The 72,089-nt window shown below is 32.0% G+C and overlaps 6 protein-coding genes and 1 pseudogene across 12 annotated transcripts; 4 read left to right on the forward strand and 3 right to left on the reverse strand.

The window, feature by feature from the left end:
• Positions 1-985: 985 nt before the first annotated feature.
• On the forward strand, positions 986-6,513 carry LOC130814326 (UDP-glucuronic acid decarboxylase 3). 2 transcript variants are annotated; one of them, XM_057680441.1, is made up of 13 exons: positions 986-1,134; positions 1,752-1,863; positions 2,397-2,483; positions 2,690-2,777; positions 3,367-3,458; positions 4,137-4,201; positions 4,314-4,402; positions 4,503-4,580; positions 4,662-4,755; positions 4,962-5,028; positions 5,125-5,188; positions 5,278-5,318; positions 6,121-6,513. In XM_057680441.1, the coding sequence occupies exons 2-13, from the start codon at positions 1,783-1,785 to the stop codon at positions 6,301-6,303; spliced, it is 1,029 nt and encodes a 342-aa protein (XP_057536424.1). In that variant the 5' UTR covers positions 986-1,134; positions 1,752-1,782; the 3' UTR covers positions 6,304-6,513. The 2 variants fall into 2 exon arrangements, with proteins under 2 accessions (XP_057536424.1, XP_057536425.1); XM_057680442.1 differs by lacking the exon at positions 986-1,134 and adding an exon at positions 1,223-1,563.
• Positions 6,514-7,028: 515 nt separating this feature from the next.
• LOC130814327 (histone H4) lies at positions 7,029-7,650 on the reverse strand. The gene has a single exon (XM_057680443.1). The coding sequence runs from the start codon at positions 7,535-7,537 to the stop codon at positions 7,226-7,228; it is 312 nt and encodes a 103-aa protein (XP_057536426.1). The 5' UTR covers positions 7,538-7,650; the 3' UTR covers positions 7,029-7,225.
• A 6,863-nt stretch (positions 7,651-14,513) lies between these two features.
• LOC130814328 (molybdate transporter 1-like) lies at positions 14,514-19,002 on the forward strand. Its single transcript, XM_057680444.1, has one exon. The coding sequence runs from the start codon at positions 16,907-16,909 to the stop codon at positions 18,332-18,334; it is 1,428 nt and encodes a 475-aa protein (XP_057536427.1). The 5' UTR covers positions 14,514-16,906; the 3' UTR covers positions 18,335-19,002.
• Positions 19,003-19,113: 111 nt separating this feature from the next.
• LOC130814329 (ATP synthase small subunit 6-A, mitochondrial-like) lies at positions 19,114-23,872 on the forward strand. Its single transcript, XM_057680445.1, has 3 exons — positions 19,114-19,367; positions 19,464-19,506; positions 23,607-23,872. Exons 1-3 carry the CDS (start codon positions 19,241-19,243, stop codon positions 23,611-23,613), a joined length of 177 nt encoding a protein of 58 aa, XP_057536428.1. The 5' UTR covers positions 19,114-19,240; the 3' UTR covers positions 23,614-23,872.
• An 8,068-nt stretch (positions 23,873-31,940) lies between these two features.
• On the forward strand, positions 31,941-37,568 carry LOC130814331 (ACT domain-containing protein ACR9-like; annotated as a pseudogene).
• A 182-nt stretch (positions 37,569-37,750) lies between these two features.
• Positions 37,751-53,325, reverse strand: LOC130814330 (exosome complex component RRP45A-like). Of its 6 annotated transcripts, XM_057680451.1 has the most exons (12): positions 53,047-53,325; positions 49,740-49,875; positions 49,030-49,095; positions 48,588-48,770; positions 47,789-47,998; positions 45,607-45,702; positions 44,681-44,792; positions 43,770-43,850; positions 43,491-43,679; positions 42,644-42,858; positions 40,723-40,781; positions 37,751-38,152 (listed from the first exon to the last, which is right to left on the reverse strand). In XM_057680451.1, the coding sequence occupies exons 4-12, from the start codon at positions 48,719-48,721 to the stop codon at positions 37,929-37,931; spliced, it is 1,320 nt and encodes a 439-aa protein (XP_057536434.1). In that variant the 5' UTR covers positions 48,722-48,770; positions 49,030-49,095; positions 49,740-49,875; positions 53,047-53,325; the 3' UTR covers positions 37,751-37,928. The 6 variants fall into 6 exon arrangements, with proteins under 6 accessions (XP_057536434.1, XP_057536432.1, XP_057536433.1 ...); XM_057680449.1 differs by lacking the exon at positions 49,030-49,095; XM_057680450.1 differs by having other exon boundaries at positions 49,030-49,875.
• Positions 53,326-61,396: 8,071 nt separating this feature from the next.
• On the reverse strand, positions 61,397-66,494 carry LOC130814332 (THO complex subunit 4B-like). Its single transcript, XM_057680452.1, has 5 exons — positions 66,142-66,494; positions 65,926-66,048; positions 63,736-63,804; positions 63,470-63,651; positions 61,397-61,877 (listed from the first exon to the last, which is right to left on the reverse strand). Exons 1-5 carry the CDS (start codon positions 66,331-66,333, stop codon positions 61,718-61,720), a joined length of 726 nt encoding a protein of 241 aa, XP_057536435.1. The 5' UTR covers positions 66,334-66,494; the 3' UTR covers positions 61,397-61,717.
• Between the last annotated feature and the right edge of the window lie 5,595 nt (positions 66,495-72,089).

Here is a 72,089-nt window from a genome sequence, read left to right on the forward strand (position 1 = left end):
GTATATATGAAGTAATAGTTTTTTATAGGCGAATTGTTTGAAAACTATGGGGATGAATATTCTAAACTTAAAGTTCAATTTTTCGTTAAATTTTATCCACTATAATATTATTCACTCATAATATAAGTGTTTTTTCTAATTTTACACTTTATCGCAGACTTATTTTATGTTCTAAAAATATATGTTGAAAAACCTTTATTTCAAATAGAAGCATCAAGTGTGATAATACGATTCAGGGGCCCAAAATAGTCTTAAAGAGATTCTTGGATTTCAAAGACTCTACTCAAGATTTATGTTAACATGGTATACATTGAACGTGTTCCGCGTAGTAGTTAAGTAAATAATTGTTAGTCACTTAGTGATTTAATAAAGCTATGTTTTTTAAAAAAATATATATTATTGTTCGGTATAAGTAAAAGTTTAAGCAGTGTTTAATAGTATAGGTAGCTATTTTAAAACATTACAATTAATAGCGTTTCAAAATCAAAATTGCTAAATATCTAACAGTTATTATAATATTATCTACAACTATTACTACAGCTAACAGAAAAGCTACCTTAAGGAAACCCATATCATAAGATTATTTATAAATTTTTTTTGAAAAAATTACTGTGAATAATACAACTTTCTATTAATTTTTCTATAATAATACCAACTATAGATTAACCATGAGTAATACCAATTTAGTGGGGTATTTTCCTAGAATAATACCAACTTTAGTTTATTTACTAATATACCAATTTTTTGTCTTATAATCACCTATAGTCTGATTTTTAACATGTTACGAATTTTCTAGGAAAACACTCCTTTATGTTGGTATTATTCATAATAAATCAATAATTGGTATTATTGTAAAAAAATTAACAAAAAATTGTATAATTCACGCACGGTAATTTTTTCTTGTTTTAGATAAATTTATAATTCTCTTTTTTTTTTGGAGATAAATTTATAATTCTCTTTTTTTTGTGAGATAAATTTATAATTCTCTTTTAAAAGACAAAAATTAATAAACATATCTTAATACTTTATTTTTGAGCTTTCCAAACTTAAACCCATCAATCTGTCATCTTTAATTCGTCATCCTAAAGAAATCCCATTTTGCTGTGATTAACTGTATCAACATTCAAACTTCTGGTAAGCAAACCGTAATTAAACTCCAATTTTAATTCTTTACAATAATCAATTGTTTTTATTATTAATAATAGTTAATCAATAGTTGTCAATCTTAAGTTAGGCGTAATTTCAATGTCGTTATTGTTAGCAGCATAACCATCATAACCATGATTTCGATTGGCAGATTTCCCACCTTTTCTTGATTTTGAAGCTACGATATAAAAATATTCACAAAATTAAAGTTTTAATTAATCAAAATTGCGTAAAAATCGCGTTTTCTCGCTCATCTGGCATGTGGGTTTGGCGATGTTTGGTTGGGAAAGTTTCTCTATTATGGTCTCTGTGGATCATATTATTTATTTTGTTATTTCACACTATAAATACTGCAATCTTTGCATTCCTTCGATTTCAACCAAATTAGGGTTTTTTTCTTCTTCTTTCAGTCTTTAAGTATAATATCTTTACCCTCCTCTTTCTCTGTTGATCTGTTTGAAAATTTTCCATGTTATTTATTGAAAATGTTGAGCTAATACTGTTTTTTAATTTAATTTTTTTAGTTCCTTGTGGGTTTTCCTGGGGCCCATTAAACAAATTGTCAGAAATTGATGGGGACTTTTTTATGTACTGTTGTATGTTAGGTGTAAATTGATTGAGTAGGAGATCTGAAAGATGGCATCTAATGGAGAGAAGCAATCAGCAACCAAGCAACCTCCTGCCCCTTCTCCTTTGAGAAATTCTAAATTCTATCAGGTAATTTATTCAAATTTTGAACCTTTTTGCTTTGTAGTTTGTGTAAAATCATGTGATGGGTTTGCTTTAGATCAAAAACTAGAAGTGGGTGTCTTTGATTTGGAATAAAAGAGTGGATCTTTTAGTGGGTTGATCTTCAATTTGTCTGATTTACTGTGGTTGTGTGCAATAATGTAAACCGCTAGCAGATATGTTATCTATTGATTGTATTGTGCTATGTTGATTGTGTCCATTAGGAGAGGGAAGATGTGAAATGTAGCTGAAATGGCTTTCGTTCACATCAAAAAGGATCAAACATTAATTTTTGTTGTTGGAAGTCCATGGTGGTAGTGCTTTTGCTTCGTCAATGTATGCTATGATAAGCCTACTCCCATTGTGCAATGCTGATAATGAAGCAATGTTGTTTACTTTGTAAAATTTCAATTTGTTAATGAATGGAGCATTGATGGTTGTCAATATGCTTTCCCTCAAGACAGGGTTTTTTTTGTATGTTGGGTTGTTGACTAACTGACTCTCATGTCTATTGGTGGCAGTCAAACATGAGAATTTTGGTTACAGGAGGAGCAGGTTTTATTGGCTCCCACTTGGTTGATAGATTGATGGAAAATGAAAAGAATGAGGTGAGCATGTATCTTTGATCTTTTATCTTATATCATAATGATCATTCAAGGGAAAAAAAATTGTAGTTTTCTTCCTAACAATTTATTGCGTAATGCACGATCCCCTTTTCCACTTATTTCTTTGAAGGGAGAGTGATAGGTAGAGAGGAAAGAACTCCATGTTGTCTCACTTGTTTGAATTAATTTGATTTACAATGTCCTGACAGGTGATTGTTGTTGATAACTACTTTACTGGTTCAAAGGACAACCTTAAGAAATGGATTGGACACCCGAGATTTGAGCTTATCCGTCATGGTATTAATTAATGCGCAAATTTCTCGTTGCCACTTATGTAATTGTGTTATATTTATAGCTTTAACATGTCCTTAAAGTTCAAGAACCTTGTTTAGCTGCTGTGAACTTCAAATGAACTAACTCAAGACATTGTTGTCCATATACTTGTGGAGCGAAATTAGTTATGTGAGGTACTTCAGCATATTTTGTATGGTGAAACAACTTGATGGGAATCTTTTTTATGTGCTGCATAATGGAAATTTAACAAAGAAGCTGCACTTCTTTTCTTTTTTTTTGTACCTTCAGTTGTTAATCCTCCAAAACATGGTATTTAACTGCAATTTGTATTTAGAATTTACAGTTAACACAACACTACTATTCTTACGGACTTATGGTACTGGTATCGTATTTTTAAACATGGTATCTTATTTTTACCGATACAACAACAATGCCAAAGCCTTAATGCCAACTTATTTTGTTAAAAAAATTAGAAATCCCACTTTTGCCCAATTAAGTTAATGTATGGGTCTTGTGCATGTTTTAAAGGAAGAGACATGATGTAGTAATATTTTGCTCTTTAGAAATCTGAAGAGTTATATATGCTTTGCAGATGTCACAGAACCATTATTGGTGGAGGTTGATCAGATATATCACCTTGCCTGCCCTGCATCACCTATTTTTTACAAACACAACCCTGTAAAGGTGAGTTATAAATGTAGCTTTGATCTATTCTTTTCATTTGTCGTTGTGCAGCTTGAACAGCTTAATTGGGCAATTATATATCTCGTTCGACCATGTAGTATCTGTTTAGAAGTAAATGTTCATACCATACCATTTCGTGACTTGTGACTCTAGAATAAAGTTTGGGCATTACATACTGGGATTTATAGTATCGCCAATTAAATGGTAACTGTTAAGTGGTTCTCAAAATTCTACCTCCCACATTTATGAGTTGTGGCATAAAGCAGACTTAGTTGTAACAATCTTAAGGTCGCAATATCCGCAGTTCCACACTCCACAGCATCCAAAAAGCCCACAATTAGCACTCCCCCATGCTTCGATAAGTTGTAGCTGGAGTGGTGGACTTACCTTATTTATGAACCAGTTGCCATTTCATTTAAAAAAAATTGTAAGAAGCTCAAAGCATTATACCATGTGGACTCAGAGATCAGATTGCTTTCACCAGCTACTCGCTCAACTGCTAAATAAGTAGTGAGGAAAGTTTACTAAGACATACATATGACATACTTAGCCTATTGTTAGTATGTAACATGGAAATCTGAAGATTCCTCAATACTATTTAAAGAAATGTCGATCTTGATAATTGGTTATTCTTTACTTTGACCATTATATCTAATACTGTGCTTCAATATTTGGTAGACAATCAAGACGAATGTGATGGGTACACTAAACATGCTAGGGCTTGCCAAGCGTGTTGGAGCCAGGTTTGTGGTTTTCACTGTGTTTTTTTCTCTATCTATGGCTGACCATAGGTCATGTTAAGTAGTATCATCCAAGTAGTTTGGTATTAACCTTTTGCTTCCGTGCTTTCCATAGGATTCTGCTTACTTCTACATCAGAGGTGTATGGTGATCCACTTGTGCATCCTCAACCCGAAACTTACTGGGGAAATGTTAATCCAATCGGTAACTACGCTTAACTTTATAATGTGCCGTTGGTTTTCATTTTGTTGTACAATACGCTCTCTTTCAGCACTAAATCCTTTTTTTTATTACTGGGTAACAGGAGTTCGTAGCTGTTATGATGAAGGAAAACGTGTTGCAGAAACCTTGATGTTTGATTATCATAGGCAGCATGGAATCGGTATGCCTGTTACCTTTTTGGGTTGACAATTTTTAGAAAGATCTGGATTGTAAGATGTTTTCCTTCTTTTTTCTGGAACAGAAATTCGTGTAGCTCGTATCTTTAACACTTATGGGCCTCGTATGAATATCGATGATGGTCGTGTTGTTAGTAACTTCATTGCTCAAGCACTTAGGTAAGCTCATAACTGGAATTCAGTATTTCTGACATTTTTACAGAATTTTTGAAACTCTTTTTCTTGAGCTACTAGGGAAATTTATACTTCAATAGGTTTGATTGGGAACCTCTTTAACTTGTTTTTGGTACAACTCTTGCAACTAAATGATTTAACGGGGCCAAAATGTTGATGCTGATTATACCATTTTGTGTTGCGTTGTGCAGAGATGAACCATTGACAGTTCAGGCACCTGGAACTCAGACTAGGAGTTTCTGTTATGTTTCTGACATGGTGCGCTGTTTGTTTTTGTTATTATAAAACTAAACTTTCATGGTTTTTGTTTAAGAGTGATGGGTAACTTTAATCTGAATTGTGGTTATATTTCAGGTTGATGGTCTGATTAGACTCATGGAAGGAGAACACACTGGGCCTATCAACATTGGAAACCCTGGTATGGTCATACTCATGGATATATTATTGTATTGTTCTCTTGTTGGCTTTTTAAAAAGGAACCATTGCTGATGCTTTGCTGGTCTTTAGGTGAATTCACCATGCTTGAACTTGCTGAGACTGTGCAAGAGGTAAGTTACTAATATTACTTTACCTGAACCTGACGCACATGAGTGTATACTGCTTAAGCATTTTAGCCTTCCATATTATTAATATTAGCTTACCTCATTGATTATATAAGTGTCAAGTGTCAACCTTACAAGATCAACAATAGACCCAAAATTGGATTCATAACTATTCTTACTGATTAATCATTTAAGCTTCAAACTTACAAATGAACAATAAATTGATAAATAGGCTCGAAATGGATTAGTTTATGCAGGTTGCAACTCTCCGCTTTACTTTCATTTTCTGTTTTGGTTTCCCCTTTGTAAAACACTCTCCCGCCTAGGCAGAGTTTGGGGAGTCAGATGTTACCCTTTTTAGTGGTTGTTTCTGATTATCTTTGGTTTTGGATTATAGTTGGACTACATTGAATTGACCCATTAAATCATGTGTAGAACCTCTCTGCTATCACTAAATTGAACAAGTTCATTATCGAATTATTTAGTTGCAAAAAGTATGTGTTCTGTAGTTTGTGTGAGTGTGTTTAAAATCCACAAGCTTCTGCGTGCCGGTATTGTTAGTGCTCATCATCATAGACCTCCAGTACTGTTGACAGGAAAACTTTTCTGACTTGTTGCAATTTTCTGTATCCCCAAGTAGATTAAATTTGCTGCATCGAAGTCTTGTTGAGAATTGAGATAACCCAATTACTTTGTTGTTCATAGACTCGTAGTTCATATAAGGAATGAGGATAAGTCAGAAAGATTGTACTTCTGAATCATACTCGTATTGTTGGATGAAACTTTTACACCCTTTGTTGTTGTGCAGTTGATCAATCCAAAGGTGAAGATTATATCAGTGGAGAACACACCCGATGACCCAAGACAGAGGAAACCGGATATCTCAAAAGCCAAGGAACTCCTGGGTTGGGAACCCAAGGTGAAGTTGAGAGAAGGACTCCCTCTCATGGAAGAAGACTTCCGCCTCAGGCTCGGAGTTCCTAAGAACTAAAACTCAATGTCCCATATCCATATAAGAGGGTTGAAAGAGAGCTGAGTCTGAATCTTGTGGATTGAATTGCTTCATCTTACGATTTTGTTTACCCACTCCCAGTCAAATAATTTTGAGGGAATGACTATGGAGCATTGTTTTTGTTTGCCTTGTTTGTTCTACTTATTATACTTATAAAATCAATACATCAACTTTCATTCTTCTTTTTCATTTCTTAATGCTTGTCCCTTACCTTTATTATGGGTCTCAACCCTGATAAAAGAAGGAAAAAAACCACCCTGATCTGGCATTGTGATTGTTGAACTACATTCTATTAGTAATTGCTACGACTCTTGATGCAGCAGTTGCTTTTGAAAGAAGTAACGATTAAATAACCAACTGCTTCAACGTATATTATGTTCATCTCAATTGAAAATAAGTTCAAGCAACAATCCCAACAACTTAATGTCAATTTACTCAACAAAATCTACAAATCAAGATAAGTGCAGTCCAATAAAACTTGAGTACATAACAAGTGAATACAATTAAGATTTACAAATCAATCACAACTTCAGTCTCAACCCAGAATTTAGTCCACATTCATTCAAGTGAGCAATCATCAATTGGAAACACTATTCAGAAATTGTATTTACATAAATATAAGCCTAGAATTCATTTTAACTTTCAGCTCAAAATTGGAAGACAAAATGAATTCATCAAGAAATTGATAAAGAAGACGATCAAAATGATGAAACAATATAGATTAATTGAAATCCATAAGCATCAATTACATTGAAACACCACCATTATAACCTAACTCAACATAACAAAATATGCTAAAATCGACTAAATCTCATTCTGCACATCATAGTTTCCACCTTCTAATTTCACAAAATCAAACTTATAACTAGCCATCCAGAAACCCTAAATCCCCAATTTAAATCTAACCACCAAAACCATACAAAGTCCTTCCTTGACGCTTCAAGGCATAAACAACATCCATAGCAGTAACAGTCTTCCTTCTAGCGTGCTCGGTGTAAGTAACAGCATCACGAATCACATTCTCCAAAAAGATCTTTAAAACACCACGAGTTTCTTCATAAATCAAACCACTAATTCTCTTAACTCCACCTCTACGAGCCAAACGACGAATTGCCGGCTTTGTGATTCCCTGAATGTTATCCCTCAACACTTTTCTGTGCCTCTTGGCTCCACCCTTTCCCAAACCTTTTCCACCTTTTCCTCTTCCCGACATTTTTGCTGAGCTTTACAGAGATAATAAATGAAAATGTAGAGAAAGAAAGACGAGAGTCGAGAAGATGAGATGTGATGTGAAACAGGGGGGAAAGGAGTATTTATATAGGTGCGGGTTTTGGGGTGTTGAAGAAGTATGGTGCGGAGATTTTATTTTTAATCGGACGGTTGTAAAGGTCAATCTGTGTGTTAAGAAAACTATAAATTTGGACTGTTGATTGAATTTAATCAACGGTGTTTTATTAGCGGATTATGTTGTGCGGATCGAGAATTCAAGGTTTGTGTTTTTTAAAACTTTTGATTTTGATTTGATAGGTCAGGGTGGAGGAAAGCACAGCGGAAGAGCATTACTTTTTTACGATCGTTATCCTTTTTATTTTATCGCCACCTCTATTTTAATGAATTAACGATATTGTTCCTGAACTATAATAATAATAATAATAATAAAAATAATAATGATAATAAAAATAAAAATAATATTTAAAAAAATAATAGCAATAATAATAATAATAACAATAATAATAATAATAATAATAATAATATTAAAAAAAATTTTAAAAAAAAAACATTTAAAGAGGTGAGACGCGCGCAACTCGACCGTGGCTGAGTCGCACAAAAGCCACGGACAAGTTGTGGGTTTTCTACGACTCACCACTTTACAATTTTTTTTAATTTTTTTTAAATATTATTTTTTTATTATTATTTATTATTATTATTATTGTTATTGTATTATTATTATTATTATTATTAATTTTTTTAATTTTTTTTATAAAAAAATTAAAATATTATTTTTATTTTTATTATCATTATTTTTATTATTATTATTATTATTATTATTATTATTATTACTATTATTATTATTATTATTATTATTATTATTATTATTATTATTGTTATTATTATTATTATTATTATTATTATTATTATTATTATTTTTATTATTATTATATTTTTTAAAAAATTTTTTTAAAATATTTTTTTTATTATAATTATTATTATTATTATTATTATTATTATTATTATTATTATTATTATTATTATTATTATTATTATTATTATTATTATTATATTTTAATTTTTATTTAAATTTTTTTTAAATATTATTTTTATTATAATTATTATAATTATTATTATTATCATTATTACTATTATTATTATTACTATTATTATTATTATTATTATTATTATTTTATTTAATTTTTTAAAATATTATTTTTATTATAATAATAATAATAATAATTATTATTATTATTATTATTATTATTATTATTATTATTATTATTATTATTATTATTTTTTATTTTTTATTTTTTTTAAAATATTATTATTATTATTATTATTATTATTATTAACAACAACAACAACAACAACAACAACAACAACAACAACAACAATAATAATAATAATAATAATAATAATAATATTTTAAAAAAATTAAAAAAATATATAATAATAATAATAATAATAATAATAATAATAATACTAATAAAAATATAAATAATATTTTAAAAAAATATTTAACGGTGAGTCGCGCACGACTCGACCGTGGCTAAGTCGCACAAAACCCGCGGCCGAGTCGCAATTCGGTTTCATGCCAATTCGGAGTGGAAGAACCAATTCGGTTTCATGCCAAGAAGGTCAACTACTAAAACTATTCATGTTTTGAGGAAGTTGATGGAAAAATATAAGGAGTGGAAGAACACTATTAAAGTTTCCAAGTAGGTTAAAAGGTAAATTTTACCGAGTGACAATCAAGCTTGCTTTGTTTTATGGGACAAAATGTTGTCCCGTAAAGAAGATTTAAACATAAGATGGAAGTTACAGAAATTCATATGCTGAGGTGGATGCGCGGTCACACATTGATGGATCAAATTAGGAACCAAGAGTTTAGAGAGAAGTTAAGGGTTGCCCCTATTTCTGCAAAGTTGCGCGAAAATAGATTTGAGATGGTTTGGACATGTGTAGAGAAAGACTTTTGACGCCCCTGTGAGGAGGATAGAAGGCATCATAGCAGAAGGTAAGAAAAGGCGAGGAAGACTTAGGAGAACTTGGTAGGAGCAAATAAAAATCGACTTACATGAGTTATTATAACAGAAGCGGCAATCTCGATACATAATTAACATTTAATAATAATGTTTAATATAAAAATATCGCGGAAGTCTCAAAATGTCGAACTGTTAAAAAACTTGAAATCATAAAAACTGAAACTATTTAAAATAAAAGTAAAATATTACATCTGATAAGAAATATTACACCTTAAACTAAATCCTGCAATGTTGCCATCACGATATGGATGACAACCGATTGAATCGGCCAGCGCTTAACGCCGAGCATAACTTCTTATCCAACTCAAAATACGGAAATTATACACTACAATTAAAAAATAATAATAAGTACGAACTTATAATTAATTGACACCACTGTATACTTTTACTATATTATTTTACTGTTTCATATTTTTAAGTCATTAAAATACCATTTTCAATTCTTACAGAAGTATGTTACTGCTACTTATACAATTCGGTAATCTTAACACTTAAATAAGCTCATTTAGTTAATACTCATAACCCTACCATGCATCATAGGATCACTAATTAAGTTCATCACTGATCGACAAGCACAACAATATGACACCTGTTATATGTAAGGGTCTGGTTAGGTGAGGACCGTAGTCCTAAACTGTAACTGTGGCGGGACTCGTCACTCCTCTAATACAACTTAAGCTCGAGCTCTACATAATAGGTAGCTAAACCCCCTGTCTTACACCGCATTTTACGTGCTGGCCAACACGGGCACCGAGATTTTACATGTCGGTGCATGGTTCGACATTACCTTACTATTAGGGTCATTCAATCAATATTCATTCACACAAGTACATTACATTTTTATTACTACAAGTTGATTTTGACTTTGAATTTGACCAACCTATGTGGTAACTTCCTTTATTTAATATAATTCTTAATCATAACGTTCAATTTACTTATACGTTCATCACTTAATTTTTACACATTAAATTTTATTTATAACTTTATATTAATAGCTCACCAAAATTCACATTAATAACTTAATATTCTACAATAGTCTGCAAATTAGTATTTTCCACAAGTAGCTACTAAAATCTATTTCTTTGAAATAAGTTTCCAAAATCAACACTTCCAAATTTAAAACAAATAAAACTTTATTCTATTTACAAAATCAAATATTCTAATTATAATTCAAGTCAAAACTGCATTCTTTGAATAAGTTTCTAAAATTGAACAAGTTTACCAAAATCAATATTTCAAGTTTAGAAAAACAAGTGAAACTTGTAAGTTCACGAAAATCAATATTCTAAATAAAAAACAAATAAAACTTATAATTTTACAAAAATCAACATTTCTAATCATAAATCAAGTAATACTTTATAAATTCACTAGAAATCAATACTTCTAGTTATAAAACTAGTAGAAACTTGTACTTTTACAAAAATCAATATTTCTTGTTATAAAACAAGGAAAACTTGTATCTTTTAATCAAAATTTCACAAATAATTTAAAAAGACAAATTCATTAAAAACACTTTTACATCTTTTTACATAAGTTTTGGTCAGATTGTCAACTAAAAAAAATATTTTTTACAAACTAGTGATTTAATATCACAAAAGGGAAATTCCATTAACATTACATAGAAGCTTCCATAATACTAAGACCAACAATCTATTATAATTACATAGAAACAAACATAGAAGCTGCCATTAACCTAAACTGAAAGATTTGTTTTTTAGGGTTACAAATTTGATTTGGGGAGGAAGAGATTTGGGAAGGAATTAAGTATGAAATTATGGAGGAAATTAATGGAAAGTAGTTGAGTATTGAATTAAAGGGAAAGACTGAATTCAAGAGTAAAGTAAAAAAAAAAAAAAGAAAAAAGAAACTAAATTTGAACAAATGAGTGATAGTAGAGATTATTTTTGGCAAATGAGTGATAGTTGAGATTATTTTGAACAAAATTTCCTAGTATTAATGCTTTGCAAACATTTTATATTTATTATTTAGAAGATATATATATATATATATATATATATATATATATATATATATATATATATATATATATATATATATATTACTTTATGCGAGACTCTGTAATTTTGAAGAATAATTCCCTATTTATATCTAATTTTGAGCACCTCTTACATATTCATAACCATCTCATCAAAAAAAAAAACGATAACACACTACAATTAGGAAAGCCTTTAGTGACAAAAGCTTTTTGTCGCTTATTTTATTACTAAAAGCATTTTGCTACAAAATTAGCGACAAAACCCTTTGTCGCTAAATAGTTTGCCGCCAACAAAAATTGTCGCTAAATTGATTTTTAGGTTTTTAAAAAAATTGAATATGTTTTATTTAATAGTAGTAATTATTACTATTATTATTTAACTCTACTATTATTTAACAATAGTAACAAATATTCAATTTTTTTATAAATAATACTCAGAAACTATATATAAACAACAAAAGTAATTAAATTGAAATTCAATGAATACATTAATCTTAAATAAAAAATTAAATATCTATTACAAAATTGTTTACATTAATTTATATAAAACAATAAACGTATAAATACAAAAATTAGAAATAATAATGTATATACAATAAGAAAAGTATTATGAAGAAAATTCGGAAAAAATGAACAAAAAAAGCAACTTTTGGCTCTAAAACACAACAAATTCACCGATCCTGAAGAAAAAAGAAAATGTAAAAATATATTACATCCAAAAAAACGAAATACAAAATATATTCAAAAAAAATGAAGATAAAAATTGCAACATTGTACAACAAAAAAAGAAAAACAACATACAAAGTACAAATTCGACATGCACGAACAATAAACGATAAGAACAAACATTAGCCGGATTATATGATGAGAAATAGAGAGAACAAGAAAACTTGTGAAAATATGTGAACAACATGACAAAATTCTACAAGAACAATGAAAAAAATAGTTCAAGTAAGAGAATACACGTGAAAAGAGAAGAAGAAAACTAATGGAAAATAGCAGAATCCTGATGAGAAGTAGAGAGGAGGAGAATAAGTTAGTATGATGTTAGATAGAAGTTGAAGAAGAAGGTAAATGGTTTGAAGAATGAAATGGTAAGTTAAAAGGTTTGAAAAATGAATTTGAAAAGATTTAATGCTGCAGTCCTTAGTGACAAAAATAGTAACAATATCTTAGTGACAAAAATTATGAGACAAAACTGTTTTATAGCTAGTTGGTGACAAAGACTTTTGTGGTCATTTTTGTAATTAAATATCTTTTCTCAAAATATAATTTTGTCTCTAAATTGAATTTTTTTTATAATGACAAATACTTAATAACTAATTTAATTGAAAATATTCAATCAGTTACAACTTTTATTAATTAAATAAGAAGTCTAACAAGTAGGATAACGAGTCACGTCATAATAAAAAAGGGATATTAAATATCACAGATTACTCCACAATGTTAGAGCCTAAAAGCAGATCAAATTAAGTTGGCCATTTTCTTGTTCTCTTTACCTTCCTTGAAACAGTCGTATTATTAATGAGATTTCATTAGTTGTTTTAGCGACTATTTTTTATATATATATTTGTGCATTACTAATTAAAATTTAATTAGTGATGGTAGTAATTTGAAAAATTTCTACGATGATTAGAAACTTGTCAATTCGTAACGTAGTTATGAAGTGTAACAAGTAACGTAAACTTTGGAGATAAAACTTAAAGTTGAACAACTACCCATAACATTTCGGGATAATTATAATACTTATCCGAAAATTTATTTTACCCATGTTGAGAATAAATTAAATATTTCATAAACATATACAAGTGATTTTTAAACATGAAGTTCATAGTACATAACTTGTTACATGTACAACAACTTTTATCCAAATCTTAAACTATCTTAGATAAATCTTTTCAAAACTATAATAGATCAATTTGGGGACAAAGATCACCTCCCAACAACTAAAACCAACCAGCTATGGCTACCCCATTTTCCTCCATTGTATGCTCTTTATTCACTTACACACAAGTTAATTGTTCTACCCAAGACCCCCTCTTGTCCTAGTCAATGTTGGGCATCATTACATGTATGCAAAGACCAAATTCAAGAGCCAAAGAATATGATTTTTTCTGTAGAAAATCAGCTCCCCCATCATTTTCATTTCACTCATAAATTGTCACTTAATACACTAACAAAGTCATTCAAACAACTTCCCTAAAAAATACTTCTACAAGTCCTACATGTTTTCTACTTTAAAATCTCACTAAAACCACTTGAAAAACACTCATTTTAGAGCATAATAGCTGCTGTCCAGATTAATAAAATTATCATATACTCCTCAAGGTATTCATATAAACACATACAAGACCATCTCTAATTACCTCCAAACAAAACACTTTCATTTCCTTACAAAAACACTTACAAAAAGACTATTTATATGAAGTTTATGAACATGAAAACTTCATAAAAACATTATTCATTTTATTATACTTCATCCATATCACTTTGGAGAAGGTATTATAAATTCAAATACAACTTATAATAGAACAAGTACATATAAAAATGATTTTTGTATGAAATCTTCTCATAAATAAAGTATGTTATAAAGATATATTTTATGACTAAAAGAGGAAAAATCATCACTTGCATAAATCTATAAAAGTTGAAAACTAAGAAAATGTATTTTCGCAAACTTATAAATTTTCTTACTTTAAGGATTTAAGTAAAATTATGGGACTAAATTAAGTATATTGCTCAACATAATAAGTATACTCCAATTTTCACTTCTCTCCTTAGATCATGGATGGAATCTGATAGATGTTGGGATGAGTATGGAGTAATTATTTGAAGGGACTATGGTGTTTATTTTTTTATCCATAATACCCTTAATGTAGTTAAAATTAACTGTTCTTCAATGCCAAAAAAAATTTTATAGACTACAAAATTTTGTTTTGAGACGGAAGTAGGAAGTTTGTGTTTCGGGACCAAGAATCTTTTTCTTGCTGTGTTAATCATAGATTTACAGTTTAGTCAATCAGTTTTCTCTTGTATTCTTTACCATCTCTCTTCGAACATTTTCTTCTCCCACCGAAGAATTTTTTTGGAACAAATGGATTATCACTTTCCTTGTTTTGGAACTCCATTCATGAATTTCTTTTAAAAGAGGTACGGTTATAGTTTTCTGAACTTTACTCCTATGATATCGTATTCTTATTATTTCACTTCTCTCCTTCCTCTTTTACACAAGGACTGATAATTTAAAGTAGTTCAGGGGGCTGACTTATCTTATTGATTTATAGAATAGAATTCCGGATGCTTCCAAAAATCATAGTCTCTTCCCAATTCAAACTAGTTATTATATCAAACATATTAGTGCCATGTTACGTTTTTGGTAGTGAGATTCTGGTTCTTTTCATTGATTTTTTTGTAGATCTAAGTTGAATATATTTTTGGGTGCTTGGGTTCAAAGGGATATAAGATAGAGTATTGTTCAAGAGTGCTATTGCAGTGTTTAAGGTACTGTTTTTAATGTTGATTTGATCGAATTATGTACTAGGATCACCTTGGATATTCTGACTGAGTTATCTAAGTATCACATGCTATTGATAATTCCATTATCATTAGGATTTAGGAATACCATGCTGCAAATTGTAATAAGCAAAAGATTCAATGTGATTATTAAGGAAAACTTTTTGATGAGGATTTGCCGTTGAAACTTGAAAGTCATTTGAACCAAAAACCTTAAAGCACATTGGCACACATATGAGGTGTGAATTTGAATTTAGATCAAGCTAGTAATGAACCCACCATAGCTACGAATCTTTTTTTCTTGCTGTGTATGGTGCCTATTCAATCTCATTTGAACTAATTTCGATTTGGTTGTCATTTTCCTTTATATTGGAAAGTTAAGACTTCTGTTATATTGCATTGGTTTAACCTTTAAATAGCCCATTAATTGTGTTGGCAAAATTAAGCTTCCGCTTGATTAATACTAAATTCCAGTTAGTGTTTACCTTCATAATTCGGGGCGGTTACATTCACTATAATACAAATAAAACTATCAACTATGAAGCCTCATGCAGTATGCATAACTCTCCATGATGTAGTTAGCCTTATGTTTCAATCAAAATACATGTTTCTGACTGTTTGCAAGTGAAACTTCGCCTGAGATTTTGTGGGTTCGACCAAACCTACAGTGAGTCTGGACCGAGACTAGAGCCGGTGCACTTTAATATCAGATTTTTGAGCCCTTTTCATTCAACTTTCATAATTTCGTAAGTATATACAAGCAGAATAGACACTGTTTATTTACATCTCTTCCCTTCTGTCACTGGTTTTCAGTGTAGTTTTTCTCATGTTTTTCATCAGTTAGGAAATGTTTTATTTGGTAGTGAACATTATCTTTGTAGAACCGTCTTTAATGGAAAACGCAAATGGTAATTAATTATCGTTTGTTTGGTACATCGGAAAACTCTTACAGGAAAGGAAGTTGGAGATAAGACCAAATTGGGTTTCTTCCCAATTTTGACTTAATCATTTAAAAGACTTTTTCTTCCAAAGCAATTGCTTAAATTTGCAACATTTTTTATTTTAGTCTCTTTTACTTAATTTATCTCATTTCTATTTTTGGATAATAGCCCACCATTTTCTTTTAATCTCATTCCTAAATTTTAACTTTATTTTAATTTTATCCACAAAATTCATTCTCCCTCTTTATTTATTACCCCTTTCTTAAAAATAAATGAATAAGGACCGAATAGTATTGAAAACCATCTTATCCATCAACTTCGTCAATCTCCATCTAAGAACTGGGAAATATATATTGACATCTGAATAAGAGTTGACATTTTATCATTTGATGTGATTCAAAACTAAGCACTTTCATTGGCTAGAATGGAAATTCATTAAAAGAGTATTTTATTAAGGTCTTCTCATTTTTATATTCACAAATATTTGATTAATAAAGTTCTTGTTATTATAAATATTAAAAAAACTGAAGAATAGAATATTATCTCAATTGGACTATAACACTTCCCCATAAGAATAGTGCAAGATAGTGTATTGAATGATAGAACAATTATCAAGTCTTCATCAAAGCTAGCAAGAAATCACTTCCCCCATAAGCTTATTTAGGACTCTCTTAATCACAGCTCTAATTCATTTCAAGTATTATCTTATATTCCTAAGCTACATATATGGCCCCCCATGTCTCCAAAAGACAAATTATATTACATTCTAATTTTAAATATTGGCATTATTAATTGTTCCCCTAGAAATTTTCTATATAAATCTCAATATCATCATATAAGTATCTTACAATACTTTTTCATGCAAAAATATCCTAATGGAACCCCAAGCTTCCCAACAAATTTCACAAAACCTAAATCAAGAATTCCTTAGAAACCCCCCACCAGAATCAAAACATCAAAAATTTCCCTACAATATCTGGGGTACCTTAATAGGTAACCTTAGTTTTAGGTCAAAATGGGCAGAATTGAATGGTGCAATGGGAGATTTGGGCACTTTTATCCCAATAGTCCTAGCATTAACATTAGCAAAAAATCTTGACTTGGGTACTACTTTGATCTTCACTGGTGTATACAACATAGTCACTGGTGCAATCTATGGTGTACCGATGCCGGTTCAACCCATGAAATCTATTGCAGCAGTCGCTATTGCTAATCCAGATTTTGGTATTCCGGAGATAATGGCAGCTGGAATTTGTACTGCAGGGATATTATTTGTTTTGGGTGTTACCCAATTAATGCAACTTGTTTATGTGTTGATTCCTTTATCTATTGTTAGAGGAATTCAGTTGTCACAAGGGTTAGCATTTGCAATGGCTGCTGTTAAGTATGTAAGAAAAGAACAGGATTTTGCTAAGTCAAAAAGCATGGGAAATAGGCCTTGGTTGGGTTTAGATGGTTTCTTATTAGCTATAATTTGTGGGTGTTTCATAATTCTTGTGAATGGCGCTGGCTCAGAAGACGTAGAAAATGGTGGGTGTGATATAGAGTCAAATGGCGATTCTGAGGTACAGAGTGTGAGGAGTAGAAGTGAGGGTTTTAGGAGGGTTTTATACTCTCTTCCTACTGCTTTCATGATCTTCTTGTTAGGACTTATTTTAGCAATTATTAGAGGACCTAAAGAAGTGATAAAGGGATTTAAATTTGGACCTTCCCCAATTCATGTTATAAACATCCCTAAAGAGTCATGGAAACAAGGATTCATTAAGGGCACAATCCCACAATTGCCTTTATCAATACTGAATTCTGTCATAGCTGTTTGTAAATTGGCAACCGATCTTTTTCCGGGCAAGGAGTTCTCTGCGACATCGTTATCAATGACAGTTGGGATGATGAATTTAGTCGGATGTTGGTTTGGTGCAATGCCGACTTGCCATGGTGCTGGTGGTTTGGCAGGACAATACAAGTTTGGTGGAAGAAGTGGAGGGTGTGTTGCACTTTTGGGCATGAGCAAATTGGTAATTGGGATTGTATTAGGAAGTTCAATTGTGAAAATACTTGATTTGTTTCCTGTTGGTGTATTGGGTGTATTACTGTTGTTTGCTGGATTAGAGCTGGCTATTGCTTGTAGAGATATGAACACAAAATCTCAAACATTTGTGATGCTTTTGGTCACAGCTGTTTCTTTGGTTGCATCAGGTGGTGCTTCACTTGGGTTCTTGTGTGGGATTGTTGCTCATTTTCTTCTTAAGTTGAGAATTTTGGACAAGCTACAATCTTTCCCTGCATTATGGATGGAAAGATAGATATTGGTTGATTTAATAGGAGTAACAATTATTGATATAATCCCCATCTGTACCTATCAATGTCTCTATGTACCTCTCAATGTCCCTCTAAATTTGTACTCATTTAATAATAATTATTAATATTAATATAATATTTTTATTGTCACTAACAAGAGTAAGGTTGTTACATTAACAAATTATCAAGTCATTAGATGGTATTTTTCTGGTTGAAACTGATCGACATCTGAGGCCGGGAGGGTATTTTATCTGGACTTCTTTTGTCCCCAGTATACATAGATCACCTGAGACCGATAAAAGCCAAAAGAAATGGCAATTCGTCCAGCAGTTTGCTATAAGTTTGTGCTGGAATTTGCTTTCACAACAAAAAAATACAATTATATGGAGAAAAACCACACACGATTAATTGCTTGTCCTAAACCTCTTTCTTCTATATGTCACTCCTGTATATTGGGTAAACAAATTAAATATTATGTTCTCTTTTGATATTATTCACAGTGATTTATGGACATCCCATATTCCTTATCCTTTAGGTTATAAGTATTATGTTTTCTTTTTTGATAATTATTGAAACAAAGACATTTAAACAAAATAAAAGTCTCATCCGTTGTTTGTCATGGTAGAAATTTGAAAAAAAGAAAAAATAAAAATCTCAACTCAAATACCTACACTCACTGAGATTTTTTTCTTTTTAATTTCATTTTCTATTCCCATGCCATTTAATCAAACAAAAATTTAGATTTATTTTTTAAAATAAAGTTCCACTTCCTTTCTGAAATCCCACCTGCCAAACTACCTCTTATATTAAGCTTACTCTTTCCAATTTTTCGCCAAAGGCGACGGCAAACGCAAACACAGAAACAAAGAAAAAACAGATTTCCAAGGAGAGAGAAAAAAGGAAGAAAAAAAATGGGGTGGAGGAAATTCGATCCATGGCCAGTTTTCTTCAAGAGAGAATGGAATCGCAACTGGCCATTTCTCACTGGTTTCGCCATTACTGGTTTCATCATCACCAAACTCTCTCTTGGTCTAACTGGTATTATCATTTTCTACATCTTCTATTTTCGATGTTATTCTTTGCTTATTGTTAAAATATTCGCAAAATCTTATGCATTTACCTTTTGATTTGCAGAGGAGGATGCCAAGAACTCGCCGTTTGTTCAAAGGCACAGAAGGTATTTCGATTTTAAATCTTTTCTAAACCCTAAATTCATCATCTATGTACCACAACTTTTGTTATATGTTGTCGCTTCATATTGAATATTTTATTTTTGCTGTTGATCGTGTTATTTAGCTGGAATTGGCTGATACACATGTGAGGTGCTTGGATGATCATAGGTTGATGTATAATGTAGTATAGTTAATTATCGAAATCTTATTTTCTTAATGAGCATTTCTATCGGTGTTGATGGTGTAGTGATTTTAGTTTAGTGTGGAATTGAGTAAAGGTGGCTTTAACAATTAAGTTTACCTTTAATATATAATCAATCTGGTTGTTTGGTGTCTATGCTGCTAGGTTATGATTTTATGTTGTTGGGGTTTCTTATAGTTGAATAGAGGTGAATACCTCTCCCTTTTGCTCCATTCCCATTCAGTATTTCTCATGAGACTTCTTTAACATATAAGGGGCAAGCTGAAAGTGGTGGGTGAATTTTCTTTTTGGGTTGCTATTGAACCAGGTTTTGCTTTTAATCCAAGTGGTTACAGTTGGAGTGGTTTCCTAATCCATATGCTTAAAATGAGATAATGTGAGGAACATAATCAATATGAAATTTTTTGGCTGTTATAGAACTAGATGTTACCTGCAATCTAATGGGTAGCATCTTGATTAGGTTTGAAATTTGTATGTGTAGATTGGGATCTTGAGCAAAGCGTATTCGATCGTCTCCTTGTCATTTTGTGCAATTCTTTTATCCTTTATGACATGTATTATGGTTTTGATGAGTATTTGAAGGATGAATACTTGTCAATTGTGTGAAAAGTTGGGTTATGACTCATGCGAAGCAGTTGGTCGTATCATATTAAACTTGTCTAGCACAAAATATTGTCTTCGATAGGTTTGCAGCTTTGTGACATACTTGTAATTTTTGGTATTTTCAAGTAGAGTGTGCAGAGTATTAATCTGATTTTTTTTATTTTTTTTATTTTGTGTTTGAAGTTGTATATGTAAGAATTATACCAAGTTTAAGTTTTCAGACTTGAGTTAGTTTGGCATAAGCTATTGAATTAGCTTCTGGAAGTATATTTCAAATGGAGAAATAGATTAGGGCCAAACAAGCACTTTTTGAGGAGTAGATTCACTTTTGTAAGAATCCTAAAATATCTTAGGGTATGAAGGGGCAAGCTCCAAATCCAAGCGTAACCTTTTATTTTGGTAATTTAATGAATCTTTTGTTAAGACAAAGTTACCCTTCTTTTCAAACAAAGATCACATATGTCCCTTTTGATTAGAGAGAGGGCTTTTTTTGGGTGTAGTATTAAAAAGAAGATAAGAGATTTGATTTTTTGTTGAAGAAAAAATGCACTATATAAACAAGATTTTTTTCATTTATACTCTTAATGTTAATTATTTCTTTTCTCTTGTTTAAATAACATAAATATGTATGCTATTAGGCCAAACAAGTAACGTCAATTCTAATTTTGAAAAGTGTTTGTAAAATATCGAGGCCAAACCAAACGCTTTTAATTTTCTCAAGTGTTTCTCTAGAGTTAGTTTCTACAAATTTGCTCCTAAGATAAAGAATTGTTCTCTAGAAATTTGGCCAAACATACTCTAATTCCATAAAATGACTTCACAAAGATGCAATATAGTTCATAAAAGCAGTTTGATATTGAGTAAGAGAATTGTGTATTGGGTATGCATGTGTCTTTGTACTGGATTGATCAAAAAGCTTGAATTGCCCTTTGACAAACCAAGGTCCAGTGAGCCACAAACAAACCCTTCTACCCTACATGAGTTTCTGGCTGGCCTATTATCACATACGTATCTTCATCACAACATAGCTTGATGACCTTTTGTTGTAGAAGTTTTCATTTTCAAGATAGGAATATTACTTAGATGGCTATTCTACTAAAAGCGTAATAGTATTCATGAGGCCTAGTTTTATGATAGGCCAGTATTGTATGTGTAGTATTATTCTCAATGATAAATTTTCACTTCTCTCCTTAGATCATGGATGGAATCTGATAGATGTTGGGATGAGTATGGAGTAATTATTTGAAGGGACTATGGTGTTTATTTTTTTATCCATAATACCCTTAATGTAGTTAAAATTAACTGTTCTTCAATGCCAAAAAAACATTTTAGACTACAAAATTTTGTTTTGAGACGGAAGTAGGAAGTTTTTGTTTTGGGACCAAGAATCTTTTTCTTGCTGTGTTAATCATAGATTTACAGTTTAGTCAATCAGTTTTCTCTCTCATCTTGTATTCTTTACCATCTCTCTTTGAACATTTCCTTCTCCCACCGAAGAATTTTTTTGGAACAAATGGATTATCACTTTCCTTGTTTTGGAACTCCATTCATGAATTTCTTTTAAAAGAGGTACGGTTATAGTTTTCTGAACTTTACTCCTATGATATCGTATTCTTATTATTTCACTTCTCTCCTTCCTCTTTTACACAAGGACTGATAATTTAAAGTAGCTCAGGGGCAGACTTATCTTATTGATCTATAGAATACAATTCTGGATGCTTCCAAAAATCATAGTCTCTTCCCAATTCAAACTAGTTATTGTATCAAACATATTAGTGCCATGTTACGTTTTTGCTAGTGAGATTCTGGTTCTTTTCATTGATTTTTTTGTGGATCTAAGTTGAATATATTTTTGGGTGCTTGGGTTCAAAGGGATATAAGATAGAGTATTGTTCAAGAGTGCTATTGCAGTGTCTAAGGTACTGTTTTTAATGTTGATTTTATCGAATTATGTACTAGGATCACCTTGGATATTCTGACTGAGTTATCTAAGTATCACATGCTATTGATAATTCCATTATCATTAGGATTTAGGAATACCATGCTGCAAATTGTAATAAGCAAAAGATTCAATGTGATTATTAAGGAAAACCTTTTGATGAGGATTTGCCGTTGAAACTTGAAAGTCATTTGAACCAAAAACCTTTAAGCACATAGGCACACATATGAGGTGTGAATTTGAATTTAGATCAAGCTAGTAATGAACCCACCATAGCTATGAATCTTTTTTTCTTGCTGTATATGGTGCCTATTCAATCTCACGTTCCTCTAGTTAGTGATTAATTTATCTCATGTCTATATTAGATGTTTGCTCTTAGGCTGTTGTCCATCTGCAATTGAGCACATGAAGGGTATAAGGTTGAAATTGTGGGCCAAGAATTATAGTTCGTCCGATATGATTATTTGGTGACACTACTGATTGCCTAAGCTCTAAGGTGCAAGTGATTTGGTGTATTTAAGTGGGGCAACCGAAATCTGAAGAATGACTGAATGCTCTTGGGTGAAAGAGGGGTTAGGATTGCAGAGATGATCTATCTTTGGTAGACAGGTAAAAGAATGGGGAAAGGGTATGCAGTTGAGATATATAGGAACATTTGCAGAACACCTAATTATTCCTAAAAGGTTCTCAATTCTTATGCTTTTCGAGGGGATTTTTAAATCCTATAGATATCTTCTCATTCATCAACTTTTTTGTTAAGAATTAAAATAAAATGTTCTTTTTAAACTGCAGGAGCAAAGAGTGATATGGAAATGGGATTTTTCAAGAATGTATGACAATAAATTGGAATCAGTTTTTCTTGGTTGTAGATTAGTATTAGATTGGGTTAAATAAATTATGATCTTTGTTAGCAACAATCTTTCCTGTTAATTGTTTTTAGGATTATGTACCCGACTACAAATTGTTGGGATTAAGGCTTTGGCATTGTTGTTATTGATGAACGCTCCATCTCTTTTTAGAAAAAGTTGATGCTTGACATCAAGGTCCCATGATAATTCTATAAACCAAACGTACACTTTCTTCGCATGTCAAGGTGGGCATATCTCCAGAGTCTAGATGTAATCTTGATGTAAATTTCATGTAGATGTTTTCTCCCCACCCCACCTCACCACTTTCTAAGTTTCATTTTGGGGTTTTACAGAAGTGATTGTCCTTGATACTGCATGTCATTTTTTCCCTAATAGAGTGTACATTTTTTGACCACCTTGATTTATCCTTTGCTTATTCATTTTATTTTGTTTAAAATCCTTAGCTGTAAATATTAACTGTATAATGTAGGAATTGTTGCTTGTATTTTTCAGGCAATAGAGGTGTGGCTGATGTATTTTCTGCTTCAATGGAAGCCTTTTTTTGGCTGATGAATAACAAAAGTGCTTCTCTACTGAACTTCTGCTGATGGTTGTTTTTTCTTGATGAGGAACTGCTGATTTGTTAAATGTATACTCACTTGATTGTCTATTTTTTTGGTGTGGGTAATGTACTGCCGAAGCTGTTATGTGTCTTCCGATTTGTGGAAATTCGAAATAGAATAATCCCACATTAATAAATCCACTCAGATATTGCTATACGTGATGTTTTTTTAGCTAGGATGTGGTGGTTCAGCCAGCAGTTGTGTGCATCCTTCCTATATGGAGCAATAGAGCATGACAGAGAGTAGCTTTTCATGTTACTTGGCTGTCTTATCTGGGCTTAGGTAGCTTATGTCCTAGATGTCAGTCTTTTAGACTCTGTGACATCATGCCTTGCATGCTGACTTAGAAAGAGCAGATCGTGGATTGTGAAAAAACACTGTTATGCAACCGCGGACCTTAGTATTCAAAAGTGTTTCTCGGGGAGGCTCTAGAAAATTTGCTTTCGTAGTCTGGACTCGAGCGATTTTGTGTGCATTTTGCGTTTTTTTTTTTGTGCTCTATGTGTGCTTTTGGTTTCTATTGGGTAAACATTTTTTTTTATAATTTTATATACTACTTAGACCAAAAATTGCCTTCTTTGAAGAGAAAAGAAAAAAAGATCTGCTCTTGTTTACAAAGAGAAAAAGAGAGGGGGCAGAAGAAGGATTATTTTTACAGTTTAACAATTGTGAAGACTTCTCTTGTAGGCCTCCACATGACTAGGTGCCTTTTTTTTTTCTCTCTCTTTTTCAATTTTTTTTTTTGTGGATTATTCATTTTTTTTCTAGTTCTTTTAGATTTTTCATCTTTTTTCAAGTTTTCATGGCCTTTTCATATTCTGTCTTCTAATATGTTTTTCTTTTGGTTGATAATGTCTCTGTTGCTTTTTATTGGTTTTTTTTCCTTATAATTTCTTCATTTTCCTTCTTTCAATTTCCCTCTTGATTCTAGTAAATTTTCCTCTTGGGCATTGAGGTCTTTGAGAACCCAGGAATGAAATCCCTTGGTGGGTCTGGGATCAAACTATTATTTGGTTCAGATGGTGTAATGTAGAGCACTGTGTTATAGGCTGAGACCATGACTCTACCTTAATGCAAAAAAGGTGGCTTCTATTAGTTCATGTTTATAGGAGTAATTATTATGATCAAACCATTTGTTATAAGAGAAATCTTTTATGGGGTCATTAAGTGTGATTACCAAATTACCTAGCAAATTGTTGGATATTAAGATGATCTCGAAGGATAGGATACCTTTCAGTTTGGCGTTGTCATTTGTCACTATCCCAGACATCGGTGGGTGGTATGGGCTAGAGACCTAAAGTTGTTGCACTGTCGTGTAGCACCACTTGTGCCGGTTGACCAGCAGCTCTCAGAAAACTTTTTAAGGCAATAGGAGTATCAGCTTCTGAAACAGCATCTCTGTTCTGTGATCCTTTAGTTCTTGTTTATTTTACTATTGTCTGCTGGACTACATTTTGGTAACGACATTTCACAAACCCTAGCCAAACAACCCTACACCATATGTTTTGATTTTATTGCATTTCTGCTTTTTGCTTCTCATATCTTTCTCATTTTAGTGCATAATGTCCACTTCTAAACTTTTAGTTATTGTGTTTGGATTTTTCATATTTATTACTTTTGTTTTACATGATTTAATTTTAGTTATTTTGATTTTTCTAAAATACAATGTGATCAGTAGATATTTTTCTAAAATAAAAATACTACTGAAAAGGAAAGGGAACGACATAATTATTGGTGGAATTTAAATTGATGCATATGAAGTATGATCATTGTTATTATTGGGATTGATTTAGAAATGGATATTCCCTTGTGTTGAATATATTACTCCTTCTATTTTTATTTGTTTTTATTATTTTTCTTTTTACGCAAATTCTAGTGCAAATTTTAAAGTCAAATAATATAAATTGTGAGTTTTTGAAAATTCTAAATGTTAATATTAAGAAAATATGTATTGAGACAAATGTATTAAGATCTCACATAAATACTATGTTTTTTTCATATAGATCATGAGAAAATATATTTAAAGTTTTAGGTTAAAGTTCGTAAATTCTATTTGTATTTGTATTTGAACATATAAAAATTGTATTTGGTACGTGTACTTGATAGCATGTGTCATAGCATAATTGTTATTGTGATGGGCGTTTGCAATTGTAGGTAATGGTAGAGTAGATTGGTAGTTACACTAGATATTAGCTCAGCTTGTGTGTAAAGCACTAATAGATTAGATACATTATCATGATTACGATTAGCATTATGCTGACATCCTCCCTACTGGAATACTCGTTACATAATAAATTTTGATATTATTTATCGTTCAAGCTTATTTTATATATGATGCTAATGTGTTAGAAAAAGTATAGGCATGTGAGATTTTGTTTGAATCGTCTAATCGCATACTTTTACAGCATTAAGTTTTTATAATTTTCAGATATGTATAGTTTAATATATAGACGATCATAATAACAAATTGAATTGCGTAAATAGTCAAATTTAGCAAGTATAATGGAACGGAGAAAGTATAGGTGCAATTGTTCATTACTCTGTACTTTTTTATTCATCTTTTAATTATGTCTTTATTTTTTTTACTGATTTTTCTAACCTATGCGGTTAGAGCATAATTTAAAATTACATAAGTTTGTGTTTGAGTATAAGCATTTAATTTCAAATTGTAAATTTCAATTATGAATTCATTAATGAAGAATTTGAGAATGACAAGGTTTAGGAAGTCATTCTCAAATTTTCATTTTTAATCACTTTTAAAACATTGTTCGAGTTGACTCATTTTGAAATTCTTTTATTCGTCAAGTACTAAATTTGAGTTAAATTTATATTCTCAAATGAAATCAACATTTTCAAACATATCATAAATTTGATTGAAATATTCTCTAAAGATTTAGTATTGTAGCCAATTTTAAAGAATATTATAAATATTTTTTAAATGGTGCCACTCGCGAGAATTCTCTAGTAGAAGTAGATTGATACGGTGCTGCAAATTAGTTGCAAATTGTGAAGTACTAACTGAATTAACAAGTCTTAATCTCACTCTATAATTTAGCTAATACTCACACCAATTTTCAATTTGTTTGGACACAAATATTAAGAAAATGAAACGACCAACTAAAATAATAGATTCATGTGCAATATTGAGTATTTTTAATATTTAGAATTGGAAGGGATCGCCTAAAATAGTAGACCCATGTGCAATATTGGGTACTTTTAATATTAAGAAATTGAGGGGACCATCTATAAATGTATGTTTTAAAATGAAAATAGGACAATTGAGGTGAACTGTTCAAATAAGGAAATGAAACAATTAAAAAGAATTGGAGAGTGAATAAGTATTTTAAAATAAAATAGGAAAATTTGATATTAATAGCTCAATCTTTTACCCATCCAATGTAAATAATTCCATCGATATTTTTTTTAATAATTTAATCTTTGCCTTGAGTATGCTAGTAGGCATAACCTTTTATTTTATTATAATTCGACTTTTGCCCTTAACTTGCTATTAGCATATCTGTATGCTGATAGCAAACTAAGGGCAAAGATTAAATTATTAAAAAATAGTTTAAAAATAAGATTATTCAATGCGAAAGGGTGAAAGGATAGATTATTCATATCAAATTTTCCATAAAAGATTACATAAAATTGTTATATTTTCAAAATATTTCGCAAACAATGGCATACAATTCATTTGAAAAAATATTTCTTATAATAGTTTTTTCTTATTTTTTCCTTAATATTCAACTTTTATTATTTTCCATATGCCATCTTAATCTACAAGCTCTAAGACACTAGGTGGACAAGGACAACTCATTGCTGATGTGAATTCCTACACCAAATCAAAATAGATTTAAAAAAAATAGACAAATTGTTACGAGAGATGGTTTGTACGAGAGATTATCTCTAATTGGACCGGTCTATTATATATTTTTTAAAACATTGTAAATAGGCATTAAAAATAATTTAAATAGATGTTAAGATATTGAAAAGAATACGATATGTAGGTATTAATCTTTAATGAGTTGGGCTTGAGTTACGTCTCTCAAAGATACCGTCTCTTTAAGAGACTAGCCGAAAAAAGATATTTCTTACTCTTTTCTCCCAACTATTTAACTTTTATACATTGACAAAAAAGTTGTATATAATGAATTAGAATAGTGAGCTATTTTTTAAAAAATACATAAAATAAAATTGATAAAATCATATCTATAATCTATATCTATAATAACTACTAAAGCAAAACACGCTAACATCATCACTATTTAATATTGCTTACGTGTCATAAACCTAATAAAAATTTTCCCTCCAAAACTCAATAATGATATCATTGTTTTTATGAATAATATTTATATCTTTGACTTTATTGCTTTCAAACTATGACTATAATATTATTCATATTGATTGATTTTATACTTTTTAGGTCACATCATTTAATGTATTAGAAACCATATATTTTATTTTTTTTTTTTCAATTATTTATAAAATCTTATCAATTTTATTTATTAAATGAGTATTATTTAAATGTTTTGGATATTTTAAGTTGGTTAAAAGATAATATACTTTTATGAGAATTTTTTTATTTATACTATTGAAATTGGTTACTTAAGTGCAATGCATAAGTCTGATATGATTTAGGTTGTGACTACCTTTATGCAAGTCACTTATATTTTTTATGACAAATAATTTTTTTTAAAAAATTTTATAAAATAATTTTACATAAATATTTATGTTAAATCTATAACTAAATTTTCACAATCATCTACGCGCACAATGTAAAGTATGATACAAATTAAATAATATATATAATGTATACAACAAATCAAACAATATATATAATGTATACAACTATTTAGAGTGAAATAAATATAAATATAATATCAAATTTATTTCTGTTGGAATATGAAGAGATGATCAAATGCAACAAGAGGGGGGGGGGTGAATTGTTGTGTATTGAGTTGTACTACTTTTTTTTGCTCTAACTTGCGAAATTTTAACTCACAAAATAAAACTTAAACTTAAGAAGCAAGAAATAAAAAGAGACAAAGATTTTACGTGGAAACCTTCTTGGCCTAATAAGAAGGAAAAACCACGACCCCCCGGGATTTCAAAATTCTCACTATGTTTAGGCAATTAATTACAATTACACAAAACAATGTTTGCTTCACTTGAAGCTTCTCTACTCTAGGCCTAATTCTCTTCTCTTCTTTTCTCCTTCTCTTTCTCTTCTCACGCTTCTCTTTGAAGCTTCTCTATTCCCCTAGACTTCCCTTAAGTCTAGTTATAACAAAAACACTCAATTACCCTTACAAGGCCATTTCTCAAGAAGATAAAAATTAAAATAATTATTTAAGAAAAATATAATAAATTAATTGGCATTGGAAAACTGAAAATATTTTTCTTAAGATGATCTCCCTTTTATGGATACTCTTTTATTCTCTTGGATTAATATACGGTTTGAGCAAAGTCCCTTCTATTTATAGTGGGAACAGCCAGCAGTTTCCTCAGACATACCTCCCACTACCCCCACGTTCTCAAAACAAAAGGTGGTGGAATTATGAAAGTGTCCGGCTGTTATTTGCTCAAAGAAAAATCAGTTTCCTTATGCTAAAAATAGCATAGGAGTTAAAAACATAAGATCCTAAAAAATAGGAGATCTAAATCTAATTAAGAAAAAGTCTTGGGCTATTTTTAGAAAACCTAAAAATAGATTAGCCAATTAACTTACTAATTAATTTAAGCAATTAAATTAATTCTAAACCATTACATCAACTTAAAAAAGAAAATAATTAATTCGCAATTTTCCAGTCGATGTTATTCTCCAGACCTGCTACGTAGGAACAACGTACTGTCTCCAGTTTCAACTTCAGTCAGAATGTTCATTTTAGGAACAGTAGACTGTACGTCTATTTTGAACATTATAACACTTATCTAACATCTTGGACATATTAAGACATGTACATCTTCCACGAACCAAGTCATAGGCTTCATCAACGATTCAAACTAAATCGGATATATACCTACAAAACAATCTCTAAAAATATGTTTGTTTATTTAAAAGTGAAGTCATCATCAAAACCTTAAGAGGCCAACAAATTCCCCCTTTTTGATGAGGACAAACTTTATAAACAAACTTAAGTAAAATAGAGTAAAACAAAATTCTTAGAGCATACTAGAGATTAAAGCAACTCTAAATAACTTAGCAAATCAACTTGTTAAAATATAATTTACCAAGCATTCACAATAAAACAATTTACTCCATAATATCAAATATGTTTAAAAATTTTCAAAATTAATTAATCTAAAACTTAAATGAAATAAACTAAAATTAATTAAACTGACATAATTAAACTAACATAATAAAACTAACACAAATTATTAAGTATTTTCAACAAAAACAACTTATAAACAAATTCACAAAAACAAATAAATATCCATCAACTTGAAAACACAAATTATCATTAAGCTAGCATAAACTCAGCACATTATCATCAATAAGAAACAATATAAATCAACTAAGATATGTTACTGTGTATTCACTGCTCTTTTTAAGTTTGTGCATAATCTTCCCCCTTTTGTCATCAATCAAAAAGAATTAGGGATTATCAAACCTCAGCACAAACCATATAGATTTGTCAGTGATGAAAGCAAGAAACAATAATAAGAGTAAGTGCCATGAATAAAAATCAAACCTGCATATAGTTAGTTATCACAGACCAGAAATAAAAGCAAAGAAAGAAAAGTAGCAATTGTTCAACATTACAACAACAATGTACCCCAGATGGTACAAAGTAAAAGGTGAAATTGTTTGTGAAATGTAACAGCCAATCAAATGTTGAAAACATAGGGAGAGGGTTCAAGGGGCAGTCTCTTCTTCGTCCACATATTCGGTCTGCACTTCTACTGTATCCAACTTTGCACCAAGACGATGCTCCATCATGGTCAGTTGATCAACAATTGAAGCGAGTGAGACACGAACTTCATCTTGAAAAGCACTGAATTGAGACTGTAGATCATTAAGCTTGGAGAGAACAGAATGTGAAGATGCTGTAGGAATAGGATCAGCACAACCAATACCAGGAGATGATGGAAATGGTGGTGGTGTAAAGTGAATAGGTGATGGAGGTGGTGATGAAGTTTGATTTGGTGGTGGAGTGGTTGGCTTGGGTGAGAGAGGTTCGTTTGAAGTAGGCTCAGGAATAGTTTCAGAAGTGATATCATCAACCGTTACAGCCTTTTGTTTTGAAGCAAGCCTCCTACTCTTCCTTTGAATAGCTTTACCCTTCCTCCTTAAGGCAATCACAACCTCTTCATCACTGGAATCATGACAGAGATCATGAGGCACTGGAATCATGTACATCTTCCACGAACCAAGTCATAGGCTTCATCAACGATTCAAACTAAATCGGATATATACCTACAAAATAATCTCTAAAAATATGTTTGTTTATTTAAAAGTGAAGTCATCATCAAAACCTTAAGAGGCCAACAATTTCTTAAAATTTAAATTTCTCAAATGATACAAATATGTCAGTAAATTTAATAAAGCCGTGCATCGCACAGACACTATCTAGTATAATAATAAAATAAAATATATTACTCCCTTCGTTCTCTAATGTTCTTCCTATTTGGAATATTACACCAAAGAAATTTGATTAATGTTTTTGACACATATTTAGAATATAAAATATATCCATGTAAGGTCTCGATAGATTCGTCTTAATGTATACTTTTTACTATATATTTTTAATAATTTTTTTATTATATATATTTAGCGACATTGAGGTTTAAAATTTGTTTTAAAAACTGTGCAAAAAGTAAACGGGAAAAACAAAAAGAAACAGAGGGAGTAATTGACACGAACTAGAATATAAAAATATAATTGATTGTATTAGAGAAAAGAATTATTTGTGAATTACAACCCTTAAATTTAGAGCTTTTGCAAATTATAGCTTCAGAGTTTAAATTTTTTTTGTGAATTTATTAAAATTTTAAAGTCTACTCCATTTAAGTTTAGTGATTGTTGACCAACCAAAATGACCTTTAACCAGACTAAATGACCATTAACCATTACTAATCATCTTTAATTTTTATTGACTATTCCCAATCACCTCTAACTTTTCTAATTATCTTTAAAACTGTAATTTGCACAAATTTTAAACTTAAAATTTGCAATATTTAAAAAAAAATAAAAAAATCAGTCACTAGTGACTGCCGCCTCTATTATTTCTCTTTTATTTCTTTTCACCAAATTTTAAGTAACTTTTTCTGCGAATCAACAAAAGAAGCCATTAATACTCGGTGGACTGGTGGTCGGAGGTGGCGGAGGATTAGGGAAACACTTTTTCACCAATGATCATATCATGTAAAGGAATCAAGAAACACTTTTTTTGAATTCCCAGTCTATAGGGAAAGAAAAGTACCTTGTATATGATTTAATAACATTTGATTTTATGACAGATGGTTGTGACTCAATATTTATTTTTTGTTTTCTTGTTCACCAATCTTGTAGTATTCAATTTTTTGAATATGTTTATCTTAGTCTTTAGTGTAAATATCTTCCTTTTTCATAGTTTGAGGAAACATTTTATGCTGCTGTGCTATGTTTCATGATGTTTCATGGGAAGGCTGGGCTATATGTTTTTTAACTACTAATAAGTTAAATATTAAGCATGATATTTCCGTCTGACAATATTAAGTATGATATTTGCCATCTATACAGAGAGCTTCTCCATACAATGGAAAGACAAGAAGAAACTTATGAACAACTACGCTGTGTTAGGTGAAACTTGTATTAGCTCTGAGATTCAGTTAGCAGATTCACAACATGAATCTCGTCAAGGTACCTCATCTGTCTCCCCTATTGTTGCTGAAGAGCTCTTTGCATCAGAGTATTCGAAGGAGTGTCATATGCAAGCTCTGAGTCCAGACTTGACACAATTGGAAAAGGCTGTTGTCAATGTGGATAACTTTTTTGAGTCCGAGCCATACCCTGCTTCAAATACATTGTGTTGACCACAAAGGTGTCCTTTATGATATCATGAGCACACTGAAAAATCATGATGTTAAGGTATACACTTCCTATCTTTTATGTTGTATAGATCACCTTTTCAATGGTAATATATATTAATTGCTGAAATAAATGATAGACTGCATTTTGTTTCTCTGTTCTTCAATCATCTTTCCTTGGTATTCGAATAACCTTTTTGAACCTGAGTTTTAGGACCATCTGATTGTTTATTTGTTAAATTACTCATTGTGTTATTACACTATGCTGTTTGTGCTATTGTGATAGAATAAGCCTGCTTGAGCTATTGTGACAGAATAAGCCTGTTTGAGCTTTTGTGACAGAATGAACTTGGTTTGTTCGGATGACTGTTTAGGAAATTTACAGGTCTGTTGATGTCAATCTTAGGTTCTAATTCAATTTTTTGTTGCACTTTTTGCCATCTAGGTAATGTAATAGCCAAGTGAAAGCCTATGTATGGTTTCGAAAGGTAATTTGGGTTAAAGACTGATTATGACTAGCAGACCTGAAAGGTCTTGAAGATCTTTTTCTGAACAGGTTCACTGTTGCACGTTCTTGTCCAGGAGCTCATTGCTTCAAAAATTCCGTCCTTGGGTTGTCAGTCTAAATTAGAGTCTTGGATTTTGAATGTAATCACTAACAGAATCACATTCTGGGATCACTTTTGTAGGCACTGGCGGCACTGTTAACAGGTTGCTGAACTGTAGCCGAATATTAAGGTTCACTAAGCTCAAAAACCTATCCAAAGAAGTTTCAATGCAGTGATGTGCCCGAGATTTAATACCCTGGTTATAAGTAGTGGTTACTCGCTGTACTGCGAATCAACTTAGAAACTGTGGTTTGATAAGATCCTAGGGTTGTTGGGGCTCGGGGGTATGAATTCTGACATAAGTTAAGACTTATCACTTACCGTGACTAGTCAAGATGCAAATCCGTGTCTTTCAGTTTTTATTGGTCATTTACATGTGTGAGATGAGGTCTAATGCCTTATGGCAATTGTATATAGGCTTCAGACTTTCATGGCGATTTCATATTCCTGGCTGTCAGATTGAGCATATTATATCGTTTCTTTATTTCGTGTCTTGTGCCAATGACCTGGTGATGGATATTATATGGCGCATTTTGACACCTTCACGCCTCATTTTTTGCCAAAAGCATGCATAAATTACATACAATAAAGGAGGTTTTTACTTGGAAATTATCAGGAGCCTATTCAAGTAACATATAGTCATGTACCATCATAGTTTGGACACTTAAGATCATATTTTGTTGGGATGCTATAGGCTTCTTTCAATCCTTTTTCGAAACTAAGGAGGATTAATGGTTGCTGCCAACTTTAACAACAAAAGGAAACAATGAAACACAAGCAAAGTCTGTTTGCACCTTGACTTCTGCAACCTTAGGAAGCTCATTGAGTGCAACTGAGAGATATAGTTGCCGAGTATCTGAAACTTCTTGTTGATGTCTTATAGTCTAGGAATTTACTTTATGAACTTCATAAAAGTTGATCTTATTTGTAGTTTCATTATGGGCATGACTACTTCAAAGAAATATTACCTTTAAAATTGTCTATACTTTGCCACTTTAAGTTGATGCCCTTTATGTTCAGTTTTCTCGAGTCTTTCTTTGCTGTTGTGGAATTTGCTCTTTTGGCCATTACTTATGCCTTGTGAGCCATATTTGTGAGGGGTTTACAAGCAAGGGAAAGGGTATTGTGGACCCCATTCCTATTATTTTGTGCATGGTTAGGTTTTCTTGCTGCTCATTCTCCATTTTATTAAATTGTCCATGGTTATCCCCAAAAACCTTCATGATGACCTTATTTGACTCACACTAATACAACCTCCCTCATCTCCTTTATATAGGCTCACGATTTTATGGTATTATCTAGTCACTTTTGTTCTATATAGTCCTAAGGGTTCATGTGAAAGACCGTTGACTCCAATATATTAGTTTATGTAGCTGACTCGAATCTTTTGGCATTAAGGCTTTGACATTGTTGTTGGTATTGATTAGGTTGCTGCATATCAAAGATGATTTTCATAACCTTTAATCATAATTCATGACACTTGCACACTAGGAAGGTTCTTTAGAAATGGCAAAAATTACTGAACTTAATGCACAAATAATGATAAGACACTAGACCCGCCTATCAGTCTGCAAAAACAAGACCCTGGTGCACCCATATTGTATGGGCCCTTTTTTCTTCTCTACTGGTGATTGCCATAGCTCTCAAATTTGGTTGTTTGCTGGTTCCCTGCCAAACCCAAGTTCTAAAGGTCGAGTTGAAGGCCTGATCAAGGTAACAGAAAATTGCAGGGTGTGAAAGAGGTGACATTGTGTTGTGGAAAAGAGAGAACTTGATACAAAATGGTGGTTGATAATGTGGTGATATTAGGCTTACGGATGAGAGAAATAGTGACTATTGTGGTTACTAGAGTACATGTCAACTAGCTTAGTTAGCAAAAATATGTGGGGGTGGTACTCGAGATTGAAGCTCAGCCTTGTGCCTCCTTATTAGGAATTTCACTATTCTGAGTAAACCACAATATGGTTTTCAATTACTAAACAGACTAGGTTATGGTAAGGTTTTATTTATCTTTCCTTTCTCTTTCTTAGTTTCTTTTCTTTTCTCCTTCTAACCAAAGTCTTTTTGAGGTTGTCTGATTTCTCATGACATAATTTTTGTCTCACTATAAACTATTAGTCAACTTAAGAGGTTTGCTATATTTTTATCCCGACTCTATTCCAACTCTGAAAGATCTTTTGTGATGGTCTTATAATCTTTTAACACACTTACATTTTGAATCCCAAGTCATATATGGTCCACCTGCCAAAACGGGTTGGAGCCTTGTAGGTCTTTGGAGGCTACCAGGAAGCATTTCATGTTGTACTTCTATAATTTTCTTTCGAGTTCCCATATGACATTGTGAACCTCACTCAATACTTTATTCCCCCTCCTCGAGATCTGTTGTGAATCAGAGACATTTTAAGTTTTCTAATTTCTACCCATTTTTGGTTCTGGAGAAAAGTGTGTTTGATCTAGCTGTGAGGTTTCAACATTTTACCTATGTGAAATGCCATTCCTCAGGTTTGAATATGGTGTGGCTAAGAGCCTAAGATCATTACCAATCTGTATAATTTACCAAGTTGCAAATAATAACCTGTAGTTTGTAGGTCGAGATGGCCTCTGGATTCATACATAGGTTTGCAGTGTTCTAGGCTGCAATCCATAGGTGCATGCAATTTGACCTCCATTTTAAGCAACTCGCTGTGTGTAGCTCGCTGTGGTGGGTTACATGCAAGTTAGACACTGATTATATGGCATAAATCTGGTCTTTGTAGGTTGAGGGTTTCCGTTGTGGTTGGTAACTTAGTCAACTAGATGGTCTTTTGCACTTGTATTCCTTTACCCACGGAATGCAAAAAAGATAAATTTATCTAGTGTCTCGACTCCTCAGTGATTGGTGTTTGCCCACTTGGGATTTTGAGTGTCTACTGTCTACTGCCCAACGGTTGTGCTCTTTTTGTTGAATATGCATGTTATGAGTCATTGACCTGCTTGTCACTAGAAGATCATTACTGTATGTTTTTTGCTTTTGAAGGACTGCATATCTTATGCCTCACTATGCTCTCAATCAGATTTCGTTTGGTCGAATCTCAGCAGTTTCAAAGGGACACCGTGACATAGATCTATTCATCCAGCAGAAAGATGGAAATAAGATTGTGGATCCTGACCAAGAATACTTGTTATGTTCCTGTCTCAAGATGGAAATGCTTCACCCATTGCGTGTAATCATAGCAAATTGTGGGCCTGATACTGAACTATTGGTGGCTAATCCAGTTGAATCAACTTGACGGGGAAGACCTAGAGTTTTTCATGATGTCACTCTCGCTCTCAAAAAATTTGGCATTTGCATTTTCTCGGTAAGATAAAATTAAAGCATTACTCTTTAATTCATTCTGTTGTTTTTGAATTGATATATTACTTAATGTGTCAAGTCCCTTGCTAATGAGTAATGTCCATGATAATGTTTTCCACCCAGTCGGGCCGGCCCACATGTAACTCTTTTCCTCATCTATTTTTAATGTAACTCAGTACCTCCTTTTTCAGCTATGTAACTCAATACTATTTGTTTATCTGCAGGCTGAGATTGGCAGGTACTCTGCATCAGATTGGGAATGGGAAGTTTATTGTTTTCTTTTAGATGAGAATTGTATCAGTTGTTGACAACAGCCAGGAATCATATTGTTGATAAATTTAGAAGAATGCTGATGGTTTGGTGATCATGGGGTTGGGTTTATGGAGCCGATTCATTCGCTCCTGTTAGATTTCGGTTCTCAGCCCATCCCACCTGCACTACTGTATTATATCACATGGATTCTGATGTATAGTGAAATTTTACTGGTTCAACGATATCAATCTATGGTTTAAGGTAGAAAAATACCCATTTGGAGCACAAGCTATCTGTGATGCAGAAGTACACAGCTCATATTGGTGAGCTTATAAGCTGCCGATTCTGCTGTGATGCATTATGTGGCTGTTGAATCTAGGTTTCCGAAAGCTGCTCAGGCATTAGGGAGAATCAGAAGGAAGGATGGTTTTCATTTGATGACAGATCAATGAAAAAAATAATGCATTCCAGAGTTTCGTTTATAACTGCCAGCCCGCTTGTTGGCTCTTGGCAGTTCGCAGTTAGCAGCCTAGATTGTAGGCTGTAGTGAAAAGTATATTTAGTTTGGGAGTTGTTAGGTTAATTTCCTACAGTTGATGAATAGTTCAGTTTGAGAATATGGTCATTCGATTAATTTGGGTTTTTCAAAGTGGTACTATTACAAGATATATTGATATTTTCGTTGTATCGATGATAATTAACTCCTTATTTTGCTAATCACCAATTGAACAAAATTTAAAATTTGGTTTGTACACTAAACGCATGAAAAGCTGATAACTATTTTTTATTTTTCCTTTTGTGATATTTCCACCACGACAGTACTTAAGAGTATTAAGTAAAATTTACAATGAGATACATACAAGTAATCAAATTACATACTCTATACAATGAAAGGAAAAAAAAGACATCCTAGAAAATACTCAATGTCACAACTCACAATTTTCTTATATGGCAGAATCGACATATAATTCATCTCAGAACTAACATACTTTTAGCCTAACTAGTACAATTACAATGTGTTTGAAAACAACGGTTTTTTCCTCTTGATTTTGGGTTTTACAGCATCTTTTAGTGTCTTTATGCCATTGGATTTTATTTCGACATCAATAGCATTGGCAGATGATCCTAAAGAAGAGTTTCTCTCTACTATCTCAGACGATTTCAACTCCAACTTAGAGTCCAGCTGGTGGCCTTCAACAAGTGCTTCGTTCGCCTTGGCAACCATCAATTTACCTTCAAAAGATTAAACAAATACATAACCGTTAATCAGGGTAAATCAAACATTAACAGGGTTAGGACTTTAGAGGAATGTTCATTTACAGAACACAATGATATTAAAAAGAGATTACAAAGGGAATGGGGAAATGAAAGAAAAACTTCAATGGTTAGGGGACGGATGAGGTAAAACATGCTTGAAGCCGAATTGCGATGACAGCCAAACTTGTGCCCGTGTTGGTATCAGGGCGAAGGCGCATATGAGCCTATGGAGTCATTTGAACCCACTTGATTTTTCGAACTCTTGATGATTTAGGTATATTTAATATGTATAATAAAGAAAAAATAATAAAAATATTGGATTGAATCCACCTGACATTTAGATAACTAGAAAAAAAATTTGACGTTGTTAGTATACTTTGACTATAACGTTTTGAACCCACTTAATGTTAAGTCTAGATCCCCCACTCAGGGTAACATATGGAAGAACAATGATGGTTGAAGATTGCTTACAGAAGCGAAGCAATTATAAAAGAAATCAAACCAGCTAAATTAGTTCCAAAAGAAAATAAGCTACAGATTATGGACGAATAAACAAGTATGACACTGTTATGCATGTCCTACATGCAAAAAATTGAACAAGCTGCACAGTTGGACTATTATGCAAGGTAGACTTTAATCCCAAACATCTCAATAATTTTGTATCATTTTACATGAGATTCCATATAGATGAAAGAGTGCAAGGAGCTTCCCAATGAGTGGAAAAAAAAGTGCAATATATATGGCAGTATTTAAAAGTAGCAGAGAGCTACACAAGGAGCTTCTTGTCTCAGATCAGCACCAAACATTTTGTATGCAAACAGCAACACAAGACAATATCAAGCTATTTTCATATCAAGAAATTATTCTTAGCAATCCACTAAGACCACTATGCAAATACAAGGGCAATTAATAAATTAGGGATTAAGGGTTTCACATTTTCGAAGTAGCTTCCTTATCAATATGCAGACATCCGAAAGAATTTGATTATCTAATCAATATTCCTAAACAAAATCAAAGAGCATTTTTGAAGGATACAACCCTTCTCAATGTTAAATTCTCGAAAATGATTTTTTTTTGTCAGTAAGGATCCAACGAAGACATCAGGAATTCAGGGTGTGTCCCCCGTATACAAAGGGAGGGCTATTGACAAAATATCTTAGTAGCCTTCAACCAGCTAACATGAAGTTAATTATTATTTACAAAATCATATAATGTCAGCTGATGCTTATAGGCTAAAACAAGACCAACTATACAAAAGCCTGGAGAAAAGTTGAAAACTTGATTAGAGGAAGCTTACTGCTACACATCTGCATCACAAAATATTCATTGGAACCATCTTACCTACTTCAGCGAGTCAACCTTTTTTTATGGTATTCCAAGCTAGAAGAATGTCTTTCACATAAGACGGAACACAACTCATCTCAAACAAAGCTAAAGGGAGAAAATCCTAAGGGCAGAAGGGTTAAAAATATTTGAACGTGTGCCTCACTAAGTTAAAAACTACAGCGGTACAATATAAAAAGTCTTGCCCGACATGAATAAACAAGCCTTGAGGGCATTTGTCTTCCATATATCAATGAGAAGGAAATACAAAAACATCTATAAAATTAAGAAACCAACAGTCGAACATAACGCTGCCTATAACTCTCATGGGCTTCTTAATTTTTCTCAACACGGAAGGATTACTTTACTATAATTTCTTTGTGTCCTCAACTTTTACATTTTGACTGTAGATACTACTACGGATATGATAAAAGGAAAGATGCAAATTAAAATTGGAGGTTGAAATTAGTGACGGTGACATGATAGTGATTATTGCTCAGCTTTAGCCCCCACCTTTTTCTCTCTTCTCTTATTATAAAAGCAATTTTGTCCAAAACAAGCCCACTTAATTTGGAAACCTTTCCTAACTATTCTAGGACAATAAAGGGGTAAAATCCTGCTTGAACTAGAAAAAGTAATTACTAGCTATGTTGATTTTGTTCCATGCAATCCCATGCAAATTTTATCTACCTGATTAAACTCTTGCTTAGACATTCTGTTAAATGACATGGTGCTTGGTTGATTAGAAGAATCTTGTGTTCTTTTAGTAGTGTTCTTTGTCCAATCAATTCTAGGACTTTATATCAACATTTTGGCAATAAAGAGTGTCACTAATTCATGAAAAGGAGAAATAATGCAGTGTACAGGCCATTAACAAAATTAAAAAATTTTCTATGCATCTCTGACTATTTATTGTTCCAACTATATAAAAAGATGGCTTTTATTTTCCTACATACTTCTTTTAGCATGTGATAAATTTAAGTTACAACAGTTCAGAAATCCTAAAATTTTCATTGCAAAATCACAAATTTTTAGTTGCAATTGGAACCAAATGTGATAATTAAGGAGACGAAATGAGGTAGCCATTGATGGATTTTCTTTAATCTAAAACTTCTTAACAAGACATTAGGAAGTTAAATCATTAAACACCTCACAATCATAGTCCATGAACACATTTTTTCAAAAGAAATCAAATGAAGTTATGTGATGCTCAAGAAGATTACCATGGGAAAAGAGAGAGGCTCTGAGATGTCTTGAGTCCACACCTTTGGAAAATGGATCCCTGTCAAAATGCAATGAAAAAATATATAACAATAGTCTTGGCATTGAAATCAAGCTTGACTAATAAGTGTTTAGTCTATTAGTAAACATACAAAGGCAGCTTGACTAATAAGTGTTTGGTATATTAGTAAAAAGTTTGCATAGATTAGTAAATAATATGCATTAGAAAAATAAAGGCATAAAAATTTGATGAAAAAAAGATAACATATAGTAAACTTTGAAGTTTAAAATTTTCATATGATTGCTTTTTTTAATGTGAACACTCCCAATGTGCTGCTTTGCATTCTCTATGCTCTTTTTAGTGGCATGTTAAAAGAGCTTACAAGACCAAAACCTTAAACAACATATTAGGTTGTAAAACCACCAAAGTGAATATGCTATTTTTGTTAATGTTTACAAAACACCCAGGAGGCTCTACCAACCACATTACATCCTCTAAATGTTTTTTCTTTTTATTTTCTAACCAAGGCAATACAAGTCCTTTCCTTTGTTGTTTATGTAAGCATCAATGATGAAGAAAACATTTTTAATTTCTTGAAAAAGAATAATATTAAAGAAAGTGCATGTTAAAGTAGATCTAGTGATCCTCATATTTAACAAAGAAATATAGGTTCTGGGGTTCAGTTCAAATGAGGTTAATCAAAATATTTATTAAAAAAATTGATTCAATTATCCCGCCTTTATAAAAATCTCTTATTTCAATAGGGTCAAAGATTTACCGATCTTTGGGTTCGAATTATTATGGACTAAGTTAATGACTCATTAAATTATGTGCATCTTTTTATTTATGTGAAGTTGCACATGACGTCTGCAACCAAAGGTCAATCAAAAACAACCTCTTTATTAGTTTTATCATTAATAAGTTGGTAAGGTTGCGTACATCCGACCTTTTCAAACCCAACTCTAGGTGAAAGCCACTTAATGGCATTAGAGTTGAAAAACGATGCTATATTAGAGATCAAACGACGTGTTTCAATCTCTAATATCACCAAGATCGAATGTACGAAGTCTTGTGACAAAAAAATTACACTATCAATGATATCGACGTTTGTAGGAGATAATAATGCAATAAAATGACACAAAGATTTACCGAGGTTCACCCAATTAAGGGTGCGTCCTCCGGTGTGCAGTATCTCTTATATTATCAAAGGAGTTCAAAGAACTCTCAAAATATGGAGGATTACAATAGAGAAGAGATTAGGCTAGTGTTTGGCTTAGGGTGTATTTTTGTAGATGAGTTCTATGAGCATATGAGCCTCCTATTTATAGGAGATTATACATTAATAATTCATACATAATTAAGGCAAAGATTGAATGCATAATAAACCAGCTATGGGGACTTCAAAGGACGAAACAGAATCCAATGCTAAACAGTCCAGCACTGCTCGTTCGAGCAGCCCAGACCTGCTGCCACTGTCTTCTTCTGTTCAACGTGCTCGTTTGAGCATGGTCGATCCCTGAAGCTTCTGTTTTGCTGCTTCGAACAAGTCACTCCTATATTCGAGCATAGTTAGCGGAATCTTTTGGCTCTTGCAATTACCTCATCAATGTCATTCATCATGCCCCATTATTGTTGTGTTTAAGTGTCTTCATCAATACACCCATTACATTAAGCATTGATCACTATCTTAAACACCACCATTAATCCACATATTAATCCACCAACTTAATGCACCCATAGGATTGCACTTCTATGCACTCTCACTAATACATAGAATTTATTTGGTGCACTCACAAGAGTGATGAAATGTTGTTGTATCTAGCCTTTTATAGCATGTTGTTTTCAATAATTTGTTCAAAATAACAAGTAAAAACAACTAAACATTCCAGGTAACCATTACTTCTAGTATAAAGCTCACTTACCAACAAAGAGGGCCGCCCTTCACTCTAGCTTCAGTTTTATATGCATCCACCTTCCCTTTACATGAAGGTTTTTTAGCTTCCAAATCATTGTTCTCACAAATAAAATGAAATTTGTCATCCCTCGTATATGAGTTTGATGGATTAATATGCAATAACTCCATAGAAGATAAGAGCTTAGTCCTTTGATTTTCTCTATCAGCATTGTATGATTTGACCTAGAGAGTCCATTATGAATTCAGTCAAAAATTTAACCAAGCTTGAGAACCATGTATTATGAATTCAATCAAAAAGCAAAAATTCAATCAAAAAACTAAATACAACAATATATATATATATATATATATATATATATATATATATATATATATATATATATATATACACACACGAAGAACTTAAGATGAGAACCAAGCTTGAGAACCATGTTACTTTTTGGAAAAAAACTGTTACCATTAAAAAAATCTGAAAAAAAAACACAAAACTGACAAAAAAGTTACTTTCCAGACAATTTTTTCCCCACAAAAAGGAAATTTCAGGAAAACATAAAAATAAATCGACAAACATGTCAAAAGAATGTTGTTTTTTACACAAAGGGATTGTGTTTTGGCAATAAAGTATTACTTCTCAAAAAAAAAATTTTTTCCACTGAAAATCCATAAAAAAAGGATAAACTGACAAAAAAATATTACTTTTTACATACAAATGTCTTGCATTTTGACAAAAAAAAAATTTACTTATAATATAAGACGTAATCTTTATCCTTGATTTTTCAATAAAATCCAACAATGATAATAATTGATCATGAAAAGTTAAAAGTGTTAGATACGATCAAAGAAAGAGCTATTACAGCAGTTTCAAGCTTTCCTGTTATTTCAACAGCCTTCACAGCAGCAATTCGCAAACACTGTATAATAACACTTGCACCAATACCAACTTCCCCGGCTTTTTGAATGGCACAGACATCTTCATTTGCATTAAGAGTGACTGTCATTCTTCCTTTCATAATAGCCTCTTCGTAATAGGATGGGTCAATCACCTGTTTCAATCACATCACATATTGAGTCCAATCAAGTCATAAATGTGTAACAGGACAAGGACATGTTTTACATGTTCAACGATCTCTTACCAAAATGTTATCTTGAGTCATAAACGCAAATGTTACCGCTATAGGAAGATGATGAATTATCAAAGCACATGGTTCCCGCACCTGACAATGGTCAGAACGTATTAAGCACAACTACACTGGAACACAATAGGGAATCAATAATCCTCACTCAACAATTGTCTCATAGGAGAATAAATCTTTAAGTTTTAGGCAGCCAGACATCCAACATCACTCTCTAGAACATAAGGTATCCATAGGCTATATTAACTAGAGCAGAAACATTGTTCTTCAAATTGCCAGGAGATGAAAAAAATAAACAAAAACACTGAAAAAGGCATACCACAGTTTAGAAGAGTGCGTCCCCTTTATCTCAAATGACATAACTTGAAACACTTTCACTTTCATGGAAAGCAAATTTTTCTCATGATAGTTTAACACTCAGAATCAAAGGATTGCAAGTGTTCAAACATAGGTCAATAGTGGGGTGGTACAAATATCAGAAAAGAAGAATGGTGAGATAAATTAAACAGCATAATAACAGGTCGACGTTGTATGCTCTCATCAGATGCATCAAATTCTGCATCATTCATTGGAAAATTCACACATCTTCTTCACTACCATCTTCTATGTGTTAACACATGCCTATACATGTTTACCATAGCAGCACGACTGACGGAGAAAAATCCTATCATCAAAGTCCAAAGAGCACAAGTCATAGACCAAGGCGCCAACTAATTGAACAGAAACTATAGGACAATAATGATGAAGTGGGTGTGGGTGTGGGTGACAGAGAGGGAGCAAGTATAGTTGTTATCAAACCAGTTACCTGTAGAATATAGCTACATACAACAACAAACTAATTACATTTGATGGACAAGATAAACAAGGATTTTTTATCAGACATACAATCATTCAAAAGGGTATGAACACACCTGTGGTGGATGCACCACTACTTCCTGTCCATCTTCTCCAATTGTACATTCAGACCGTCGAAATGTCATAAGAGCGGCTAAAGCTGCAATATTTGCAGCATCAACAAGATTTCTGTTTTACAAATAAAATATTGAGTAAAGACTAAAGATGTAACCTTGAGACAACAATAATACCAAAGCCTAATCTCAACAATGTGGAGTCGGGGTCGGCTACAGAATTCAATTCAAATCAATATGAGAGATCGACGGTAACAAAGAGTACACTTTATTTGGACTTTGGCCTGATCTAGTATTAATCTACCACTAGGACAATAAATTTCAATTATCAAGCACATACATTCTCCTCCACCATTCCTTCCTATTTATTGTCATACACTCGTTAACGATGGTTATGGGTCAAATAAGGGTTGAATCTAGGTCGAATCTCATAATGTTTTTCTTACTGCATATGGTCCTTACCCAAACTTTAAGTCTAGGATCTGAAAATGAGTCCAATATTTATTATAAAAACATTCAAAAAACACATCTCAACAAGTAAACATTATCAAAAATCAACTAATAATAATGATATACAATAGTTATGTTATATATTATAGCAAATAACAATATAATTTTACAACTCAAAAAGTTTAAATTTTTACATTTAATTAGGGTTTAGGTAGGTTCCAATCGATCACACGAGGATTAAAAAAAGCTTAGATTCAAATTATGTAATTCAAATCCGACACAAATACATGCCCGAGTGTCCAACTTGGCTAAATTGTGGATGACATACAATATTTTCGATCCAAAATGAAGTGCCAAGTGACTTAACCATATCCGAGTTTCAAGGATCAAACATGTCCAAGTGTCCACTTTTCTAACTGCTCCTCAAAGATATAAACTTGAGAACTTACATTCTTCAAACAAGAAATATTACAGCTTACCCTCCATTATCCAGAATCTGAATATCAATGCGGACAGACCATGCTAGTTTTCCAGCACAAACACAGAGTGATTCTGTATCAACTGCTCTGCTCTCCCTGCAACACAATTTTCACAATTTCAAACACTATCTCTAAATCCCTACACCTCTACACAATAAAGAGAGTAGAGAATGGAAAGAGCTATGATTATGTAAGCACTCAAAAAATGTAATCACACTCAATTAACGAGTCACATACACAACTGTGGCACTATTCACCAAAGAGTGACAAAACAAGTAAGATGCAATAATAACATTATTTAATTACTCTAATGCTATTAAGTGGCCCCCACCTAAGATGGGGTTTAGGGGTCGGATGTACGCAGCTTTACCCTGGTTAGTAATAACACTAACAAAGAGGTTGTTTCTAGTTGACCATTGGTAGTATAAATCATGTGCAGCTTCACATGAACAAGAAATGCACGAGACATGAGCCATTTACTATAATCCATTATAATCTAAAACCTGAACAGTATAAATCTTTGGCCATCAAAATAAAAGAAAACAAAAAAAATAAAATAAAGAGCCATGATGAATTCTTAAATCAATTTAACAATAGCATCACATAAAGAAGACTTACAAGGTTATCCAAAAGAATTCAAATTTAGAGCCACAAAACAAAGGGGCAAATCAAGTGTGGAAAGTGATAGACATAGTCATGGAAGATGCCACAACCCCAATTTAGGTGTGCAATCCTTAATGAACACATTTTTTTGATATTTGGTTAAATTTATAGAAAAAAGACAGGTTAAAGGGACATCTCATGAAATCGCCGGCATAAAAAACCCCGTGAGGAAAAAGGCATTGACAAAACATAAGATGTGAGGGTACCCTTTAACAGAATGATACACCAAAAAGTGGACCGAGCCACTAACAGCATTGAGACCACACCAAAAGGGCCAGACCCAAAACAAACATCATGATCTAAAGGTCTTACAATCCTGGTTAGAGCCACATAACTGGCCCATCACCACTCCTAACACCTTGGTCCAGGCCCAAAACTAACAAAAACCTAAAGCACCATCCCACCTAGGGTAGTCTAATAAGCCGCCACACCAACACCTCCAAATGCCGCCAAACACCATCCTTCGGGTGCTCGAATCCACCAAACCCAGCACATGTTGAACCACCCTACACCCCACCGACCCACACCTAACCCCATAGGAGACGACCAACACCACCAAGACTTCAAAAGAAGTGAACCGTGGAAGATGTCGATGAAAAAGGTGACTAAGGCCGGGTCAAGCACGACACCACCACATCAACCTCCCAGTTGAGAACAAAAAGGACCACCAAAACTTAAGCACACACCCAAAAAACATCAACATCATCGATAAAGTGCCTATCCAAAACAAGCTACCATCTTCTCTACCCTATCCAAACTCTAGAAAAACCCGCACCACCACCTGAGTCCGTCATTTACCACCAGCAAAACCATCCAACTAACAAACGCCCATCAAAAAACCCGTCACCATCTTTTCGGATAATCAAGCTCTAGAAAGAAAACCCGCACCACCATCTGGGACTGTCATTTCAACACTTGCAAAACCAATCTCTTAATAACGTCTGAGCCAACCTTACACCAACAAAATCCTAAAAAGTATAAAAGCTATGGAAGCTAAAAGACACCACAGTAGACCAAAACACCACGCCCAAAACATCAAAGAACATCAAAGGAAGACACAACTCCAGATCTGAAACGACAAAACCCAAAAACCTATGAGAGCCAAACTGCCAAACCCCAGCAAACCAATCATTGAACCAGAGGAAGAAGGAAAAACAGAAGGAAAAACAGCAAACCAATCAAGCACATAAACTTTTTCGGATGTTAAGCGGTCATGAAAGATAAGATGTTATAATCATAAAAATACTCGCAATAACTAGATAGGTGATCCAGATTATTCTTAGTAACAGTTGTTCCATTAATGACTTCTATCTTAGCGGGTTTAAGAGGTACATGTACACAACCTTATTCATGTTAGTGATAAGAGGTTTTCTCCAATTTACCCTTAGTCAAAACGCAAAGGCAACAATACCAAAGCCTAATATTATCAAAATAATTAGGATCAACTACATAAACCAATAATCTAATTGACTCTTGGTAATTTATTGAAAAAAAAGGATTAAAATGAGTTAGGAAAAACCTGAGACCACGATCAATGATGCGGCCCAACTCTACGGCAGACTCCCCAGGACGACCAGGCTCAAATGAAGGATCTGCCATCGAAGAAAACTCAATATAAATAGTAAGGGATCCTTCGTTGGGTCTGTCTCTAAAAGGTTGTACTAGCTGCGCAGTTACACAACTCATTACACGAGTCTGCCCCAACTCTACAACAGATGATCCATTTTCTCTACAAATTTTTTAAAAACAAAAGATGTATTAGGAAAATAATAAAGAAGATAAAAGTCTTCGACCATTAGCAAAGGGAACTAAATGAGAAAAATAACAACAAATAAAAAATAATGATAGAGACCAAAATTATAGGTTCTAAGTAAGGTTCCATTTATATATGGAATAACAGATTCTTCTTTTCATTGTATTATTCATCATTAGTATATATGAACACTAAAACTACACAACAAAATTCCCTCAAGAGATAACGAGTTCCTCAAAGATATACTTTTTCCTATCCCTACACTTTCCAATGCACTAGTTTGATGTTTTAAAAATCACTACAATCAAAAATTAAAATCAGTTGATATTAATAAAATTTACATCGGGCCAACATAAATAAAATCTTACTTGACTATGTTTGAACTTGTCAAGAATAAAATACAAAATTTGAATGATTGATGAATATTATCAAATTTTAAATGGAACAAATAGCAGGAATAAGGATGAAATATTTTATCTTTAATTAAGCAGGGTGAATTAGAAATTCCAATAAACATTTAATCTAAATAGGATGATCAACTCAAAAAAAAAAAAAAAAAACTAACCTTCCAAACTCGATCTTTAATTCACGGTAATCTAATGGCGATCGTCCATCAGCTCTAACGTCCAAGAGCAATGCTGTTTCTATAAAATTCTTCTCATTCAGAGACATGCGCCATGAATTTGCTAGACGTTCCATTATACTTCTTTACAACATGCACACTGTTTCAAATTCTTGAAGAAAACCCCTAGAATATGGTACGTAAATATGAGAACTTTGAAATCAAAATTAAATTTGAGAAAAAACCACTCCAATCAAAAACTTCTATTAATATATTTTCTTAACTTGCATTTATGTGTGTACAATGTACATTTTATATATCTGTTGGATTTGAAAAGAAAGTGTCGTTTTTGTTTAAGAAAGGTCAGTATTTAAGGACAATATTTACAAATTTTGAAACAAATCACATTCAAAGTAAGTTATAACAATATCATTTAAAAACTCACCAGATATCTTGTTGTGCAACTCAGTTTTGATAATCATTATTGTTGAGAACACTCTTTCAATTGTTGCTATGGATACAGGCAAAATCAACTTCAACTTCAAAAGCTTATAAAAATTTGGGCAAGACTTGTACAAATCGGATTGAACTAATGTTTTGGAGAATTCACCAAGAGTACATAAGCTTGAAAACCACTAATCGATAGAAAAACTATCAATAAAAGTATCCAACTCAAAACTACGAATACTATTCGGTATTATTCCAAGTCCTAAGACCTTTACTAATGAATGTGTCTCCTCCATTACTAATCAGTAGAAAATAAAGATCTTCACATCTTTTCACACATTGATTCTGAATACTATCCGGTCCCCCAATATGTTTATCAAATCTTTTGATATTATTCCAAGTCCTTAAACCTTTACTAATGAATATGTATCCTCCATAGTGACTTGCAATTTCACTTTCAGTTGCAAACAAATAACACAAGCAACAAAAAGCATCATTCTTGAGACTATGTTCTAACCAATTAGAATACTTATCATACCACGACTTGTTAAATCGACGTGCATATCCAGACAATATAGTTTGGGGATAAGTATCATTTTTGGGTTGATAAGGACCTCTTTGAATATAAGCTCTTCTTACCTCATCACGATCACATCATAATTTGAAATTGACAATCTATCAGCAAGAATTGGAGGGAAGAACACTTACATCAATTCTACTTTTTTGAGCAGAAGAAGGGGTATGTTGTTCAGGCAATTGAGCTTCTTCTAGGGCAGTTGGTGAATTTTCAGATTTTGAATTAGTAGTGCCAAAAGACGATCCAAAAGTCAATTTTTTGAAATACCTATCCATTTGAACTATAAATACAATCATTAATCATGAATTCACGGTTGAACCATTAAACTAAATAACTAATTAATCACAATTATACAACCTTTAAACTATATAACTAATTAATCACAATTTTCAATTGCTAAATAGGTAATTAGGTAAATAAAAAATAAAAAATAAACAAAACCTAATTTTTTTTGAAGCCCTAATTTTACCTAAGAACTAATAAGAAAACTAAAAAGCCCTGATTTATCTAAATATATAAACACATAAGCCCTAATTTATGTACCTAGAAACTACGAGTGAAAAAGAGAAAGGCTTGCCGCACCGCCGGTGCCTAGTGAGGATTTCCGGCTTGCCAACTTGTTGCGCCGGCTGTCGTATGCCGACTGTTGCTGCCTGCTGACTTGCTGTTCGTCAATTCGTGTCTTTGTGAAAATAGGAGGGTGTCTTCGTGAAAATGGGAGGGAAGGATTAATGGTATTTTAGCTTTTTTTTTTGAAAATGAGAAATGGGTGGAGGATGGGAAGGCTAGGCGATTTGAACATGTGATCTTTAAGTTAATAGACAATCTCTTTATGAACTTAGCCAATAAAATTTATAATACTAATTTTTTCCCCAAAATTAAAGTGATGTCAGTCGACATCATTGACTGTACACTGGATTCGCCCCTGTTTATAATTGAGATTTGAGACAACAACAGTTGTGCCAAAACTTTAATCCTAAAAACTTAGAGTCGATTAAACAAACAAATACATCAGCTTCAATGGTCGTCCACATTGATTTTTCTTCATCATTCATTCTATAGCTTGTCATCTCAACTTGTAAGCCTATATTTTTCATATAAGTTTTCCACTCCTTTCCTTTAAGTCATCTTTGATTTTCCTCGCCTTCTTTTTAAGTCTCGTAAGCTTTAACTATCTATCTTTCAAATTGGTTTGCTAATACCTCGTGTTCGCACATGGCCAAACAACCTTAAATAATTCTCTTTCATCTATTTTTCATTATTTGAAACTCCTAAACCATTTCATATATCTTTGTTTTCAATTTTATCCCTCAAGATATGCCCACGAATTTACCCCTGGTTCTCCTATAACTCCTTAGCTATCTGAGTGATGTAAGTTTTCATTTTCGTCCAAGTATTCTCTGCATCTGAAGTCATATCCCAATTTGCTTCTTCAAAAACTTTCTCGGAGAAAACTTAAGCATTATCCTCTTTGAATCTCCACCATTTAATACTACGTTCTTTTGCTTTCTTCACCTTTGGTCATGCCTGAAGGTGAAAATTTTAGATAAGAAAAATGTGTTGGGTGGCTACACACTCCCTTGGAGTAACCTTATAATTTAGGCAACTCCCTTTATCTATCATCCTTGTTAAAAAGTTCGATTTGGATTGTGACTACTCTTGTTCTAAAAGTCATCACGTGGCTATTTCTTACCTTAAACAATGTGTTAGCAACCAAAAAATTGTATGAAAGTGCAACCAAAAAATCGTATGAGTGCAAAAGCAAAAACCCCCATAAACATTTTCGCAGGCACTGCAGCATACCCCTATGTCCCCATTCAAATCACCTTTGATATAAAGCTTCTTATTCATTAGTATGTTTTGCAACATATCGTCGAAATGCCATAGGCACTTATGACATTTAAAATCTTCTTATCATATAAGACTCTTACAATCCTATCGTTCTTTCTGCATACCTTTACTATATCCTTAGATGTTCGGCCATCCATATTTAAAAACACTAACTCTATTCTGATTTCTATCTTATCTTAAGCGCCACTATTCATGTTCTCCCTTTCACCTGCAATTGTTTTGGTATCTCTAACCCAATTTGACTCTTGTAGATATAAAATGTTAATTTTTCTCATTTTTAAAAGACTAAAAACCTATCAGTCAAGCTATCAATGTTCCAAGATCTCATTCTAAATCTAAGACCCTTAGTTATCATTAATCTCATATGCTTAAACCCTATGTGCTCTTGGTCATAAGACGCCACACTTGGGCCTTGTGATGTGTTCGTTTTTAGACGATGGTCCTATTATAAGTGTACTCATTTGAGAAAGTGTAATTTTTTTTTCTTTCTAATGAATACACTCCTCAAAAATATATACAAAAGAAAACACAAATTTTTTGTATCTAATATTTTTATTTGAATATAAGTAAAAATAATCGAATAAAATTTATTAAAATTATATTTGATACAATAAAATTTTTATTTGATACAATAATTCACTAATGGAGGTCAAAGATAAACAAGTGAATTTTAAAAATGCAAATGAATTTTAGAATTTTTAAAATATTACTAAAAAATTATTTCCATTATTTCTTCTTTTATGATCAGTACTAGGTTCGTGTTTTGATTTCAACAAAAAATTGCTAACAGTTGCAATTCTGACAGTGGCGGATCCAGGGTTCGAACTCCCCTGGGGCACCAACGAATGGACAAAATTTCGACAGAGTTTTGTTTATATTATTAACAACTAAATATTTTTTATTTCGGCAAAATACGTTGTAGAAGCGCAATAATCCCAAGACAAAGCCAAAGTAATATAAGAGGTAACGAACAAAAAACAATTTGGATTCTTTATAACTTTCTTGTTTAAGATTTTTTATAATTTAATTTAGATTCTTTTCTTGTTTAGTGGTATTTAAATTCCATTTGATGAAACAAAATTAGTTTTTCTTCATAATTGTTTGTTCTACAGATGTCTCTCTTACTTCTTCACTCCCCTTTTTACGTATTATCTCTGTTTTTTCTATATCATACACGTTTTTGTTCAGTACAAATTTTGTTCTTTCTCCAACAAAAAAATTCTTTTGGGTGATTATAATTTCAGAAATTTGTTGTTCTTGATGTTATCTCTCTCAACTTCTTCCTAAAATTCAATAAAATTGTAGAATTTAATTGGGTTAATTTTCTCATTATTTAGTTTCTTAAATTTTGTATTCAAATTTAACTATTCAAGATAAACAAACATATTAACAAACACATTAACATTAACAAATATTCAATAACTCAAAGAACATAAACAAAAAAGAATCAAGAAACAACATTCTAACAAAATTCAAAAATCAAGATTAAGAATCAAGATTAGAACAACAAGATTAAGAATTTATAATTAAGATTAAGATTAAAGATTAGAACATAAAGATTAAGATTAAGATAAAGAGTGAAAGTACCTATAAAAAAATCAAAATTTTGATGTTTAGGGTTTTTGTAAAGAAAGACTGTGAGCAGCCACAGCCACTGGCGACAACCAGCAGCGACAGGTAGGCAGCGTCCGTGACCGTCTGAGGCGGCACCGCGGCGGTGAGGGTGTGAAGCGGGCAGCGGCGGTAGATGTAGTGTAGAGCTTAAGAGTTTTTAGGTTTTAAAGAGGAGAGAGAAAACGAGTAATTCAGATATTTTGAGTTCAAATTTTTTAAAAAATCGCCCAATTCCTAGAGCACAAATTCTCTCAGGGACCATGATTTTTTTAGGGACCATCTCTGATTGTGTTGACCCATTATATATTTTTTTAAATTTTATAAATAGGTATTAAGAATGATATAAGTAGACATTTGAGATATTGAAAGTAATTATTAAGGATACGGTAAATAAGCAATAAGAATAATGTAAGTAGCCATTAAAAATACGATACGTAGACATTGATCTTTAATGGGTTGGGCTTGAGATACGTCTGTCAAAGAGACGGTCTCTCAAGAGATTAGTTGTTCCTAGAATTCAAATTTTTTAAATTTTTTTTAAAAAAATCTCTTGGGGCACGTGCCCAGGGAGGCCCATGGAAAAGATCCGATCCAGTTCCTTATAATGATCACTAAAATCTTAAATAAGACGGTCTCACGCTGAGACTATCTTTATTGGGCTGGCGCAATACATACTTTTTGTCTTAAAGTGATCACTTATAATTTTTTTAAAAAATATTTTGTATAATTTTAGAGTGATTACTTATAACCTTAATTTTTATATTGTTAAAATGATCACTTACGATCTTAAAATAATCAGTTAAAGAAATTGGCTAATATATAGGCCCGTCTCATGTTGAGACGGTCTCATACAAGACAAGCTAAATTCAAATATTTAGAACTATTATAGAAACTTGTACATAGCAAATAGCAAATATATATTCAAAGAAACTTTAATTGAAATCTTATGTAACTTTTAAATTAAATATATAATATTCCAAGAAAACGAAAAGGAAAAATCTTATTGTGATATATACTACTCATACATTAAGAAATGAATTCATGTTAATTTTGGTAAGAATTATTCTACATGAAATATCACTATGAGAATGCCATCTAAAATTTTATAGTCTTTCATCTGAAATAAAATGTTTATTCGATCAAAACTATAAAAATTAAAATATTTCGAACCATTATAGAAATTAGTACAATACACGAAGTTGTTAGTATAAAAATATATATAAATATAAATTTTAAATAGTGATGTAATTACACGTTATCAGTATAAAATTACAATGTTTCTTATAAAATAAATAAAGAATTTTAGAGTATATATTGCTTATAATGAAAAAATTAGGTTGTTAATATAAGTATTAATTAAAATTCATATACTTTTTAATGCAAATTTAGATAATCTTTCTACAAAGTTATCATAATAATTCTTTTATTTTTAATAATTTTTTATTATCATGTATCTTCTGTTTCTTAATTAAATACTTAAGAATTAAAAATTAAATGAAGAAACTTTATTAATTAGCAAATACTTCAACATAAAAAGCAAATATATATTCAAAGAAACTTTAATTGAAAATCTTATATAGCTTTTAAATTAAAAATATAATATTCTAAGAAAATTAAAAAGAAAAATCTTATTGTGTTATACTACTAATATACTAAGAAATGAGTTGATGTTAATTTTGGTAAGAATTATTCTAATGGAAAATGACTATGAGAATGTCATATTAAATTTTAGAGCCTTTTTATGAGTATCTATAATTAGAATTTTAATGAAAAAATTTTATTAATTAGCAAATACTTCAACATAAAAAGAAAATGTATATTCAAAGAAAGTAGAATTGAAAATCTTATGTAGCTTTTAAATTAAAAATACTCCCACGATTCCTTTTTGTTTGCCTACTTTATGTTTTTCCACTTTAAGAGTGATAAATTTGATATTGATTTTTGAAGTATATAATGAAGAGAAAATAAATTTATGTAAGATCTTATTAGATTCGTTTTAATGCAAAGAATTTTAAATATATAGTTTGTACTATTTTTTACCAAGAGATATTAAGACTCAAAATTGCCTTAAAATGCGTGCAAAGAGTAAAATAGACAAACAAAAAGAACAAAGGGAGTATAATATTCCAAGAAAATTATAAATGAAATATTTTATTGTGATATACTACTCATATATTAAGAAATAAGTTGATGTTAACTAAAGTAAGAATTATTCTATATGGAAAATTGCTATGAAAATGTTCTATGAAATGTTATAGTCTTTTTATTAGATTGTATAATTACATAATTAGATATCCAAACACTTTATATTTTATATTAAGTAAAAGCTAAGAGCACCAATAAGACATTCATTAATGGAAATACTATCATAGTTAAAAGAGTAAATTATAAAGCTAGATAAAAGGCATAAATAGAATAAGTAAGTTATTATTAAAAACCAGTGATAGTCAAAATCATAGTTACCTGAAATGCTAAACGTTGCACTAAACAGCATTTCGAAACGTTTGTATTAGAACGGCACGAAAATGAGAACCAAATCATCGGCGAATAACATTTCGATTGCTAACATCAGAACCTTTTGAACCCTCCAAAATTGGTGTTGAGAAGAAGAAAAGACGCGGTCTAAGGAAATAGAACCCTAACAAAAGAGAACAAGAAAAGACAAGAGAGGAGGATGATGAAAACTTGTCGTCGCCCATGGTAGTGTTGTGGACTTTGAGGTTCCCTTAATGTATTTTCAAATGCGCCAATTAAAATGCGACTATTTCTTACTCCCTTCGTCCCAAAAAAAAATTGTGAATTAATTGCCGCTACTTTTACTTCCTTCCAAATAATATAGTCTCAAATATATATAATAATATAATAAAAATTAAGAAAATTATGTACACAAAATCTTGTGTGAGACCAAGTGAGACACATATTATCTCAAATATAATGGACTAAAGATCAAGAAAATGCGTGCGTAACAACTTTAGGCGAGTGTTGACTAGTAAAGTTATATTATTTTTGTTTACCAACATTAAGATTTAAATGGCATATTTTAAAACTTAAAAGATTGATTTTAAGGCTTTAAAATTGACATTTTAAGTCACGAAATTTGACCATTTTAAGTCTTAAAAGGTCAATTCTAAAACTTATAAGACCAATTGTAAGACTTAAAAGATCATTTGTAAGGCTTTTCAACTTTAAAATAAGGGAAATTCCATACAGTAACATCAAACTTTCATGAAATGTCAGTGGTAGCACTTTTGTAAGATTTTTCCACATGGTAGCATTCACTTTATGCCTTATCTAACTGTTGTAGCATTTTCTGTTGAATTCTTGTCAATTTTCGTTTAATTCACCATTTAGACATTTCTACCCTTATTAAGTATTGTTTGTTGTCTTTATAATTTGCTTTTATCCTCTCAAATGTTTAATTCATCATCTAATTCATCAACACTCTCAAATGTTGTAAAAATTTTGCTATCATTCAAATTGTTATCATTTTTAACAAAAGGTGCTTTAAGCACTATTACATAAGCCATAATTTTCACTTAATTTACTTAACTAGGATTATAAAGTTCAAAAGGTGCATTCAAGCACTAATACATATGTACATAACTAGGGTAAATTATAAAGACAACAATTGAGTGATTTGATGAATTAAACGGTGAATTAAACATCAAAATTGTGAATTAAACATTTGAGAGCATAAAAATAGTTTATGGCAAATTATAAAGACAACAATCAACACTTAATAAGGGTAGAAACGTCAAAATGGTGAATTAAACGAAAATTGACAAGAATTTAATGAAAAGTGCTACGGCAGTTAGATAAGGCATAAATTGCATGATACCATGTGGAATTTTCCTTAAAATAGATGAATCAAACATTAAAATTGGTATCATAAACTTGAAATTGGTCTTTTAAGTCGTGAAATTGGTTTTTAAGTCTTAAAATTGTTTTTTAAGTCTTCAAATCGGTAAGTCATAGTTTTTTTAAAAAAAATTTCTCAAGTCTGGGCCAGTCGCATTGTTTAGGCCGTTTCACAAGAGAGTTTCTGAAGTGTGTAAAAATTAGAGGTATCTCTAATTGATTACATTATTTTAGCTCAAATTTACACTTGAGTAATAACTCAAATGCTTCATTTTCATTAATTTTAACTTTTTGAAATATACTTGCTAAGTATCAACTCTAATGCCTTCACTTGTTGAGAGTTATAAAAGCCTAAAAACTTTTGAAAAGCACATTAAACATGATGGTGAAGGTTCTAAAAAGGCAAATGAGTAAACCTTCACTTGTTGAGCTTAGTACTTACAATGTCAAATCTTTCTTATATCTTTCCTTTGATTGAGTTGCATCGGTTGTGGTTGCCTTGATATATTTGATCATATGAAATGTGTTTAATGTTGGTTTTATGTGCCCTATAATAAAAGAACTCATTTGATAAGCTTATTTGTTCTATTATGACAAATAATGATATCAAAATTCATTCCTGAGGGCTTTGTGTAGATGGATTTTTGTGTGCCCTATGATGATGAAACTCAACGGATTTTTGTTACATGTGCGACAAATTCTTGGTCATATGTTAAGTGCATTTGTTAAAGCAAAAAATCATGCATATTACTATATGAGTTTCCTCTCTTTACATGTGCATCTGTTTTGATGTACCATATGTTCCTCGCCAATAGGTTTCAAAAAAACAGAACATATATTGCATCATTTTGGAGAATTTTGCAAATAATACAATTGTTTCTGTATAGACTAACTACACAAAATGGAAAGCTAGCTTTGATAAATCTATTATAGTGTTAACCATGTTGCACCAGTTAACTGTTCATCAGTTAAGTCATCTTCTTCAGCAAAATAATGGGACTTACATAGTGTGTCTTTGAGTTGCATGAATTACTTCTTTAATATTACTCGGTGCTGGCAATGCTAGTTTCATTGTATGCAAATCAGTGCTTCATTATCTTAGTAAATCCATTGATACTTCGACACTAATTAAGTGTTTTCCCTATCTCGGTTTTCGTTGGTGTGATGTGGCAAAGTGTAATTGTTATCCTAACATCTTCTATAATTACATTCATAACATATTGCAATCTTGGCTCAAAAATCTCATATACAAATTTTATCGTTTTTACCAATTCAATTGTATTCTTGATGGTTATTATTATTGGTCTTTAATTTTGAACTGCTTTAAAAAGCACAAGATCTGAAACATTGTAATTAGAACTTTTTGTAGGGTGAACATACAATCTCAAATCAAAATCCATCTTTGTTTACTTGTAGAAAAAATCAGCGTCATTGCATATGTAGAGATGCGTTGTCATCTTGAATGTATATCGTGTCATTATCATCTAAAAGCCATCTTATCTTTGTTGCTAGAATCAACTATTTGATTAAATTATATTTAATGACCTCTTTTGTGATACTTTTAATGGGTTTGATCTCAGATGTTCCTTTGGGTAATTTTGCACTTAATCTTCAAGTATTAATTGTTTTCACAAGAGAAAAGACTCCAATTTTCCTATCAAATATGCAATTATGATCATCATTAGATCTAGACCTTGCAACCGCTACTAAGAATATAGATTTGCCTATAAACATCTTACTTTTGCATAACGTATATGATAGACTCAAAATTTATGTTAGCATAGTATTTCCAACTTGTTTCCGAAAGGAAAAACCGAATCTGTGAACAACGAGAGGAGTTAAATTTATTTAGGAAAAAAAAAATGAAAAGTTGTTAATTTTCCCTAAAAGATGTTTAGGCATTAACTGTCTACTTTAGGTCACTTTTAGTCTATTCTCTCTCCACTAAAATTGATCCAAAAAGAAAAAATTATTACTCTATGTTTGCATAGAGCATTAGGATGGAAAAGAAAGGGAGGGTGAAGAAGGAAGAGAAGAAAATGGATAGAGATACTTTATTTATTTTAGAAGGAGGAAGATGAAAAGAAGAGAAAGATGAAATTTTTATACTAAAAAATCATAAAAGGAAAATTATATAGTTTCATCCAAATTAGAAAGCAAAATGGTAAAAATAAAAGTCATTTTACCATTCTATTAGTATATATTCTCTTTTCATTACAAATTTTTTAAAATTGAAAAGATTTAACTATTTACAAAAATAAAAGACTAAACCCCTTCAAATCTCCTCAAATTTCTTCCTCTTAAACTTTTTTTCTTCAAAATCGTTATCCAAATAAAGGAAAAATCCACCCCTGTAAATCCCGTCCTTTTATTTACTTTCAAATCCATTAATTCAAACAGCGCGTTAATGTTTTTTTCCACTAAGTTTCACTCAAATTGCAACTTGTACAAAATGAGAAGAATACAAAGAGCATTTTAAGAGCAATTACAAAGACAAGTTTCAAATTAATGATGACACAGAATAGGATAGAAAACCTGAAATACAAAATTGAATTTTTTTTGAGAAACAGATTATGAAGTTTTAAAGAGAGACTCAACATACCCAAAGGTACAGTAAAATCGGTGGATGTTTACAGAAATTAAAAGTGCCATTACTCAATAATAGGAGTATTGCACAATGACAAACTTTAGTGGAGTAGTTAGCTTAAAGAGCCAACTACATCACCGAAAAAATCAATTAAAATCAAATAATAAAGCATAGAGAAAGACATCAGTCAATCACCATTTACCGTAAGGAGAGATAAGAAAGAAATAGAAGGGGAGAGATAAGAAAGAACAGTGCACCTTATTTTTTTAGAAGAAAAAGGAAAGATAAAGAAAGAAAAATAATTATTTTCCTTCTTAAGTCTTTCCATTTAAAAAGAAATTTTATTCTTAATAAAATTTGTCCATATTTTCCCTCTAAATTCTTCCCATTTCTTTTTGTTATCCAAACAAAGGATCACTCTTCCTTCTAAATCTTTCCTTCTTTTTCTCCATTTCTCTCTATCCAAACATAGTGTAAAGCCTAACGGCCCATTTAATTAGTGATATTAAAATGGTGATAATGAAAATGATTTATAAGTAAAATTTCATTAAAAGTTTCATATTATTCCCATGGTAATGAAACTTTAATCACAAAAAAATTTTTGTTTACAAATTTTCATTATCCCTAATACCACCTCTCCCAAAAAATGAGATGATTAAAGTCGGACAAACATAACCATTAGGTAGCCAAGAGATTTTTCAACTAAAATTACACTAGTTTTTCATTCTCATTACCATGACCACCTACCAAATGGGCCGTAAGAATAATAAGTTTTCAAACACGGAGCTCGCCAGAGCCACGGGTATTCCATGTATCAGTACAGCTTTTAAACTAACCATATAAAATTTACTAAATGTCCGGCATCTCATTACTATCTTGGACAAAATATAATTAGAGCCTGTTCTTTACAACACTAATGGACATTAGGTTTGATATTCAAATATTCGTTCTGCAATCGGCCATAAGGGAAGATTTGTCATAAGCCCTTTCTGTTTTTCACCTTCTCAGAGTGAAATGATAATTCACTGACAGTAGTCAGTAAGGCATGAAAACAATTAAAAATTGTAAACTTACTGTACTACAAAATAAAGAATGTTACTGAGTTGGATGGCCGAAATGTAGACTATGTTGATCTCTTTAACAGATTCATAGTACTTTCCTAGGCTGGAACGGAACATACAAGCAATTTGTAAAATAACCGGATGACCCCAAAATAGAAGTTTCTTTAGAGTCGTGCATTGATAAAAGGTGCCAATGCCATGAAGCCAAGCTAACCGAGAATCTACATTATTGTAATACCTACAGTGATTCAGTGGTTTAATTTCATAAACAATCAAAGGAGATCGAAAATGCAAACTCAAAAATGTAAAAAGAATTCGATATCTTATAAGCAGGCACATCAAAAACATTACCACGGAAGGACATCAACCACAAACAATTGAAGTAAAACAGTGTTGGCTATGCAAAGGTAAAACAGTGTTGATCAGACCACACAGAAACCAGGCAAGTCCATGAAAACGAAGGCATATGAATTATGATCACCTGGGGCTGGTTTCATTCATCATCTTGACTATTAGCAAGAGAAGTGGTTCAAATGACTCGCGAATTCCAGTCGAAAACTTCAACCAACGATTAAGATCCTCCATAAAACATTCATTTAATTGCAATGACAAGAGGTCCAGCAATAAGAATCACAATTCCTCAGCAAGACAAAAGAATAAGAATAATTTCAAAATTTAGACCAAGTCAGTCAACTGCATTGTTACTAATAAGCACCAAAAATAACTGAAAATAACCAGGAGGAGGTATCAGAGACCTACCTCAGGCACATCGTCTCTCAAAAAGCCAAGATAAAAAACCAGGACTTGGACAACTGCATCATCTCGAGGGCGTCTATCCATTGTGTTTGAACAGCCAAAAAGATCCGATTTTCCCAAGATATAACACATGGAAGTACAAAGGCAACATATCTGGATAATAATACACTCATATCTGTTCATAATTGCTAAGTTTACCCCCAATCAAACGAAGCAGGATACAAGGGCCAAGCTTCATTACCAAATAGCAACTACTGCCATCTACAAACCTTTGCCTAATTAGATATTTGGAACAAATAAAACAGTTGACGCCATCAAAGGCACAGTTGCAGGCACAAGGGGTTTCATACCCAAGCGAACAAATGAAAACCATAGAGATGTTTTAGTTTGTCTGCATTGATTCTGAGTGGTACTTGTCCAAGTCGGCATCCAGATCTTCTGCAGATACCACCTTCTCAACCCGATCTCTTCCTCTGCCGCGGCCTCTGCCAAAACCACGGCCACCACGTGGGCGTCCCATTGCACCTCCTCTTCCTTGTCCACTATCCAAATTACAAAAGTAGAACTAATTAGCAGATAGACAAAAAAAATTTCTGATCAACTCAATTCGATTGATAACAAACTTTACCAGGGTGATTAGACCAATGTTGCACGAAAAGTAATTCAATTCGATACGAAAAATGGAAATGGAAATGAGAAATTATAATTTAGATTTTTGGAAACGTAGGTAAAAGACCACAGTAGATTTTTTGGGAAATCTTAATAGATTATTTACATTTATACTATAATTACTAACTAGAAAGGGGAAATAAAGAAAAAGGGAATTCAAATGGAAAGTCAAAGATAAGAAATAAGAGGAGAAAAAAACAGAAATCAAAGAAGAAAAGATAAGATAAGAAAAACATAAATGACTAAAATAATTAGAGAAAAGAAGTAGTAATCACACGAATGCTTTAGTCAATTTTTAGGGGAAAAAAGAATTGAAGAGAATGGGCTTAGACAGTATACAACCCACTTAAGTAATATGAGGTGAAAACCCTAGCAAATATAAGTTGTAAACTTTTGAATAAAGGGATGTCGGTTGGTCTCTGTTTCTCTTTGTTTATTCTTATTGTTACCTTAAGGTAAGTTTTTTCTTCTGTTCTCTTCTTTTCTTTAATAAAAGCTATCATAGTATCAAATTACTTGGAGAAAAATTCTTTCATTTTTGTGCATTTCTGTGAATCCCAAGGCATAAAAACTCAAAAGTAAAAGGCACAAAATAAGAAAAACTAGGATAGAACACCCACTTTCTTGAGAGATAATTACAGATAAAATCTAAAACCATATGACTTGGAACTTGTGCAAACTCATAACTATAGTTTCTTTGTTTAACAATATACAAACTCATAACTATAATTTCCTTTTAAGAGACTACAATTTGCCCAAACTCTACTTAAAGAAAAACAGTCAAACCGATCCAACTTAATTACTCAAATAAACTATTATTCTCCCAAATTTTACTTAAAAACAACTCGCAAGCTTACAACAATAATGTCTTTTGAACAAACGCATCAAATTTTAACAATGTTGGAGCCTCAATGAAAAGTCTTCTATGATTTGGGTCACATAACTAAACCACCAATAATGAATGCAAAAACAACACTCATTTTTATGTTGATCAATTTTATGAAATACTTCACACATGTGTGTAAAATAAACAAGAAAATTATATATTAAGACAAAGTCAAAAATAGATGTTGAATTGGAGTTGGAGATGAAGCGAGTCCAATTGTCGGGTTATTTAAGAAGTCGAACTATATAATCGGATTAATCTGACATTTTTTCCTCGAAATCAATTTTCTCGAATGGAGTCGAAGTAGGGTTTCGAACTGAATAGCCGCCCTTAGCCATAGTCAATCCGTAACAAACCCAAGATAAAGTACATTAACGGACATGTTGTGACACTTAACACTTCACCAACAGCTCGTTCATTTAGGGACTCAAGCTAAGAGATGTTACGTAGATAATCCAAATAAAAACTAAAAAACGACAGAATTTCAAAACAAAAAAATTTGTGCTTGACATCATGCATACATGTTTGATCAAATGCATGATAGCAAGGGAAACATTATGAAGCTGCAAGGAGTTGTACCTTCTTGGACCAAGTGGATTTCGACCAATTCCGTTAGCAGCTGGAGGCAGTGCTCCTGCAGACGCAACATTTGTCCCCACAATCTCGATTTTCATTGGCTTTCCATCAAGCTCCACATTGTTATACCTCTTGACAGCAGCCAGGGCATCTCCCCTCCGCGAATAAACAACTTCCGCAGTCCCCTGGAAAATATAACCCAGTCTAAACATCCATTGTACAGGACACACATATTTCTTGGAAAAGGGATGATATACAAACCCCAGTACCTTTGATCTTCCGCTTCTATCATAATGCACAGAAAATCGCTTCAGATCACCAACCTCTGAAAACAGCTCCTGCAATGAATTATTCATTACCAGAAACATAAGTTTGACGTAATTCAATCCATCATCATAAGATCCATATTCAAAAGGCATAGAAAATCTCACAAAGGCAAGTAGAAGCCTAACAGGACTTAAGAAGTCGCTAGAAACAATCCCAGTAGCCGGAAATCTCAAAACATGTGTCCAATCAAACAAAAATGGATACCATTCACAAAAATAGTCTCCTCCACAACATAAAATTAGCATATACACTCCTACAAGAAAGTAATAAAAAAGGCCACATGTGTCTCTCAATATTAACAAATGAAGCCCCCACCTCATTTTCTATATGTAAAACACAACTACTATACTTAAACATAGAGACACTATATAGCTAATAGCTAGAAGAGAAAAAAAAGGTCCAATTGGATTCTTCGAATGCCCCGAGTCCATATTTAAGAGTAGTAGGGACATGTACCAAAATGTAACCCATACAATTAAGTAGACCATTCAAACTTTTACCCGACCAAAAATCGACTAGGAATCTGACCTAAATTAGTGGGTCAAAACCCGAAAACAAACCCAACAAACCATGTCAAACCCAATCGAAACCCAAACCCGACCACTGACTCGTTCCCAATTTCATGTAAGCATTTACAGTTCCACATCATCATTTTGGACTGGGACCCACTACATTTATAGTCAAATTTTTAAGATTTCGTTCAAATATTTTTTTATTGTAGCCCTAAAATTAATATGTTGATCCTTTTTAATATAGAAATATAATCTAAGAGAACAAAAAACCATTATATATTTTATTTGAAAAAATTTATGATAAGAAAAAAATTATAAAAGTCCTTGACAAATTAGATCCGACCTGAAAACGACGAAACTTGAAATCAAGTTGACTGAAAAATGGCTCGACCTCAAACCCACCTGATCAACCAACCATTTATACTGGTCTAGAATAAAGTGTGGATGACAAAAATCGAGAGCCAGAATTGGAATATTATGTGATCGAGGTGTACCTCGAAAGCTAAATGGCAAATTCTATCGAATAGATCAGAATGTTAGGGCTTTAGAAAGGGTTGTAGTAAGAAGATAGGAGTAACAAAAATGTGAATACTTCAATGGATGAGTGGGCGTACCTTAAGGGATAAAATTCAAACCAAGATATAAAAAAGGGTTTAAGAGTTGCATATATTGAAGAAAAGACGACTGAAAATTGTTTAAGATACTTTAGTTATGCGTAAAGACAAGGTATTAGCAAACTGGTAAGTAAGGAAGATAGAAAGTTGAAACTAGAGTGACTTAAAAAGAGGGTGGGGACGACCAAAGATGAGTTGGAGAATAGGAGCAAAAAAAGAATATGAAGGAACTAGACTTACAAATGAGATTGTAGAAAATAACAATGAATGAAGAAATAATCATCCATGTGGACACATATTGTAAATAATATTTTGCTTCATGTAAGCAATCTCAATATTTTGGGATTTATAATCTGGCATTGTTGTCAAACTCAAACTCAAACTCAAACCCTAGATTTCAAAACCTCTTACAAAATTAGCTATTAGATGAAAAACAATATACAAAAACACTAACTAATACTTGAAAATATCCAAAACTAGCAAATTTAAGAACAAACCATGAGTTCAATTTTGCGATTTCCTACGAACTAATAAATGGAACCAAAAATTGATGCTTGCAGCTAAACCTTTCTTTTACCACACAAACTCAACATTAAAAGTAACAACAACAGTCCAACTAAGTCATCTAATATCAGATACTTCCTCAGTTTTTCTATAATTCTCACACTCATTTTCACAGTTTTCAATTTTGAAACTTATTTTAATTGCTCATAAATAAAAATTTGATCTTTTGAAAATACATAACAAGACGAATCAAACAAGACCGTATTTTCTTACACAATAAATGTATAATAATGTTACTTGATAAATATTGTATACTATACAAGTATATCGACTATTAAAAACCGGAGGTAGGATTACGAACAAAATTAAGCACCTTCCTCAGAAAATACAGAGCTAACCCTAACCCTAACCCTGCGTTTCATAAACCTCATCAAGGTGTAAAACCCAAACTTTAGAAGAACAAATCAACACTTATGAAAGAGTAAAAAAGAATTAAACAAACCTTGATATCTTCATTAGAAACACCGTAATCCAAATTAGAGATGTAAAGCTTAGTTCCAGTCTCAAGAGAAGACGCTCCACCTTGATTACCAAACATATCATGCTGCCAAAACGTTTCTGGCGCCTATCAATTTTCCATCAACAAAACAAAAATGAATCAAAATTCTTTCACAAAAAATATAGTGGAAAAGCAAGAGAGAAATATTAAATAAAATACCTTAGACATAGGAAGAGAATACGGAGTAGACCGATTAGCAGTACGATTAGCGAATCTTCTAGAAGGAGCAGCGCCGGAACGACCTCGTCCTCTTCCACCACCGCCACCGCCACCGCCACCGCCGCCACGACCGGAAGAAGATTTGTTCATCTTGATGAGATCGTCTAGGGACATATTTAAATGGCTCTCCATTGTTAAAGGATTTGAGAGAAGGGAGAACAACGAAAAAACAAGTTAGAGATCTAGGGTTTGCTCTGAAGAGGGAAAAGGAGAAGAGAAGAAAGAGAGTGATGAAGAGATAGAAATGCTAATAATACCTATTGACTAAGGAAAATCAGCTGCGCAAGTTTTTAGGTGATATGATTAATTGGAATTTTTTTTAGAATACTTTAACATTTACGGATTTAAAATTTAGCATTTTTCGAACTACAGTTTTAATATTTATTTTTTGCGAGTTACAACCATTAAAGTATCAAAGTTTTACATGCTTAGACTAAAACATAGAATTCCGACCATTTTGGTGGTCGTAATGTTAAGTAAAGTGGTCGAAGTTCTGTGTTTTTGGCCTAAAGCCCTAAACTTGTAAACTTTAATACTTTAATAACTGTAATATCCAAAAAATAAACATTAAGACTATATTTTAAATTGGAAAACATAAATTTTAATTTTTTTTCATTCTAATGCATTAATTGTAAAACTATGTTAAAAGAAGTGATAAATAAAATTAATCATTTTCTTAAAAACCAAACTGTCCTATTAACAAACATTTTTCTCACTTAACATACAATTAAGTAGTAGCGGATTGTGGGATTGTGGGTGGGGCCTACTAGTGTCACCCCGGTAAAAAAAGAAAAGTATAGAGTAAGTTTTTCTGTAGATATTAAATTTTTTGTAAGTAGGCGTTTAGAATATTGTAAGTACTTACTGAGTGGACATTAAGTATATTGTACGTAGGCACTAAAAATATTATAAGTAGGCTAGTAGGCTAAGTTTTTTGGTAGGCATTAAGAATATTGTAAATAGACATTTTAAGTATTTTTTCGGTGGACATTAAGTATATTACAAGTAGGCATTTATATAAAGTAAGTAGACATTAAGAATACAGTAAGCGGACCTTAAGCTTTAATGGGTAGGGCTTAAGAGACGGTGTATGGTGTCCTTTCAATAATACCGATGAGTGCAATTGTCATCGTTCCTAGATTTTATGATGGGAATAGTCAGATCATAATAGTTCATGATTTTAATCTCACAATTTTCTCTTTTAATCTCATTCATATATTATTTTTTGATACAATGAGATTAAATGACTAATTCAATGAGTTGAGAGAGTTTATATTAGAGAAATGTTAGACTTATGTTAGAAAGATGAATTCCTAAGGCAAAAAGTCAAGAGAAATGGTGATGCAATGAAAAAAGGCGACCACAACTAATAATGCTTAATTTTTTAAGGAAAATTGTCTATGATAAATTAAATTTTGCTTAATCCGTTTAAAAGCATCTTAAATAATATTTTTTTAATAAATCAACCTATTTAATATGATTGCTGAAAATAATTATTCTCTTTGTCTCCGTGAAATAACACCATTTAACTCAAATATGTGAGAGCTTAAAGAAAATATTGTTTAATCAATTGGTTGATTTACAACGAAAATTTGAAAATAATTATAAACAAAATGTTAATTTATTTTTAGCAAATATAACCAGGTAGATTTATTTAAATACAAATCCAATTTATTTTGAATGAACACAAATTCTTGGTTTCACTGTGATATACTGGTTCATTACACACTTGTTATCTTAAAGTAATCACTTATAACCTTTAAGTGGACTCGTCTCATGATGACACGGTCACATACAAAACTTATTGTTTAATTAATCACGCAAATGTTAATTATTATTGACATTTTTTAAAGCAGAATAAATATTATTTTTCCAAAAAAAGGCCCAACCGGGTTCAAGTCAATAACCTCTTGATCTGCAGTCAAATGCTTTATCACTGAGCTACAGACCCTTCGATGTGATCCCTTAAACAAGTTTTGTTAATTAATATGTTTTTCTTGCAGTTTTAATAGTCTTATAGTCTTACTTTTTTATTATTTCATTCAACTTGAAACATGTAAAGAAAAATTAATTAGCTTTTTTTAAATACCATTGATTGTTACCCATCTTCCCGTAAATAAGAACCATGGATGTCTGTTTAGTTAATAGTACTAATTGGTGTTAATGAGAATAATTTGTAGTATAAATTTCTATGATATATATCATATCATTACCATAGTAATGAAAGTTTTATCAAAAAAAATTTTTTGTTCACAATTTTTCATTACCGCCTAATGGCATATTTGTTTAAGTAGTAATTCATTAGAATGAATTGTGTGAAGAAATGAGATTGTTAAAGGAGAGTATCGTCATTAAATTTGTCAAGAGATCTTCTCAACAAATTTACACTAACATTCCACTATTATTCATACTATTTAGTACTGATTACGAAATAGGCCGTTAAAGTTTTAAAAACAATTGACAAAATCAAGTAAATAAGAACCAAAAAATATTGAAAAAACAATTTACACTAACACAAAAACTTGGATGAGACAGTTTTATTATGAGACCGTCAATTAGGGCCGGCTCAATTCGGACGTGTAACAACATTTCAAAATTGATACCTTTAAGATCAATATTGAAAAATGCCCAAAAAATGAAAAAAATGCCAAAGTTGTTACACATATGAATTAAACCGGCCCAAATAACATTGACCAGCTGAAAATACAATATGCAATATAATTAACCAAGAGGTGTTAAGCAGAAATCCAAGGGTGTTTCCTTTCCATAGGTATGTCCAGAATTATGCCTAAGAATTTATGTTCCCTAGACGATCCTTTCTGGTTGTTGGTAATATGAAAACCCGAAAGACGAAAGAACCAAACCAGAACAAGCCACAATAATAGGAGCGAAAATGAGTGGGATAAACGGATCAAAGGAAGACCTCATGACTGCATTGGAAGGCAAACACATACTGTTTCCAGGCAAATCCATAGGCAGCTTTACGTAGGCTTCAACCCCGCACTCATGGGACGACCATAGGAAGGCTATTTCAGGTGCAAACGCTGCCACGGCCGCCACCACGACCAACACAATCGACCACGACCCTGTGTGGCCGAATGATCGACAGTAAGTAGATAGTGTATGACACACTGAGCTTAAAGATGAAAAGAGCCACATTCTGATAATAACCTGTAAGAGTTTAGAAAAACAGAATGAGGCAAAAGTGATGCATAGTGACCAATAAGAAGAGGAAGGCACACAGATAGGTTTGACAGTTTCATAGGTAATGGATAACCTCACCCAACGCATTATTTGTAATTGACAAAATTGTTGTATATATTATGTATTTATGAGAATCTAACAGAAAATATGAAGGATTCAACTGTCAGTTTGTTAGCAACTAGAATGTCTGAACCAGTCCATATTAATTAAAAAAGCATGACCAAAATCCTCTGGTACATTATTCAGTTTCTTATACATGATTCAGGATTATTCTATTAATACCATATTAACAACACAAATTCTTGTTGAGACGGTCTTTTTGAGAGACTACTTCTGATTGGGTCGACCCATAAAAGAAAATGCAGAGTAAAAGTAGGCAATAAGCTTTAATGGACTGGGCCTTAGAGAAGTCTCTCAGGAGACTGGCTGAAGAACGCTTTTTGAGTATTTTTTTTGATTCCAGGGTAAGGCTAGCTAGAGAATCAAACCTCTATCATAAGAGTAGTAGAAGGAAAATATTCAACCACTAGGCTTACTAATGATTCTCTATCCAAATACTTTAGGTAACTAATTTTGAGAATTTCATGTTTCATCCCAAAATGAAGTGTTCAAGTGCCCATTTCCCATGCCAAAAGTATAAAGAGTTCAAGTTGGAGTCTTGGATGATTGGTGTATAAGGAAGATACTGAGGCACTTGACATCCATTAAAAATAAATGAACTAGATCAAACTTTGTCAGGAAAAATGAAGACAAACAAAGGCGGAGTAAAAATACACCATAAACTTTTAAGAACCTGTTTTACTTTTTTTTAAAATTTTAAGGTCTAAAAACAAATAATAATTAAACTAAAACAAAAACAACGTAAACTAATATTTAAAGGTCCTAAATTTAGGTGCCTTATGTAGTCGGACGCATTGCACATGCTTAGAACTAGCCATGGAGACAAATATTAATCAAGCAAGTTCAGAACCTTAGATTCATTAACACTCAATTAGGAGTACATCATAACAAGTTATAACACCATTTAGCAAAATCATTGATGTACCTAAAAAATTAATGAAATGAAATGATGTCTGAAAATCTCTTCTTGAACATCCTTTATAAATGGTACTTCCCACCACAAGAAGACTATAATTAGATATGAGACAAGCTTAAGCATCAGAGCACCCACCAGAACAAGCGACGAGGATGGGAGCAAATATGACTGGGATATAATCATCAAAAGAATGCCCTTTGACTACATGTGCAGGAAAAAACACACTGTTTCCAGGCATATCCAGTGGGAACCTTATGTAGCCATCGACCTCGCACCTATAGGCTGCAAGGATACAGGACTAATGACTTTGGATTGTAATAAATGCTAAACTGCAAGGATAAAAAAAAACCCATTAAAATTACGCGCAATTTTAATTTATGTGAAGTAGCATATGATCTTTGTTTGTATTTAGGAATGAATATGGATCTAAAATTCCATCCAGACCTTGTTAAACCCGAATTTAATGTTTTTCTAAAGAGCCTAGGACTCTAGGTGTTGTCTAGATGGCTACACGAGTGATTGACTAATAGCTGCTAATTGATGACTATACGAGGTTACAATCAATTAGAGATATGCTGTGATATTGAGATTCAGGCTTTCAGCACAACTCAAGGATGCTACAATGAGAGAAAGAGGCTTAAGTATCTGTGGAAGAAAAGCTAATAAGAAGGATCGACTGCTCAAATAGTAACAAAAACTCAATTCAAGCATTACATTGGACTAAATATTATATAAATCATGTGAAATCAAAGGATGAACTAAAGGATTAATATCAATTGGATGTAACATGTCAGCCACTAATTAATATCAATTCAAGCCAACACGGTATACCTGGTCAAGTTAGTTGCATACATGACGAAAGATTCTAGACCAAGCTTTGTCCAATATGTCATTTCCGTTTTTCCAGCAACAGTCTGCACCACCAACTGAGAATGTTCAATATGTGCGACTGCACAGGACCCTAAAAAATTTGAGACCTCAATATTAAATTACGTAGTATATATTAAGTGTTTAAAGATACATAGTTGTTTGAAAAATATTACTCCCTCTTATTCTTCCTAGTAGTCCCATTTACTTTTGGGTTACTATTTACTTATCACTCTATCTATAAGTTAAAACATGGTCAAGTGGGATGTTGTTTGATTCATCTCAAAGTAATGATTATTAATATTAACTTTTTATAATTTTTAATTAAACACAAGTAGAAATATTAAAGGTTAAAATGTTGTCTCGGCAAGTGTAAAAAAAACTAAATTGGACTACTAGGTTGAATAGGAAGGAGTATAGTTTTTGAAATTGCACGAGACCTTCAATGGATACATCTTGACCCTCTCTCGTAGTGTTGAAGCTCTCAATGCTATTAAGTGGCTCCCACTTAGTGTGAGGTTTGCGACATAACTTTACCCTTAACAATGATAAAACTAACAAAGAGGTAATTTCTGATCAACCCATGATAACAAATGTCATGTGCAACTTCATAGAAATAAGAAGTGCATATAATTTACCGTGTCATTTTACTTTAGTCTATTATAATCCTAAACCAAAGAATTATAAATCTTTAGCCCCATCGAAATAATAAACATACAAGTATCAATATTTTTCAGCAGATAGTACTCAAGTATTGAATTTATAATAGTACTCCTACATG

The sequence above is a fragment of the Amaranthus tricolor genome, chromosome 5, assembly GCF_026212465.1.
Source record: "Amaranthus tricolor cultivar Red isolate AtriRed21 chromosome 5, ASM2621246v1, whole genome shotgun sequence".
Taxonomy (NCBI): Eukaryota; Viridiplantae; Streptophyta; class Magnoliopsida; order Caryophyllales; family Amaranthaceae; genus Amaranthus; species Amaranthus tricolor.

Excerpts from the sequence above, each read along its gene's own strand:
- LOC130814330 (XM_057680449.1), bottom strand. The coding sequence starts at position 48,721 with ATGGAACGTCTAGCAAATTCATGGCGCATGTCTCTGAATGAGAAGAAT. Across the intron at positions 43,851-44,680 it reads TAGTGGTGCATCCACCACAG|GTGCGGGAACCATGTGCTTT; the intron begins GTGTGTTCATAC and ends GACCATTGTCAG. Across the intron at positions 43,680-43,769 it reads TGACTCAAGATAACATTTTG|GTGATTGACCCATCCTATTA; the intron begins GTAAGAGATCGT and ends TGATTGAAACAG.
- LOC130814327 (XM_057680443.1), bottom strand. The coding sequence starts at position 7,537 with ATGTCGGGAAGAGGAAAAGGTGGAAAAGGTTTGGGAAAGGGTGGAGCC.
- LOC130814332 (XM_057680452.1), bottom strand. The coding sequence starts at position 66,333 with ATGGAGAGCCATTTAAATATGTCCCTAGACGATCTCATCAAGATGAAC. Across the intron at positions 63,805-65,925 it reads TTTCTAATGAAGATATCAAG|GAGCTGTTTTCAGAGGTTGG; the intron begins GTTTGTTTAATT and ends AATTCATTGCAG. Across the intron at positions 61,878-63,469 it reads AATCCACTTGGTCCAAGAAG|TGGACAAGGAAGAGGAGGTG; the intron begins GTACAACTCCTT and ends TAATTTGGATAG.
- LOC130814329 (XM_057680445.1), top strand. The coding sequence starts at position 19,241 with ATGGGGTGGAGGAAATTCGATCCATGGCCAGTTTTCTTCAAGAGAGAA. Across the intron at positions 19,368-19,463 it reads ACTCTCTCTTGGTCTAACTG|AGGAGGATGCCAAGAACTCG; the intron begins GTATTATCATTT and ends TTTGATTTGCAG.
- LOC130814326 (XM_057680441.1), top strand. The coding sequence starts at position 1,783 with ATGGCATCTAATGGAGAGAAGCAATCAGCAACCAAGCAACCTCCTGCC. Across the intron at positions 4,202-4,313 it reads GCCAAGCGTGTTGGAGCCAG|GATTCTGCTTACTTCTACAT; the intron begins GTTTGTGGTTTT and ends TGCTTTCCATAG. Across the intron at positions 4,581-4,661 it reads TCATAGGCAGCATGGAATCG|AAATTCGTGTAGCTCGTATC; the intron begins GTATGCCTGTTA and ends TTTCTGGAACAG.
- LOC130814328 (XM_057680444.1), top strand. The coding sequence starts at position 16,907 with ATGGAACCCCAAGCTTCCCAACAAATTTCACAAAACCTAAATCAAGAA.